This window comes from Dromiciops gliroides, chromosome 4 (assembly GCF_019393635.1).
Source record: "Dromiciops gliroides isolate mDroGli1 chromosome 4, mDroGli1.pri, whole genome shotgun sequence".
In the NCBI taxonomy this organism is placed as follows: Eukaryota; Metazoa; Chordata; class Mammalia; order Microbiotheria; family Microbiotheriidae; genus Dromiciops; species Dromiciops gliroides.
The window spans coordinates 216,122,581-216,193,013 of NC_057864.1; the positions used below are offsets into that span (position 1 = coordinate 216,122,581).

The following is a 70,433-nucleotide window of genomic DNA, read 5'->3' on the forward strand; positions in this document are numbered from 1 at the left end:
CACAAAAGGCTGAAGCCTATATATCATTAATACTTTCTCTGAGTAAAGAATAAGTAGGTATTGGACACAGTCAGTTCCAAATAACAATGCAAATAAATAGAATGATATGCTGCCGGAAGTCATTATCGGATCAACTAATCGTGTACCAACTTGTTAATCAAGCAATCAACAGGCATTTATTGAAAGCCTGTTATGTTCCAGGTAGTAGATTACCTGTAGATGAAGAGGTCAAGGAGTTATTCCTGTTAGTGATGACATGATGCTGGTTGCATGAGGCCCCAGAACATGGTAACTGAAGAAGATGCTTAGTCCTTCATAAGAGGCTGGCCTAACTATCTACACAAGAAAAAAAAAGAAAATGAATAAAGAATATCTTTTGTCCAAACTATTGAGGAAATTATAATTATTCTGTATCGTTTTTTCTTATTTCTTAGAATTTATTCTGCATCATTTAATAATTGATTCTATTCTGTAATTGACTCTATTCTATATTACTGTCCCATTTTGTATAATTACTCAAGTATAATTTCTCCATCCTGAGTTAAGCTCCGGAATGCAGCCTTTCCTCTGAATTAGTTTAAAATTATAAGTTAACTTATCATCCCTAAAAGATAGATTGTCCATCCTTGCCTCTCCTTGAATCTTATCTCCCTAACAAACCATTGTAAGCGCCAGGGACTGCTAACTTGGGTGACCAGCCAAGGGCCAAAGGTCATTAAATGATCCTACCTTAACCTGGTTAAGGGTAGTCATCAGACAAAAAGAAGTCTTTTCTATTACTTCAATTAAGGGAAGCATCTCTGGGGTTCACCTTTGACCAGCTGGAAAGGAGAATCTTTAAAAGGTGGGGTCAAAGGATTGAATGGGTAACAAGATCTGCAAGACATTGATGGGTCCCATAAAACAATTAATATTCCTTAATTGTCAGAGAGAGGTGGTCACTGGCCTTATATGAATGTGTTAGCTCACTTTCTTTAAAATAACCAATTCTGTTGTGAACACTTCCATAATGCTGTCTACCCTGTGACCAATTATATTATCTTCCCCACCTACCAAACTCTGTACTCCCCCAAATTATATTAAAGTTGATGAGTACTACCTCAGGGTCTTTGGTTATTGAGAGATGCCATTGTTTACTGCTAGCCTAACTAATAAATTGATAATGCTCAGATCACTGTCTCTCAGTTTACCTTAATTTTCAAACATAATACTATGATAATGAGATGTACAGCCCCAAGAGCTTCTTCATCTACAATCAGTAGACTAGCATGTATTAGGAATTTACTATGTTGTGGGGAGAAACAGCCCTTACCCTCAAAAAGGGAAATAATGGAGAAATCAACATGTAAAAAATTAAATATGGGGGCAGCTAGGTGGCGCAGTGGATAGAGCACTGGCCCTGCATTCAGGAGGACCCGAGCTCAAATCCAGCCTCAGACACTTAACACTTACTAGCTGTGTGACCTTGGGCAAGTCACTTAACCCCAATTGCTCTGCCAAAAAAATAAATTAAATATGTGATATACACAGAGTAAATAGAAGTAATCTCAAAAGGGAAGGTGCTAATGATTGGGGGTGGGGAAAGGAAGGGGATCACTCTTAAAAGCTTCCATCAAGGGGACAGGTAGGCGGCACAGGGGATAAAGCAACAACCTTGGATTCAGGAGGACCTGAATTCAAATCTGGACTCTGACACTTGACACTTACTAGCTGTGTAACCCTGGGTTGGTGTACCCTTAACAGTAAAAGGGAAGTGAGGAAGAGGGAAGGATTTGGGGGAGAAGAAGGGAGGAGAGGAGAGGAGAAGAGAGGAGAAAGGAAAGGAGAGGAGAGAAGAGGAAAAAGGAGAGGAGAGGAGAGGAGAGGTGTTAAGTCTGAGGTGCAGATAGTTGGTGATGCAGGACTGCAAGCCAGGAAAGAACTAGGGCTGGATGTATAGAACTGGGAATCATCTGCACAGATATGATCATTGAACTCGGGGGAGCTGATGAGATCTCAGTGAAACAGTATAGAAAAGAACACAAGACAGATTTGGGGGACATCCACAAATAGTGAGAGTGATACGGTTGAAGATTTAGCAAAAGGAGACTGAGGGGCAGCTAGGTGGCGCAGTGGATAGAGCACTGGCCCTGGAGTCAGGAGTACCTGAGTTCAAATCTGGCCTCAGACACTTAACACTTACTAGCTGTGTGACCCTGGGCAAGTCACTTAACCCCAACTGCCTCATTAAAAAAAAAAAAAGGAGACTGAGTAGTAGACCTTTTTGACTACAAATGCACAATGAGGTAAATGCAGAATAGATCTGGAAGAGGACTGTAGACTAGCTTGCCTTTAGGAAATTACACATTGCATTTAATGTCCTGAAGCTTCTCTATCACACCAATATTCTTCTTTTGAGGCTGCTATATCTTTGTGAAGCTTGAAATTCTACAGACTCAGAAGAAATCAAGTCAAAGGTCAAGGAGCAATAGAGAGGTGCATGATTGGAGTGAGTTTGTTTCAGCAATATTTCCAGTGAAGAGTCCTGCAGAAGCATCTTAAAGGAGTTTATCAAAGAAATGTATAAATAGAAAAGGAAGTGGGCTGGTCAGCTTTTGAGAGTAAGGAAAATCTAATGGTATAATGGATTGCTATGTATATAATGGAAAATACGAGTCAAGAGCTCTTGAGAATGATCCCATAGAATTGGTTTCTCCTACATTTCACAGTATGATATGGTGTGGAGGGGTTGTGATCTTGCATCACTGAAGGGAATGAATACTTGCATTGATAAAAATAAAACATTGACTCATTGAATTATCAAAATTGTTCTCCCCCCCCCATCAGCGGATGTGGCTGGGTTTCTTTTTTTTTTGTTTTATTTTTATCTTTTGTTTTTGCCTAACCTTCACTTCTAAATGCATCCCTTTCCCAACAAACTAACCCTTGTAATAAACAATAAAAGAGAAAAAGAAAAAAAAATCTTTTCAGCAAAACTAACCAATACATCAACTGAACTTGACAGTATGTGCAACATTCCAATCCCATAGTCCTCCATACCTTCTCATCTTTTCTTTGGGGCTAAGCTTGGTTATCATAATTACATAGTGTTCAGTTTTTAGGGCTTTTCAGGTGGTTCTTTCTATTTACATTGTTGTAATCATTGTGGATGCTTATTTTTCTACTTCTACTTCTATATCAGTTCATAGAGATCTTCCTATTACACTAGCATCTACCTGTGGTAAGTCTATGTCTCTTCACTAGACACCATAAGTTAACCACAATCTAAATTAATATGAAGGAATTGTATATGGAAAGAGCATTGGATTGGGCATCCAAGTGATATCATGAGGGATTGGACTAGATAATCTTTTTTTTTTTTTTTTTTTTTTTTTTTTTTAGTGAGGCAATTGGGGTTAAATGACTTGCCCAGGGTCACACAGCTAGTAAGTGTTAAGTGTCTGAGGCCGGATTTAAACTCAGGTCCTCCTGAATCCAGGGCCAGTGCTCTATCCACTGCGCCACCTAGCTGCCCCTGGACTAGATAATCTTAAAGTCTACCGGCCTTAGTGTCTTTGTCCATATAATCAGAGTAATTGAGGACTTCCTCCCCCAATCTTTTCATATCAGAGTAAGCCCTATTGGAGCATTGGTAGTGCTGAGATGGGCTCATCTGGCTGCTTCTAGTGATGGATATGGGCTAGCATTGAAGGACTTTCTTGCTTGGGGATGATGAACCAGTCCTCTTATTGATTCCCTGGTCCTGTGAGAGACACAAGGGATGCTTGTTTCAAAGAAAATTGGCCACTGGAACAGGAAGAACTTCCCATTTAAATTTTAAAGGGGCGAGGGCAGCTAGGTGGCACAGTGGATAAAGCACCAGCCCTGGATTCAGGAGAAAAAAACAAATAAATTTTAAAGGGAGCAAACATTTCTCCTTCCTTCCTTTCTTCAGAACACATGAAGTGGAACTTTCTTTGGAATTTCCTATGGGCTAGTGGGGAAAGGAGCTTTTACACCTGCTCCTCCAGCACCTATGATAACTACTTGCACATGGTAGCTAGAGCTAGCATATGGAGAGCTTGAGTAGGGGTTTCCAGGCCCAAGCAGCCTTTTCTGCTTTGTATTTCTTTTTCTGAGCATGGGTGACCAAATGGTAATTCTTTATTTAAAAAAAAAAATAACCAAATTTTTTTGTAACCAGGGCTTTGCTTTGTGTGTGCCCAGATAATGTAAATTGATGGCAGACACATGGGAAATGCCAGGGACCTGCTACTAAGGAGACATTCTGAGTTTCCCTACTATGTGGGAGAGAGTAGCCTCTTTCCATTAGTTACATGGCCAGAACAGTCTATGTCTTTATAATGACAGGACTGAAACACTCTCCTGTGGAAATGGAGATATTGAAGGTCCAAGTTCACCCATTTTTGTAAGATTTTGAGTTCCAAATTTTTCTCCTTCCCTCCACTCTCTCCAAGACATCAACCAATCTGATATAGGTTATAAATGGAGGGGGCAGGTGGCTCAGTGGATAAAGCACTGGTCCTGGATTTAGGAGGACCTGAGTTCAAATCTGACATCAGACACTTGACACGTAGTAGCTGTGTGACCCTGGGCAAGTCACTTAACCCTCAATGCCCTGCCCCCCCCCCAAAAAGAGTATAATCATGTTAAACATATTTCCACATTAGTTATGTTGTGAAAGAAGAATCAGAACAAGAAAGAAAAAACAACAACAAATAAGGTGAAAATAGTATGCTTTGATCTGCATTCAGATTGCATAGCTCTTTTTCTGGATGTAGAGAGCATTTTCCATCATGTGTCTCGGAATTGTCTTTGATCAATTTGTATTGCTGAGAAGAGCTAAATCTATTACAGCTGATCATTATACAATGTTGCTGTTACTATGTATAGTGTTCCCCTAGTTCTGCTCACTTCATTCATCATCAGTTCATGTAAGTCTTTCCAGGTTTTTCTGAAATCCACAGGCTCATCATTTCTTATAGTAGAACAGTATTCCATTACATTCATATACCACAACTTGTTCAGCCATTCCCCAACTTATGGACATCCCCTCAATTTCCAATTCTTTGATGCCACAAAAAGAGCTGCTATAAATATTTTTGTACATGTAAGAAAATTATTATGATTAATAATCAATTTTGGGGGAACCCAGAGATCACTTTCTCAATCCTTTCTCCCCCTCACTCTAGAAAGTCCAGTCTTCTTGAGAAACTACATCAAGCCCAATGGATCAAAAGAAATGGAGCTAGATTTTTTTGTCTGGGTGGTGAAGGACTAATGGGATTAAACCACACCTAGAAAATGGACTTTTTATGTTGAGTAACTTGAGTGAAGAGTTTTTTGCATTCTTTCCCTGATGTCATCCCTAGAATTCATTAAAAAAATGTTTTTAATTAATTTCTTTTTTTTTTTTTTTGCGGGACAATGATGGTTAAGTGACTTGCCCAGAGTCACACAGCTAGTAAGTGTCAAGTGTCTGAGGCCAGATTTGAACTCGGATCTTCCTAAATCCAGGGCCAGTGCCCTAACCATTGCACAACCTAGCTTCCCCCCCCACACACACACACACACAGTTCATTTTTTCTTTCTTTTTTTTTTTTTTGGTGAGGCAGTTGGGGTTAAGTGACTTGCCCAGGGTCACACAGATAGTAAGTGTGTCAAGTGTCTGAGGCTGGATTTGAACCCAGGTCCTCCTGACTCCAGGGCCAATGCTGTATCCACTGTGCCACCTAGCTGCCCCACACAGTTCATTTTAATGTAGACCACCTTCAAGTCATATCAACCAATTGAATGTTAACCAATTAGATTTGTTTAATATTAGTTTCTCTTAGTTCTCTAGGACCTCCCCCCACCCCCCTCTCTCTCCCTCTCTCTTTCTGGTCTCCTTGAGACCACATACTATTTCTCAGAGCTTTTGGGGCTTTTCTCCTGCCCCTGCTAACTGGCATGCTGAAGCTCTCTCCCTGCTTTCTCTAGCATGTAGCCTGAGACCATGAGAAGTTAGGGATATGCGTGGTCAATACTTTACTGGCATAATATTGATAAATTAATATATGCTTACCCCAAACTGGTGTCTATAGTAATACATTTTTAAAAACACATCCCTTTAGGGGCAGCTAGATAGCGCAGTGGTAAAGCACCGGCCCTGGATTCAGGAAGACCTGAGTTCAAATCCGGCCTCAGACACTTGACACTTACTAGCTGTGTGACCCTGGGCAAGTCACTTAACCCTCATTGCCCTGCAAAAAAAAAAACCCACATCCCTTTTTTATGATCTTTTTGGGATACAGACCTAATAGTGGTATTTCTGGGTTAAAGTCTTTCAAAATTGTTTTTCTCTATAATAATGTTGTCATTGTATAAATTATTTTAATTTTCACTTAACTCGGCAGCAATTCATAGTGGTCTTCCTAGTTTTCACTGAGACTGTCCATTTTGTCATTTCTTATAACACAGCACCATTATATTTATGTACTATAATTTGACCATTCCTAAACCCCCTAGTTTCTACTTTTTGGCCACTATAAAAAGAGTTGCTAGAAATATTTTTGTACTTATTTAGCTGTATATTTATATTATACATGTACACTGTTTATTGTGCATATGTATTTTGTACATATATACTGTTGCTTTTTCTTTGGTCTCTTTGGGGTATAGCCTTAGGAGTGCTATAATGGTTCAAAGGGTATGCACAGTTTAGCAAGTTCAAAATAGCAATTCTAAGATGGATATTTCCATCACAGGAGGCAATTTCATGAGGTTCAGAAGGTGAAAACTCCTGGGTCCCTCATTTTGTTCTGGATGCATTATAGGAGGTACTCTTTTCAGCTACTACCATGCTTCACAGAGGAAATGAAGACCTCCAAAAGGAAGAAAATTTGAAGCCCTGGGTTAGTTTACCAGAAGACCTGGACCTTGAGGGAGTTGTTTGTACAGTGCAAAGCCAAGGTTAAGGCAAAGTGTCTATTCAACATCTCACTGGGTATTTCATATGCTTTACTATTTTAAATCTCCACTTCCAAGGAGAATATAGGGAATAATAGATTACTGTTTCATGTTTTAAGTCTTTGTCAATGTATGCTTATGATTCTTTTGTGTTTTAAGTATTTCTTTTCTGCGAAGGAAATAAATAACTGTCTTTTATCTGACCTACATTGTACCTTGAGTAGCTTTCTAATCCCTTTTTGGAGGATACCCTCAAAATGAACCAAACCTGAGTTTTAAGGACTGTTTGATAGAAGCAAGAAAAGAGTTTGACCTTTTTACCCAGAACTGAACTTGGTCACCATATAAGCCTAGAGCTGGAGGCTCCTTAGAGGGAGAGGGACCAGCTGGTCTATTGTTTCTCATAAAATTATAGTTTGAACCAAATTCTGCTCTAACCTTCTATGCTTCTATTAAATGGAAAGGAAGGGATGGGTGTAAGATATATTTCAAAGGAAGAATTGCTTGAACTGTGAATGATTCACTAAGAGGAGGGAGGGAAGGAGTGGGATGAGTCAAAACAGATTATAATGGCATCATCCTGTTGCCAAATACATTACAGTAATCTTTTATTGGGATAGAAGTCCCCTGGTGATGTGAGCATTTGTAAGTATTGCCTTTTGAATTGATACCAGAGGATAACAGCTCTCTGGTGCTATACAATGTACAATGAAGAGATATACTGCCATTCCGGCTGCTGAGACAATTGACTTTAGTCTGATATTCCATAGCTTTAATATTATTGAGGCCATTAATCCTTCATTCAATTCAACAAACATTTATTAAAGTTCTACTATGTGCAAGGCACTGTGCTAGGGACTGAGGAAATAGACTATTATTACTGTGATTTTATTTTTATAAATCAATACTTGGACCTGTGATTTTATTGGAAGGAAAGAAAGGAAGGAAGAAAACAAGCATTGGTTAAGCACTTACTATGGAGGACGCCACTGGCCCCTCTGGTATGAGGGCTTGTTGAGCCTGGGGTTGCTCCTCCACTGCATCCTCAGCCATCATCACCTGTCTTGACTTTTGTCTTGTCATTGGACTTTGATGACTCTGAAAGGGAGAGTGAGGCTAATGACTTTATGCAACTCTGCCTCACTTAAATCCAAAACATGCACAAGTCAAGACATGTGATGTCATTGTCCTCTTAAAAACAAAAGACAAATGACAATAACAAGCACTTTACAAATATGATCCCATTTGATTGTCACAACAATTCTGGGAGGTAGGCACTGTCTTTATCCCCATTTTACAGATAAGGAAACTGAGGCAGACTGAGGTTAAGTGCCTTGCCCAGGGTGACACAGCTAAGTGTCTGAGGCTGGATTTCAACTTGGTCTTCTTGACTGTAAGTCTAGCACTCTATCCACTCATGTACCACCTATCTGCCTCTAATTATTAGTGTGGAACCCCTTCAAGTGCCAGAGATCACAGTTCATATCTAATTTATAAGTCTTTCAGAGAATTGCCTGAGGCTCAGGGTGGGTTAAATAGATTTTCCATGATCACCTAGCTAATTAAATGTCAGAGGTAGCATTTGAACCCAGATCTTCCTGACTCCAAGTCTAGCACTCTAGTCATTTCAGTCCTCTGCATCTTGTTGCCATGATTCGTAGGAATATGGTTTAACTCATTTTTGTAGTATTTGTAATAGCATAATAATAATAACTAGTATTTGTATCACTCTTTAAGGTTTGCAAAGTGCTTTACAAATATAATCTCATTTCATTCTCATAGTAGCTCTTGCAAGTAGTCCTATTTATCATTATCATTATCATTATTATTATTATTATCCCCGATTTACAGATGTGGACATTGAGGTTAAGTGATTTGCCCAGGCTTACATAACTAGTAAATGTTTAAACTCAGGTCTTCTGGACTCCAGGTCTGATACTTTTTTCACTGGATCACCTGTATGAATACCTTACAATAATCTCTTTAGGGGATAGAAATCTCCTGACATATTCTCTGCTTTAATATAATTACTAGTGATAACATAACTAATAATAGCAGTAATAACAATAGATTCTTGCCTGTGACTCTGAAATTCTCATGTCCTCTTAGGCACAAGCTAACTGCTCTGAGGTACAAATAAAGCAAGGTAGGGGGAGGATGATCTCAACTGTTCACCTTTCTTGAAGCACAATGACCTCAGTTTCCAACTCATAGATATGTTGTGTTTAAATAGTTATGAAACAGCAGTTCTGGGCAAGCACATTATCAATTTACCAGTCTTTACCTGTCAGGGATTGACAAAAGGGCTCTTGTACTTCTCATGGTCCAAAGAGAGTGCATGGCTACATGTCCAGGTTTTTTATTCCTTTTTGATACATCAATCAAATCTAATTGATCCACGTAATTAAAGTTGGATTGCATCAGATTAGAAGGACTGAATGTCCTCTTGATTCAGGATGATATCTCTGTATATGGTAATCAATCCAAAGAATTCAAACCCCATGCACACTGCTCTAGAACTCTGGCTACTGTCTGGGTGTTGTCCTGAGGGAGACAGGGTGGCTGACAGCATGTAACCCAAAAGGGAATCTGAAGTACCCCATATACAGGTAATCAATCATTATTTTCTCACAGATCTAAGTGTTGACAATGGGAGGGTGAGAAGCTTAGTCATTCAGGTTCAGAGCTCTGCCTTCCATATGTACAGAGTGATGTTCATAACTTGTTATGTTTCTCCCCATTTTTCTTTTAAACAGTTTAGAGACGGGGCAGCTAGGTGGCACAGTGGATAAAGCACCAGCCCTGGATTCAGGAGGACCTGAGTTCAAATCTGACCTCAGACAATTGACACTTACTAGCTGTGTGACCCTGGGCAAGTCACTAAACCCCCATTGCCCCATAGCAAAAAAACAAAAACAAAAACAAACAGTTTAGAAATCTTAAAAATAAGAATTTGTCCTTTGTCCCTACTCATGGGGCAGCTGAGCTATTCTGGGGTGTGAAGACTGGTTTATAAATATAACTTTAGGCATTTAAAGTAATGGTAGAAAAAATAAAATACCTCATACATTAAAAAAAAAAAGTGAATGTTGGAAAATTACAAAGAACAAGCATGGTTCTAAAGAAGGGAAAAGAGAAGACATCCCAACTCTACTTCCTTACAGAGGTAGGAATTCCACGAGTGGGGAATATTATATACATTTTACATATTTTTCATTGCATTGACTGCATTTGATGGTTTTCTTCTCCCTATTGTTATATGGGATGGAGAGAGATACTGAGCAATTCTGATGTTGTAAAAAGCAAAAGTTATCAATAAACATTTATTTTTTAAGGAAAAAATAAAATAAAATAAAATAAAGTAATGGTAGACAATATAAAATACTTGGGAGTCTACCTGCCAAGACAAACCCAGGAACTCTATGAACACAATTACAAAACACTTGTCACACAAATAAAATCAGATCTACGTAATTGGAAAAATATAAATTGCTCATGCATAGGCTGAGCTAATATAATAAAAATGACAATTCTACCTAAATTAATTTACCTATTCAGTGCCATACCAATCAGACTACCAAAAAATTGTTTTATAGAGCTAGAAAAAATAATAACAAAAGTCATGTGGAAAAACAAAAAGTCAAGAATATCAAGGGAATTAATGAAAAAAACGCACAGGAAGGTGGGCTAGCCACACCAAATTTGAAGCTATACTATAAAGCAGCAGTCATCAAAACTATGTGGTACTGGCTAAGAAATAGAGTGATGGATCAATGGAAAAGGTTAGGCCCAGGAGACACAGTTGTAAATGACACTAGTAATGTAGTGTTTGATAAACCCAAAGACTCCAGCTTCTGGGATAGGAACTCAGTATTTGACAAAAACTGCTAGGAAAACTGGAAGATAGTATGGCAGAAACTAGGAATAGACCAACATCTTACACCTTATACAAAAATAAGGTCAAAATAGGTTCAAGGGGCAGCTAGGTGGTGCAGTGGATAGAGCACCGGCCCTGGAGTCAGGAGTACCTGAGTTCAAATTTGGCCTCAGACACTTAACACTTACTAGCTGTGTGACCCTGGGCAAGTCACTTAACCCCAATTGCCTCACCAAAAAAAAAAAAGGGGGGGGGGTTCAAAATTTAGACATAAAGGGTGATACCATAGATAAATTAGGAGAGGAAGGAATAGTTTAACTCTCAGATCTATGGAGAGGAAAACAATTTATGTCCAAACAAGAGATAGAGATTATGAAAAGCAAGATGGAAGACTTTGATTACATTAAATTTAAAAACTTTTGTACAAACAGAAGCAATGCAGCCAAAATGAGAAGGGAGGCAGAAAACTGGGAAACAATTTTTACATCCAGCATTTCTGATAAAGGCCTCATTTCTAAAATATAGTGGGAACTAAATCAATTTTATAAGAATCCAAGTCATTCCCCAATTGAGAAATGGTCAAAGGACACGAACAGGCAGTTTTCTGATGAAGAAGTCAAAGCTATCTATTGCCATATGAAAAAAAATGCTCTAAATCACTATTGATTAGAGAAATGCAAATTAAAACAATTTTGAGGTACCACCTCACACCTATCAGATTGGCTAATATGAAAAAAAAAGAAAATAATAAATGTTGGAGAAGCTGTGGAAAAATTGGAACACTAATGCATTGTTGGTGGAGCTGTGAAGTGATCCAAAAATTCTGGAGAGCAATTTGGAACTATGCCCAAAGGGCTATGGAACTGTTCATACCTTTGATCCAGTGGTACCACTGCTAGGTCTGTATCCCAAAGAGACCATAGAAAAGGGAAAAGGACCCACATGTACAAAAATATTTATAGCAGCTCTCTTTGTGGTGGCAAAGAATTGGAAATCAAGGGAATGCCCATCAATAGGGGAATGGCTAAACAAATTGTGGTATATGAATGTAATGGAATACTATTGTGTTGTAAGAAACGATGAGCAGGAGGAGTTCAGAAAAACCTTGAAGGACTTACATGAACTGATGCTGACTGAAAGGAGCAGAACCAGGAGAACATTGCACACAGTAACAGCAACATTGTGTGATGAACAATGGGGATAGACTTGGCTCTTCTCAGCAGTGCAACAATCCAAAACAGTTTCAAAGAACTCGTGATAGAAAATATTCTCAACATCCAGAAAAAAAGAGCTGTGAATTATGAATGCAGATTGAACCATACTGTTTCTACTTTTGGACTGTTTTTTTTTTCCTTCTTGTTTGAGGTTTTTCCTTTGTGCTCTGATTCTTCTTTCACAAGATGACTAAGGTAGAAATATGTTTGATGTGACTGTACATATACAACCTATATCAGACTGCTTTCCATCTTGGGGAGGAGAGAGGGAAGGGAGGGGAGTAGAAAAGAAAAATTTGGAACTAAAAATTCAATGTAAACAGATGTTGAAAACTATCCTTATATGTAATATGTAACTGGAAAATAATAAAATAAAATTTAAAATAAATAAATATAACTTTAGGGAAGAAAGATCACTAGGTACCAATTGAAAGAAAGGAGGAACTTGAAAGTCAGAGCCAGCAAAGGACATTGTTGGCTGCCATTACACCCATGACAATCTCTTATAGTTTTTCTATACTCAAGAAAAATTTCAATGATTTCTACATTTAAATTCTGTGATACAGGTTTGGGTTGTGTGTTATATGTGACATTTGGGGCATTGCAATAGTAGAAACAGCCCACACCAGCTTTTGTGCTGTCTTTCATAAGCCTATGTAAAGACAGGATGTCACCTTATTAATTAACCAATGAGGGAGTTTAATTATATTATTTGAAATCACTAGTGCAGTGGTCTCATCAAAGTCAATATGACACATATACAAAAGATTCTCCTCCTCAAGCCCCCCTCCAACTCCCCAACCCCAACCACCACTCTGCTCTTTAAAGTTGGCCAAATTTATAAAAATCCATTAGACCAGATTCAGAATTGAGCTAAAGCAGTGATATCAAATTCAAAGAGAGGGGACAGCTAGGTGGTGCAGTGGATAAAGCACCGGTCCTGGAGTCAGGAGGACCTGAGTTCAAATATGGCCTCAGACACTTGACCCTTACTAGCTATGTGACCCTGGGCAAGTCACTTAACCCCAATTGCCTCACTAAAAACAAAAAACAAAAAAAAAATTCAAAGAGAAATGGGTTCCACTAAACTATATATAAGGATCCCTATAAGCCATATATTGAGTCTTTTAAAAAAAAACACACACACACACCACATATTATCTATATTCTATTGTATTTTTATTTGTTTTGTTAAATATTTCCCAATTACATTTTAATCTGGTACTGGCAGGACTGGGAGTGTAGTCTATGGGCACATCTTTGATCTAGGGTACAATGTAATATAGCACATGATTCCAAAATTACTAAAAATGGAAAAAATATTTAGCTTGCTATGTTCCCACCTAATTTCTGGAATTTTCTTCTCTGTCTTGACCCCTCCCATCAACACACACACATAAACACATTCATAGAAAATGGTAATAAAAAAGAGACCAAAACAAAAAAGAAAATAGACAATGCTCTGTGGCTACATCTGTTATTATAATGACCTTGAAACTCTTTTGATCACACATTTTTATCAGAAAAAATGTTTGAACATACATGACATGTACATATGCATATATGATATTTATAAATTATATATGTATTACTGTGTTGATATTCTGTACATTATAAAAGAAACTAAAATAAAAAATTTAAAGAATGAGACAAAGAAATAAGCTATATTTTAAAACATTTTATTTTAATAATACAAAACTCCTTTTTTGCTCTCACTAAAAAATTATAGTGAGAAAATTATAGAGAGAATATTTTAGTGAGAGTAATGTGATTAAATATGCTCCATCACTTTTTAAAATTTAGGTTTAACGCTTCATGGTACAGTGATTCAAAGGTCTGGTTCTAAGTTCAGTTTATTTCAATATTTGGTATTACTGGTTTGTCATAGCTGAAAAAGATATCTCAGAGATCCAAATGAAAGAAAAGCATTGTTGGCTGTAGTTATTAAATCATGGTCCTCGTTTTTTCAATCCTTTCTACTTATTATGCAAAGGTTTTCATTGAAATTCACCTAGTAGATTTTCATCTTCCCTGATGTGGGAGAAAGTATTTGATCTAGGTAGTGAGAAGAGGGGATCAGCAAAGCAGACAGTAAGGTGCCTGGATAGGCTCTGGTTTCCTGGTGATGAATGTCCTTTATTCATTTACCAAGTACTTAGCAAGACATGATCTGATGGCTAGAATTATTCATTAGGAAATTGCTGTCTTTCATGGATTGACAGATAAACCCCTATACTGCCAATACAGACCTCCAAACATGCTGGGTAACTCCAGCAATAAACTGAAATGAAAATAGATCTTTATCACAGACAAACCATAAAAACCACATTTTTAATGGAGGTTACCATACTAAAAACTCATAATGTCCAAGTGCCATGGAACAAGCATTTCCAAAATATAGACACCTAGCATATGGAAACAAGATGAGGCGTACATTATCACTGTTGACCTGACTGCTGCTGGTGTTATATGCAGAATGCTTTCATTGAGTCTATATAGGGGATGAGGTATGTGTGTGTGTGTGTGTGTGTGTGTGTGTGTGTGGCTGGAGGGGGTGGGGATTCAGGAAGACTAAGACCTCTAATATGAGGGCTTGCTGAGCCCTTTTCAGGGCTGCTCATGCATCTTTGGTCTCCACTTGTCACCCAACTCTCACCTGTGGTTTCAAGAAGCTGTGGCCACGGGGCGGCTAGGTGGCGCAGTGGATAGAGCACCAGCCCTGGAGTCAGGAGAACCTGAGTTCAAATCCGGCCTCAGACACTTAACACTTACTAGCTGTGTGACCCTGGGCAAGTCACTTAACCCCAACTGCCTCACTTTAAAAAAAAAAAAAAGAAGAAGCTGTGGCCACACCCCAGTAAACCATCTTGACAGTTGGGGTAAACCATGTTGAGGGTAACCAACAGGCCTCAAACCCATTGGTGAGGTAGGGTGATATCTACCTCAAGCATATGAAGACTTCCCCCAATGGAATGGAAGGATAAAAACAATTTGTTCCAATAGCCATGAAGGCAGCTGAAACATGAAGTATTTAGAGTTCAGGCATGGAAGATGCCATGGTCATTCACTACATCCAGGCCATTGCCAATTATCTTTTGTCCTGCTACAGGACTTAGATGACTCAAGAAGAATAAATGAGGTTGAGGACTTTGTGAAACTCTCCCTCACTTAAGTTCAATTCACATGTAAGTTAAGACATCACCTGTGATGTTGTTGGTATTCTTTGAAAATGAAGGACAAAGAACAACAAAGGATGAGTTTACATAATAATACTTTTATTTAACTACAAAACTCAGGGAAAACTCCCTCGTGGGCTGTTGGGCCTCTCCCTTTTAGAAAATGGAGCAAAAAAATATTTCAGTACATTGTCTCTTTTGAATTGATAAAGACTGATAAAGTTTTTCATTAAGATTAAAATACTATGCTAATATTATTTCTTAATATTTTCCTAGAGAGAGAATGATATGGGGCAGCTAGGTAGTGCAGTGGAGAGAGCACTGGCCCTGGATTCAGGAGGACCTGAGTTCAAATCCAGCCTCAGACAATTGACACTTACTAGCTGTGTGACCCTGGGCAAGTCACTTAACCCCAATTGCCTCACCAAAAAAAAAAAAAGGAAAGAAAGAAAAGAGAGAGAATGATATGTGCAATATCCTTCAGAACATTAAAAATAAAAGAATAATAGCAGGATAACAACTTATGCTAGGATTGTTTCTATCTGAACTCCATCAAACAAAATGAGAATAAAATAATAATAACAATAACTCTCAACCTCATCAAATCTAACCTATCATTCAAGGCATAAAGAAAGGAAATAAGCATTTATTAAGTGCCTATTATATGCCAGGTACTGTACTAAGTACTTTACATATATTATGTCATTTGATCCTCACAACAACCCTGGGAGGTATGTGCTATTATTTTACAGTTGAAGAAACTGAGGAAGACAGAGGTTAAATGACTTGCCTAAAGTTACCCAACTAGGGGAAATTTGAACTTAGGTCTACCTGACTCCAGACCCAGAACTCTATCCACTGTGCTACCTAGTACCTTCCATAAAGGGAGATATAACAAGAAAGCAAAGTAATGACAGTCAGGGTGATTTGTAGCAGACACTTGGTGAGCCCAAAGACTTTTGTATCAGTTGTGAAGGTCTGATAGAAATCCTGAATCATCAGCTAAGTCAGCACTGGCGATACTACTTATCTGGTGAGCACTCTAGTTGGTGTGATACAATCGCTTCTAAGTGTCAAAGAAACAGACATAGAATTGTTGGAAAACTAGAAAGCAGTATGGCTGAAATAAGGTTTGGACCAACATCTTATACTATATATCACAAGAAACTCAAAATGGATGCATCACCTGAAAATCAGACCATAAGAAAAGATTAAAAACTTTTACAGATACTACTTTTTTTTTTTAGAAAACTGCCTTTATTCTATTAGTAGTTGGAAAAAAATTAACTGATACAGAAAAAAGTTTAGTGAGCTGGAGAGGAATGAGAAGTTCCAAGGGGGACTTTGGCCACCAACAAAGAGAATGGGTAGCAAGCTCCCCATGGAGATTAAGAGGAGTCATCACTGTAAGAGTAAGAAATAAAGAAACATTGTATATACCAAGATGCTGCAACTTGAGTTCAGACAAATCACTTGAATTTCTGAACCGTCACATTGCCTTGGGGTGGAACCAATTTCCCCTTCACTGACCCCAGCTCCAGGAGACAGGAGTGGACACAGGGTTATGTTGTGCAGAAAAGGAACTGTTAATGGCTATCATTCACTGGAGAAACTGACAAAAAGGGATTTCAAATGTTTTTCCATCTGACTTTATGTTCAAATATACTTTCTTTAAAAAAAGAAAATAAAACAACCAAAAAAAACCCAACCCAAAGAGACCTTCTGTAGAGATAATAAATATCAGTATTAGTTAATCCAATTATACAAAAAATACTATATCTAAGCTGGGGTAGATATATTTATTTTTTGGTAACATACATTAAGTGGCACTAATTACACAGTAACTCTAAGGTACCACAGAACTGTAGCTTTGCCACAGCTGCATGAGGACTTGCCACATTTTTGGCTGGATCCCATTTTCAAACAATTGAGTAATACCCCAGAGCTATACCAATAAAAGCCTTGTAAGAGATCCTGCTCTGAAGTGACTCCATATTTATTCCCCAGAGGACCCTGTAGCTGACAGCAACAGGACATGTTAGGTATAAAACTAGTTAAAGCCCAATTCACAAAAGTTATCACTTTTTTCCTCTTTCTAGAAAGAAGCAAGAAGTTAAGAATTCCCTTGAATTAATGCCAGATGTGCTGGTTGAGAGAATGAAGAAGGTTATTAAGAGTAATGTCGGGGGGTGGGGGGACAGCTAGGTGGCACAGTGGATAAAGCACTGGCCTTGGATTCAGAAGTACCTGAGTTCAAATCTGGCCTCAGATATTTGACACTTACTAGCTGTGTGACCCTGGGCAAGTCACTTAACCCCCATTGCCCCACCAAAAAAAAAAAAGAGTAATGTTGGGGCAGCTAGGTGGCACAGTGGATAGAGCACTGGCCCTGGATTCAGGAGGACCTGAGTTCAGATCTGGCCTCAGACACTTGACACTTACTAGCTGTGTGACCCTGGACAAGTCACTTAACCCCAATTGCCTCACACACACACAAAAAAGCCAGTAATGTCAGAGGGACCCTGGTGTGCACAGATGTGTTGGACACAGACTGTCATTAAACAATCATGGCTGGCTTCTAAATACTGGTAGCAAAATGATTTCTAATTTGTAAATCTCTTAAAGTAAATTATGGATAAATGAAAAAGGCCAGTAATCATACAGTAAGATTAAGAAACAGCCCTTCAAAAATTAACTGAGTGAAGGCTTGGGCTTTCCACTGTGTTTACAAGACAAGGCACCCAGATTTTTTCTTTCCACATCTGGCTTGCAAAGCCACTCTTGTGGCCATTTCAAAAACTTCCCTCAAGCCATCTTTGATCTTTGCTGAACACTCCATATAACCAAATGCACCAATCCGATTTGCCACATCTCTGCCTTCTTCAGGTTTCACTGGCTCCTGCTTCATCTTGGCCAGCTCCTGCCCCGTGTGCTCATCATTTCAAAGATCTTTCTTGTTCCCAACCAGAATGATGGGCATGTTGGGACATTTTAGAAATGCTTCACCTCTGGGGTCCTTTTCTTTGGGATGTTTTCTAAACTATCAGGGCTATCAATGGAAAAACACATAACATCAGTATCTGGGTAGGAAAGAGGTCTAAGGCTATCATAATCTTCTTGACCAGATGTGTCCCACAAAGCCACCTCTACCTGTTTTCCATCCACTTCAATATCTGCTACATAATTTTCAAACACTGTGGGCACATAAACTTCAGGATATTGGTCTTTGCTAAATACAATCAGCAAGCATGTCTTCCCACATGCACCATCACCAACTATAACCAACTTTTTTCGGATGGCGGCCATAACTCACAGAGATGCTGTGAGAAATACGACCTGTATAGCAGATAGGTTCTGTTTTGTTTTGGTTCTTTGTTTTTGTTTTTGTTTTTTTGTGGGGCAATGGGGGTTAAGTGACTTGCCCAGGGTCACACAGCTAGTAAGTGTCAAGTGTCTGATGCCGAATTTGAACTCAGGTATTCCTGAATCCAGGACCAGTGCTTTATCCACTGTGCCACCTAGCCACCCCCAGCAGATAGGTTCTGTAAAGCACCTTGAACTTCTCAGAGGAAAGGCACTAACAATTAAGGTAATCTAAAAATGGACTCTTTGAGTTCCTCTTCAAATGAGGTCTTCAAAGTTGTATGAACACTTGCTGGGTATGATGTAAAGAGTATAGGTTGGACTAGAGGAGGATTCTAAATTTGGGGTCGGTGAACTCAGGCAGTTCTCAAGTCCCTCTACACCAGACAAGCTGCTCCACAAGCTGTGCATTCTAGGACTCAGGCAGTTTTTACACAAGAAACCAGCAGGCAGGCAGGTGGGGAGCGGGAGAGCAGGCGGCCAAATGTGTCCTTAGGTTCACCTTATGATGTGTAAACCCCAAAAACACACCTCCAGGGGGCAGAGCCAAGGTGGTGGAGGAAAGGCGGTGGCTTTCAGGTCTCCCAACACCATCCATCTACATACCTCCAAAAAATGCCAAAAGATAATTCCTGGAGCAGCAGAACCCACAAAAGAACAGAGTGAGACCATTTTCCAGTCAAAGACAGCTTAAAAAGGTGGCAGGGAAGGTTTGCTGTACCAGAGTGAGAGAGGAACGCAGTTTGTACTGCAGATTCAGCCCCAGGTAGGCCACACCTCCAAAGCCTTGGAATCATCAGCATCAGTGGCTTCTTCTGAAACTCAGCTCATGGACCGGTGAGGGGGTCCAACAGTTGGCTGGTGAGAAATAATAGGGGTCTCTGCTGGAGCAGAGGTGGGAGTGCTGTGGTATTACTCAGGAAGCAGATTTGAGTGGCAGTGGCCCAGTGGGGGAGGGGCAAGGCATGCCAAGCTTCCAACCATAGAGAATCAGATTTCTGCTTCCAGGTTAAAGAGCAAGTGGGTCTGTGGTTACTTACAGGCCAGGAAGTATAAGAATTAGCCTCTCCTTAAATTGTGCCACCTGGGACCCCCTGAAGCTTGGGACAGTGTATCCTGGAAGCAGTGCTCCACGTTAAGAAGGAGCCAAGAAATAGGCAGGCAAGATGAGCAGGCAGAAAAAGCAGCAGACCATCAAAAGTTTCTTTGGGGGGTAGCTAGGTGGCACAATGGATAAAGCACTGGCCCTGGATTCAGGAGTACCTGAGTTCAAATCTGGCCTCAGACACTTGACACTTACTAGCTGTGTGACCCTGGGCAAGTCACTTAACCCCCATTGCCCCGCAAAAACAAACAAACAAACAAACAAACAAACAAACAAAAAGTTTCTTTGGTAACAAGGTACATCAAAATACACCCTCAGAAGAAGATAGCAAAGTCAAAGCTCCTACATCCAAGGCTTCCAAGAAAAATATTAATTGGTCTCAGGTCATAGAAGCACTTGAAAAGGACTTTGAAGATAAAGTAAGAGAGGTAGAGCAAAAAAAGGAAAGAGAAATGAGAGTGATACAGGAGGGTCATGAAAAAAAGCCAACAGCTTGAAAAGCCAAATTGGCCAAATGTAAAAGGAGATGCAAAAGCTCTCTGAAGAAAATAATTGCTTAAGCATTAGGATAGAGAAAATAGAAGCTAATGACTTTATGAGAAATCAAGACACAATAAAACAAATCCAAATGAATGAAAATATAGAGGGCAGTATGAAATATCTCCTTGGGAAAATAGCTGACCTGGAAAATAGATCCAAGAAAGATCATTTGAAAATCTTTGGACTACCTGAAAACCATGATCAAAATAAGAGCTTAGGGGGCAGCTAGGTGGCGCAGTGGATAGAGCACCGGCCCTGGAGTCAGGAGTACCTGAGTTCAAATCCGGCCTCAGACACTTAACACTTACTAGCTGTGTGACCCTGGGCAAGTCACTTAACCCCAATTGCCTCACTAAAAAAAAAAATAAGAGCTTAGATATCATCTTCCAAGAAATTGTCTTAGAAAATTGCCCTGATATTCTAGAAGCAGAAAGTAAAATAGAAATTGAAATAATCCACTGATCACCTCCAGAAAGAGATCCCAAAAGGAAAACTTCCAGGAATATTATAGCTAAATTCCAGAGATCCCAGGTCAAGGAAAAAATATTGCAAGCAGCTAGAAAAAAGGAATTCAAGTACTGTGGAGCCACAGTCAGGATAACACAAGATCTAGCAGCTTCTACATTAAAGGATCAGAGGGCATGGAATATGATATTCCAGAGGGCAAAGAAACTGGGATTACAACCAAGAATCACCTACCCAGCAAAACTTTGTGTAATCTTTCAGGGGAAAAAATGGGATTTTAATGAAAAAGAGGACTTTCAGGCATTCGTGATGAAAAGACCTGAACTGAATAGAAAATTTGACTTTCAAATACAAGACCCTAGAGAAGCACAAAAAGGTGAACAGGAAAAAGAAATCATCAGGGATATTAAGAGGTTAAACTGTTTACATTTCTCCATGGGAAAATGATACTTGTAGCTCATAAGAACTTTCTCAATATGAGGGAAGCTGAAATGAATATACTTAGAGGCCACAAAGGTGAATTGAATATGAAGGGATGATATCTATAAAGCATTTATTTTTTGTTTATCCTTTTTTGGGGGGGCAGGCAAGGTGGTGTGGCTTATGACTGGGATTGGATTAGGGCTTGGAGCCTCCTGGGTCCAGGGCTGTGCTTTGTCCACTGTGTCACCTAGCTGCCCCATGATGATGTCTTTAAAATAAAGTTAAGGGTTAAGAGGAATGCACTGGAAGAAAGGGAAAGAGAGAGTTGGAATGTGGTAAAGTAGCTCACATAAAAGAAACAAGAAAAAGCTTATGGAGTGGAAGGGAAGATAGGGAAGGAGCAGGGGAGTGAGTGAACCTTACTCTCATCAGAATTGTCTCAAAGGGGAAATAACATACACACTCAAGTGGGTATAGTAAAATATCTTGCCCTCAGGGAAATTGGGAGGGTAAGGGGATAAAGGGACGGGGGTGGGGGGGTGTAGAGGCAATGGAAGGAAGGACAGATTGAGGGAGGGGGCAGTAAAAAACAAAACACTTTTGAGGAGGGATAGGGTGAAAGAAGATAGAAAATAGAGTAAATATCGAGGGGAAAGAATAGGATGGAGGGTAATATAGTTAGTAATAGTAACTGAAAGAAATGATGAGCAGGATGCTATCAGAAGGATGTATAAAAAATGCAATCCATCTATAGAGAAAGAACTGATGGTATCTGAATACAGATTGAAGTATAATTTTATTTGTTAGTTCCTCTTTCTAAAGTTATTTTGTCTATTTTCTTTCACAATCTGACTAATGTGGAGATGTTTTGTATGACTGCACATGTATAACTTATATTGAAATGCTTGATTTCTTAGGGAGGGGTGAGGAGGGAGGAAGAAAGAAAATTTGGAACACAAAGTTTTAAAAAATCAATGTGGATAGAGCACCAGCCCTGGAGTCAGGAGTACCTGAGTTCAAATCCGGCCTTAAACACTTAACACTTACTAGCTGTGTGACCCTGGGCAAGTCACTTAACCCCAATTGCCTCACCAAAAAAAAAAAAATACACCTCCAAGGAAAAATGTCCCTGCCTCGAGGATTGTCTTAGGACCCCAGGAAGTCCAAATTAGGATAAGACCTCCCATGTATCTCCTTTAGGAGGAGATTAGGATAATGAGGAGATAACCTACTTTTTTCACTATAAATATAACCATTTTCCTCTCCTTATTTGGACACTTATCTCCTTGGTGTCTCCCTGTGGCCTCACAGGATTTTAATAAAACTTAGGAAACTGAGTCACTGAGTGTTGTAATTCTTTTTTGTTTGTTTGTTTTTTTGGTGAGGCAATTGGGGTTAAGTGACTTGCCCAGGGTCACACAGCTTGTAAGTGTTAAGTGTCTGAGGCCAGATTTGAACTCAGGTCCTCCTGAATCCAAAGCCAGTGCTCTATCCACTGTGCCACCCAGCTGCCCTGAGTCTTGTAATTCTTTTCAAATGCATCACCATCAATTTAATCAATGAAATCCATCCTTACTACTACATCAAGATCAGTGTAATCACAAACATCCATTTGGGCTTGTCAAGGCCACAGTAAGAGGCAAAACAAATTCTCAATTGGGGATCATGAAAGGAAAAGAAGACAGAGACCAGATGAGTCTAGAACCTGCAAAGGATAACTAGGTGACCAAGAGAGAAGCCAGGATTGAGGCAAAGAATGGGCACTGATAAAGGGATAGGAAAAAATAAGGTTTGTCCAATACAGAGCAAGAGTTCTGGTAGTAGACTCAAGCAAAAAGATCCCAATCCAAGAACTAAGACTGAAAATATAAGTAAACAGAAGAAAACACTGAAGACAATAGAATAGAAAAATCCAAGAGTCAAATACAAAAGAGGAATGTCTCATGGACTCATTATCTCCTTTGTGGTCAATTCCAATTCAATAGAATCATATCTCTTATGACAAGCTATTAATTCCCTTTCCAATTCTTTCTTCCATAGCATTCCTTTTTACAATTTTTTCTTCTAGAATTCTCATTTAATTTATAAAAGCATTTAAAAGCCTTTTTTGTTGTTGATTTTTTGCTTCATCTCTTCCAGGAATTCTAGTTGAACATGTGGCCAAGATGTTTTTCTTTAAGGCTTTGCTTGTAGATGTTTTGGAATATTTCTCTTATTCTGGGGTTTGTATCTTGAGTATTCCTCTCACCATAATAAGTTTTTATAGTGGAATTCTTTTTTGTTGTTGTTGTTTTTTCATTCCTCCATCCTACTCCCTGACTTTGTAGTTTATGTTAGGGGTAGACTATGTGTACCTCTGGAAGCAATGTCTTGACTGAATTTGTGTCCTCTAGATTCCTGCTAATGCTTTCTTGGCATATTAAATGTTGTGTTTTTTTCCAGAATCTCAGGGAAAGCTCAAGTTGGGGCCCTACCAAATCTTAGCATTCTCAAAGTAGTCTAATCCTGGTCAAGGTTTGATTATTGCCTTGCGGGGCAGCTAGGTGGCACACTGGATAAAGCACCACCCTGGATTCAGGAGTACCTCAGTTCAAATCCGGCCTCAGACACTTGACACTTACTAGCTGTGTGACCTCATTTCCCTGAAAAAAAAAATTATTACTGCCTTGCTTTCCTGGTATTAGCTCTGCATGTTTCTGACCTGGAACTGGATAGTGAACCCACACAAAGTCAAAACCCTCTTTGCTGGATCTGAAACTTCCTTTTCCCTTTGATGCATAGCCTTTCCCTAAGTTGAAATGCTCTGTACAGCTATTACTGTCTAGATTCTATCCCTTTTATCTACAGTCTCCCTTTGCCAACCTGGGCTGGAAAAATTACTGTGTTTTTTTTTCTTGAATTTCTCAATCATCATTCAATGTGGTTCATTTTCTAAGTCTATGTGGAAGAGTTGTGGGGTAGAGCTTAGTTGTATTTCTTTCTGCTGCTATCTATTCATCTTATTTTAAGAAATTGTAAGAGAAGGCTGGATAGATTTTTAGAATTACAATCATCTCATATGATCAATATAACAACCCTGGGAGGGATGTACTATCATCATCATCTCTGTTTCACAGATGAGGAAACTGAGGCAAAGAGAAGTTAAGTGACTTGCCGAGGGTCATACAACTAGTAAGTGTTTGAGGCCAGATTTAAACTTAGGTCTTCTTGACTCTAGGCCCACTAGACCATGTGAAAATAGAATTCAGTGATCATATTTTAGAAGGAAACCAAACCAAAAAAAGAATTCACACACAGAAGGCGCTAACGTGGTAGTCAGAAGAAACAATACAAGGACACTCTCAAGGTCTCTCTGAAGAACTTTGGAATTGATTGCATGACAAGGGAGACACTGGCACAGGACTGCCCAGCATGGCCTGCCCAGCATCAAAGAAGGTGCTGTGCTCTTTGAGCAAAGCAGAATTGCAGTAGCTCAAAGGAAATGTGAGATGTGCACATTTGGAGATATTTCCATCCCAAATGTTCATATGAATTATTTGTGCCCGACCTGTGGTAGACAGAGCATTCCAAGTTCCTATTGGTCTTTTCAGCCACAAACACATAACTTGACTCCAACATAATGATGTAATTTTGTTCCTCTTCAAGAATGAAGAACAACCAAGTTAAAAAAAAATTAAAAAGCAGTTAGAAAAAAAAAAGAAAGAAAAGAAAAAAAAAGAAAAAAAAAGCAGTTAGAAAGAGTTCAAGTCACAAGGAACTATAGCTACTATCACACAAGACTTAACAGCTACAATTATATAGAAGAGAAAAATTTGTAATGTTCTATTCCAAAATGCAAAAGATAAAGACCTATGACAAAAAATAACTTACTCTATAAAACTGAGTGTAGTCCTACAAGGGTTAAAACAATAGACCTTTTATAGAAAAGAAGACTTTTAAGCATTCCTTGTGAAAAGACCAGAGCTGAATCAAAACTTTGAAATGCAAAGAAAGGGGTCAAGAGAAAACTAGGAAGGCAAATACGTATGAGCAATTGGAAGGGAGTAAACAATGATGAAATGCTTACGTTCTTTTTTATTTTTTAATTTCACTTTTATTTGCATACTGTAAGGAAAATTACTCCAACAATAATTTTCTGAAACTCAGTGGTGGTGATGTGTCAAAGGCTCATTTATTGTCATTCTTGCTATCATGAGCAATGTGTGTTGCTGTTGGGTGACCAAAAATGGAGGCTTGCAGACCCCCTTTTATCTCCTAATCCTTAATGTGAAATGGTTCCTCCCCTTTTCAAGAGTTGCAATCTATGTACAAGAACTGGCTGATGGGGAAGCAGTATTCCCATTCCTCTGCATCCCCACCCATCTGCTTGACTTTTCCCATGGGAAAAATCTATCTTGATTCACTCAATGACAGTTCTAAATTAGCCTTTGAATTAATCCCTATTGAGAGGAGACAATTCCATCCCCCAATTTCTCACACATACTAATGTCACATTTACTCCCCTGCTATAAGCTTTTGTTTCTTCAGTTTCTTTTGGGATATCTTTTGCTTTTGAGCAACCTCCTTCTCTGGTTTAGGAACAATTTGTTCCTTTTCAGTCAGTATCATCTCAATATGGCAAGGGGAACTCATGTATGGGTTGATTCGACCATGAGACCTGTGAGTATTTTGAGGGCCTTGTTAACCTAGGTATGCTCAATGAGAAGAGAACCCACATCCAAAGGCTTCAGTTCAGCATTACTTTCTGCATTTTAAAGCATATACAGCAAGAACTCAGCATTCTTTTTGAGCTGATGACCCTGTGTCCAACCCCAATGCTTAGCCTGGGCACACCTGCCAACTCCACCATTGTGTCAACAGAAGGGAATACACTTTCTTCAATGTGACATCTTTCAAATACTTGGTAGCTTTTTCAGATATGCATGCCCTTGATAGCTCAGGCTGTTTCATGGGTATTCTTTTTTTTTTTTTTTTTTAGTGAGGCAATTGGGATTAAGTGACTTGCCCAGGGTCACACAGCTAGTAAGTGTTAAGTGTCTGAGGCCAGATTTGAACTCAGGTACTCCTGACTCCAGGGCCGGTGCTCTATCCACTGTGCCATCTAGCTGCCCCCGTTTCATGGGTATTCTTGAAGTGGACCCAGAGATTTGAACCCCTTGACTTGCATGATTTTGTGGGGTTCTCTAGATAAAGAGAGTACCTCGCCATTTTAAATGATTACCTAGGACAGCTTAAGGGAAGAGAGTGCTTACATTTTAATAGAAGGAAATGAGATAAGAGTTGATTCAAAATCCTAATGTCTTCAAGGGTCATAGAAGGAGGTAAATAAGATAAGCACAGGAACTGAATGTGGTAATGTTCTTTCTGCTTTGTTGGTTTTGTCATGGGGTGCAGAGCACCCCAGAAGTTCTCTGGGGCACATCAAGGAACCTTCTCCTTGAGAAACTAAACCAGAGGACAGATAACACCTAGAGAGATAAGCAGAACCAAATCTGACTGAGCTAGCTTCAGATTTCCAACCTTCATTCTGGTCTCCCTTACCCTGGGGAAATAAATTTGGGTGTGGCTGCGTCCTCTGTGTCCTGAAGAGAGAGCCACCCCTCACTTCCTCTAGTCACTACCAGTGGGGGATGGTCCTCCCTCACTAAAGGAACTTTTCACGGGTAGATGGTGACCCCTCCCCCCATCAGTCTTCTATAAAAGTACCTTCCAGTCTCCTGTTCGAGGAGATTTGGTACCTCTGAGCCATGTGCTTTGTGCCTATCTCCCCATGAGAAATCCAAGGATTTCTTTCATGGTTTCCCTCCCCCCACCCTTCCCTTTCCTTGGCCCTAAATAAACTACCACCTTATTCTAACTACTTTTATGTGCAAGAGGGGGTAATTCTTTTTTTTTTTTTTTTAGTGAGGCAATGGGGGTTAAGTGACTTGCCCAGGGTCACACAGCTAGTAAGTGTTAAGTGTCTGAGGCCGGATTTGAACTCAGGTACTCCTGACTCCAGGGCCAGTGCTCTATCCACTGTGCCACCTAGCTGCCCCCCAAGGGGGTAATTCTTTAAAGAGGAATTCCCAAGAACCCCAACCCCTAACCCAACCCATATGCCATTTCCCCCCATATCAGTTTAAAGAGAAGAAAGAATAGGTAGAGAAAGGGGAATACATTAGAGAAGAGATGAAGAAGCAACAGAAAGAGCTTGTTATTCTACGTAAATGAAGTATGTGAGAAGATACACAAACATGAGGAAGGGTGTGAAAAGTAGACATCTAAATGTTATGGGCCCAGAGCACCCCAGAAGTTCTCTGGGGTACATCAAAGAACCTTCTCCTTGAGAAACTAAACCAGAGGACAGACATGCCTAGAGAGATAAGTGGAACCAGATGGGACTGAGCTAGCTCTGTGACCCCCACCCTTCATTCTAGTCTCCCTCAACCCTGGGGTGATAAGATTAGGTGTGGCTGCTTCCTTTGTGTTCTGAGGAGATGGCTTGAGAGATCTGCAGCCACCCTTCATCCAATTCCTCCAGCCACCACCAGTGGGGGATAGTCCGCCCTCACTAAAGGAACTTTCCACAGACAGATGGTCACCCTCATCAGTCCTCTATAAACATATCTGCCTGTCTCCTGCTCGAGGAGATTGGTATCTCAGAGCCACTCTCTCTGTGCCATGCCTTTCTCCCCATAAGAAGTCTAAGGATTTCTTTCATGGTTTCCCTTCCCTTCCCTTCCCTTCCCTTCCCTTCCCTTCCCTTCCCTTCCCTTCCCTTCCCTTCCCTTCCCTTCCCTTCCCTTCCCTTCCCTTCCCTTCCCTTCCCTTCCCTTCCCTTCCCTTCCCTTCCCTTCCCTTCCCTTCCCTTCCCTTCCCTTCCCTTCCCTTCCCTTCCCTTCCCTTCCCTTCCCTTCCCTTCCCTTCCCTTCCCTTCCCTTCCCTTCCCTTCCCTTCCCTTCCCTTCCCTTCCCTTCCCTTCCCTTCCCTTCCCTTCCCTTCCCTTCCCTTCCCTTCCCTTCCCTTCCCTTCCCTTCCCTTCCCTTCCCTTCCCTTCCCTTCCCTTCCCTTCCCCAGCCCCGAAATAAACTATTCTAACTGCTTTTGTGTGCAAGAGGGTGTAATTCTTTAAAGAGGAATTCCTAAGGACCCCAAACCCCTATACCCTATACCTTACCCTCTACCCCATTTTCCCCATGACATAATGATCTTGTTTGAACCAGACAAAAGAGGGCAGAGAACATACAAATAAAAAGTTTGATGTAGAGATGCATCTGACTAAAGAAGGAAATAGGCAAGTGAGAGAAAAGACTATATTTGGACTCTTCTCAGAGCCCTAAAGGCAGAGAGTGAGTCTGGTTTCAGGCCCTACAGCTTTGTTGCCCAAACCTCTCAGTTGGGGGCTGCCAGGCACATGAGGCTCCTGGGTCTTAGGCCCAAGCAGGGCCTGAAGAGGGGCCTGGATTTTGTGGGAGTTGGGTTTGGCTGGGAGTTCTCCTTGAGGCACCTGAGGTGATCCCCATGTGACTCAGAGCTCAAGCCCCAACTTGAGTTTTGTTTTGTTTTGAAAGGTTATATTTACACAAGCACTGTTTTAGTGGGGAATGGGGACATCCTTACTCCAGCATAGGGTTGGGGCCTAAGGCCGCAATCTGATTGGTTGATAAACAGAGCAATCTGATTGGTCAAACCCTGAGTCAGATTTTCTTTCTTGAAGTATTATGTATGTTAACACAGCATTGTTCTAAGGAGGAGCTGACACGCTTGCCCAGAATAGGTTAAGGCCTGGTATCATAGTTTGTAAAATATGATTGGTCAAATGGTACCACCTGACTAGTTTCTAGCACTGTGATTGGTCCACTTGGTACAATCTGATTGGTTGTTATTGCTATGCCATATGTTGATGAGAGATGTAAATGAGGAATTGTAAAATGCTGTAATGTGATTGGTTGGAGGGGACTCCTTGAGGGATATAAATAGAGGTGAGGGACCTCACTTCAGTGCATCTTCACGAAGATGAATAAAGAAGCCTTCACCCACCAACTGCTGCCTGCAACACTAGAGCTGTGCAACACTATTTAAGTGGTTAGCTGCATTTCTAACACAAGTACAAAGAAAGAGCAGAAAAGAATATAATAGAAAGAATAGTCAGGAAGGGAATTGTCATAAACAAAATAAACTTCAGCTTCATAGAGTTCATCACAAAGAAGATATTAAAAGGAAAATAAAGTATAAGAACCAGACATCGGGATTGGGCTTTGAGATAAAGGGAGGGGTAGAGGAGTAGGGAAAGACCATCTCAGTTACAGATTACTAGAGCTGATCAAATTCCTTTTCTTTTTTGCCCCTCCTTTTTTGTTAAAAAAAAAAAAAAGCCTAGAGGAAAAGAGCAAAAAGTATAAGAAACTATGATGGAAGTAAATATGCAATTAGCAATCATAACAGTAAATGTGAATAGAATTAATTCACCTGTAAATTGGAAGAGAGTAGCAAAATGGATTAGAATGCAGAATCTAGACAACAACTTGTTTACAGGAAACACACTTTGAAACATAAAGATTCAAACAGCTAAATTGAGGGGCTGGAACAGAATTTGCTATGCTTCAAATAAATTAGTGGGGTTTTTATTTTAGTATATGGTTAGCCATGTACTAAAATAAAAAAACCTCAAAAACAAAATACAGAAAACCAGAAGTATTATACATATCCTTTATGGAACTCAATACAATAATATTATAATTAATAAAGAGCACTTGAAGAAAGGATTCAAATTTAAATAGTAACTAAATAATTTAATCCTAAAGAATCTAGTAGGTTAAAGAACAAATCATAGAAACAACAGAAATTGAAGAAATGACCAAAATGAGACAGCATATCAAAACTTTTAGGCTGCAGCCAAAGGAAAATTTATGTCTCTAAACAAGAAAGGAAAATAAGAACAAATCAGTGAATTAGGAATACAAATAAAATAACTAACTAGGAAAGCTACCAAAAAAAAAATCCCAGTCAAACACTGTGGCATAAACACTTTCTGTCATAAAAGAGTCTCTCCTGAGAGGAGAGTCTCTTCTGCCTGATCCATTTGTATTGGCTCTCACTTTTTTTTTTTTTTTTGGTCAGGGCAATGGGGGTCAAGTGACTTGCCCAGGGTCACACAGCTAGTAAGTGTCAAGTGACACTGAATCCAAACTCAGGTCCTCCTGAATCCAGGGCCGGTGCTTTATCCACTGTGCCACCTAGCTGCCCCTGGAGACTTTTTTTTTTTTTTGGCTCTCACTTTTGACTCAGCTGCCAATTAAAATGCTTTTTGCTACCACGAAGCAAGCCAACAGGAAATAGAGAATACCTGTGTATGATCTGAATCCGTGAGGAAAAGGTTATGTCCATCACAGATTTCTAGAATCAGGTTCATCAAGTTTCTATGAGTATATGCAGCAGGTAGAGAATATCATCTGTAATCTAAATAGTAGGCCCTCATTGTCCAGTCTCATTACACATAAATTGTGTGCAAAAATAGGAAAATAAAGAATTCTGACAAACTCCATCTATAAAACAAATATAGTCCTAAGCTTGGGAGATATAAAACAGAAAGAAAACTATTGACTAATATCTCTAATGATCTTTATTGCAAAAATATTCAATAAAACATTGATTACAATATATGAGAAATATGATACACTCTGTCCTGATTGGGTTTATACCAGAGATACAGGGTTAGTTCAATATTATGAAAATAATAAACATAATATCATACCACACTAATTTTTAAAAGAGTAAAAAATCACGCGATTATATCAATAAATTCAGAAAGAGGTAGAAGGGCTAGAGCTGGGGTGGAGAGGGGAAGGGCCTAAGTTTTCAGACAATGGGTCTGCTGTAGCAGCTGTCTTATCATTGGGAGGGGTACAATGAGGTCAGGAAACATGGACCAGTAGTAAAAGATGAGGGTTCTAACATTAAGCAGGAAGACCTAAAATTAAGCAGATTGAGGAAGGTAGAATTACAATTCCATCAAGCTTGCTGGCGAGTTTCAACAGTCACTTCTATCTAGAATGGTTGTTCAGTCATTTCAATCGTGTCTGACTCATCATGACCCCATTTGGGGTTTTCTTAGCAAAGATCCTAGAGTGTTTTGTCATTTCCTTCTCCAGCTCATTTTACAGATGAAGAAACTGAGGCAAACAGGGTGAAGTGATTTACCCAGGGCCACACAGCTACTAAGTGTCTGAGGCTATATTTGAACTCAGATCTTTCTGACTCTAGTCCCCATACTCTATCCACTGTGCCACCTAGCTGCCCAATAACTGGAAATGAGGGCAGTTTAAACCTTATGTATGCCAATCATGTAACAAGAGACAGGACTATAAGGGGGAAGGGGGGGAGATAGACTCCACTGGCTATTAACATAGTGCTTAGGGGGCAGCTAAGTGGCACAGTGGATAAAGCACTGGCCCTGGATTCAGGAGGACCTGAGTTCAAATCTGACCTCAGACACTTGACACTTACTAGCTGTGTGACCCTAGGCAAGTCACTTAACCCCAATTGCCTCACCAAAAAACCAAAAAAACCAAAAACACATAGTGCTTGACAAATTTGAGAACTCTATTTGAGTAAGAAATCATTATTTAACAAAAACTTCTGGGAAACTTGCTGGCAGAAATTTTATTTAGACAAACATGTCAGATTATATACCAAAATAAGCTCCAAATGGAGAGATGACCTACATATAAATGTTCACATGATAAATAAGTTAGAGATATATGGAAGGAGCTACCTTTCACAACTATGTCTAGGATAGGTGGAGAGTTATGGACCAACCAATTGATACAGAGAATCACAGGAGTTAAAATGGACAATTTTGATCACATAAAATTGAAAAAATTTTGCATAAACAAAATCAATGCAGTTAAAATCAGAAGAGAAACAGTTAAAATATCTATGTCTAACTTCTTTGATTTATCTTTATTATCTAAGATATCTAGGAAACCAACACCCACATATAAGAAAAAGAACTATTTCCTGATAGATAAATGGTCAAAGGATATGAACAGGAAGATCTCAAAAGAATAAAGGCAAGCTATCAACAACCATATGAAAAATAATGTTCCAAATCACTTATCACAATTCTGAGCTTTCACCTCCCACTAATCAGATTAGCAAAGATAACCAAAAAAAGAATGATAACATTGAAGGGGCTGTGGTAGGATAGATATACCAAGGCATTGCTGGTAGAGCCATCTGGGAAATGAATTCGGAATTGTACCCTAAAAGTCACTGAACTATTTATAGTCTTTAAACCTGTTGTGCCACTTACATCTGCATATACCACAAAGAGATCAAAGAAACAATGATGTGCACAAAAATATTTATAGATGTACTTTTTATAGTAGAAAAAACTGGAAACTATGGAGGTATATGGGGATTGGGAGGTGACAACAAATTATGGCTTATGAATATAAAACAATATTATGACCCCATAAGAAATTACAGACAGAAGAAATTCAGAGAAACCTCAGAAGACTTGTATGAACGTATGCAGATTTAAATGAGCAAGAGAATAGTGTATACTACATTTTATAAAAAACACAATTGTGAGAACTTAAGAATGATCATCAAAGTATGACTATATTTATAATTTTTTAATTTTTAGTTTTTTCATTTTTGGTGGTGGGAGAGTTAGGGGGTAAAAGTATAGGTGGGTGATAATGGTGCTAAAAAGGAAGAAAATAAAGGTTTTAATAAATCACTAACAAATTGCAGCTGGATTCAGGAGGACCTGAGATCAAATCTAGCTCAGACACTTGACACTAGCTGTGTGACCCTGGGCAAGTCACTTAACCCTTATTGCCCCACAAAAAGAAACAAATAGGGGCAGCTAGATAGCACAGTGGATAGAGCACCAGCCCTGGAGTTAGGAGTACCTGAGTTCAAATCCGGCCTCAGACACTTAACACGTACTAGCTGTGTGGCCCTGGGCAAGTCACTTAACCCCAATTGCCTCACTTAAAAAAAAAAAAAAAGAGGGGCAGCTAGGTGGCGCAGTGGATAGAGCACCAGCCTTGGAATCAGGAGTGCCTGAGTTCAAATCCGGCATCAGACACTTAACAGTTACTAGCTGTGTGACCCTGGGCAAGTCACTTAACCCCAATTGCCTCACTAAAAAAAAAAAAAGAAAAAGAAAAGAAACAACAAAAAAAACCCCACCAAAAACCCCCACAAACAAACAAACAAACAAAACCAAAAAACCCCACCCAAATAGCAGGAGAGAATAGAAAGAAGTTTGGAAGGGAACTCAGACAAAGTATCACAGTATTGAATCTACAATGTTAAACTGGAATTTAAAAAAATTTTTTTTTGTAATAGAGAATCAGTGTTATATGCCTCCCTCATTTTTTGTTCTAATGTTTCTGTATGGAGAAATGTTTCTGTTTGTTGATGTCTCCAAGTTTATAATGATAGAAAAGAACTTCAAGTTAAAAGAGTTGAGAAGGGACCTCCACCCCTCCTTTGCAGAGGGCATTGTATCAAAGTGTTGTTTAGTGTCATGGAGGAGATTGATGGTAGGGGTACTTAGGTAATTCCTCTTTAAAGAATTACACCCTCTCCCACACAAATCCAATTCGAATAAAATAATCTTTTATTTAGGCTCTAGAGAATGGAGACCAAGGGTAGATGGTTCAGAGATGTTCTCTGAGATACCTCTCTCCTCAAACAGGAGAAAGGCAAAAGTTTTTATAGATAGATGGGGTGACCGGATGGGGCCACCACCTAACAATGGAAAGTTCCCTTTGGGGTGGGATGGTGGTCCTGACTTCTGGAGTTATCTCTGTCCCCTGGCATAGATCAGTCAGCAAGCCACACCTAATAGGCTTATCTCCCTTACTTCATGTTCATCCTTCAGTTTAGCTGGCCAGTTTAAATTTTAATAGTCCCAAATTCCTTGACATGTCCCAACCCCATAACATTTAGGTTTTTTTGTTTTGTTTTGTTTTGTTTTGAGTGAGGCAATTGGGGTTAAGTGACTTGCCCAGGGTCACACAGCTAGTAAGTGTTAAGTGTCTGAGGCCGGATTTGAACTCAGGTACTCCTGATTCCAGGGCCGGTGCTCTATCCACTGTGCCACCTAGCTGTCCCTCATTTAGTTTTGATGAACTTTTTTCTTCTCCTTTTTATTCCTTGCTATGGGTGGTGGGTGGAGAGGATATGTATATGAAAATGTAGGTAATGTAAAAACAAGATATAAAATTTAAAAAATAAAACAAACACACCACAAAAGACAAAACCAGCATCACCAATTAATTTGAAAAGAAGACGAGCACCTTAGGAATTTTTTTAAAGCCCTTTTTTATATTGGATAGCATGAATCCAACTATTAGCTATTTTTTTAAGTTGGCATTTGTTATAATCCTCATGAACATATTTTTCCATAAAATTTGACCCAAAGAATAAACATGCAGTGCGTCCCAAAAGTCTTAGGGAAGTTTTAAGCTGTTAAATCTTAAACACATCTAAATTATTAAAGTTTAAAACAGAACTAAGCCTTTTGAGACACCTTGTACTTCAGAACTTGCACACAAAACCATATGCAGTTGTTGACACAATTAGAATGATAGAAAGAAATGTGAAGGTATTAAGAAATAGTCTTAAGAACCGATTTCATTCACTCTAATGGCAGAAGCCATTGAAGAGAGCTACCAAAGATCTGTGGAAAGACAATAGAAGATTACAAGAATATCAAGCTGCTACAGGCAGTGGAAAACTTGAATGCCATAGCATCCAGTTAAAGGTGACAAAAAAGAAACATTCAGAAAAGAATCCAGAAAACAAAAGTAAATTATAAATTGTAAATTTCCTAAATTGGCAATTGAAAGCAAACCGTAAAAGGTAACGATGATATGAGTAGTCAAAGAAGTGCAAAGAACAAAATAATCCAGTAAGCATCAATCAAAAAATCTTAAGAATGAACCACAGAGGGGCAGCTAGGTGGCGAAGTGGATAAAGTACCAGCCTTGGATTCAGGAGGATCTGAGTTCAAGTCCGGCCTTAGACACTTGACACTTCCTAGCTGTTTGACCCTGGGCAAGTCACTTAACCCTCATTGCCCGGCAAAAAGAAAGAAAGAAAGAAAGAAAGAAAGAAAGAAAGAAAGAAAGAAAGAAAGAAAGAAAGAAAGAAAGAAAGAAAGAAAGAAAGAAAGAAAGAAAGAAAGAAAGAAAGAAAGAAAGAAAGAAAGGAAGAAAGAAAGAAAGGAAGGAAGAAAGAAAGGAAGGAAGAAAGGAAGAAAGGAAGAAAGGAAGAAAGGAAGAAAGGAAGAAAGGAAGAAAGAAGAAAAGAAATTAGGTGAGAGGGAAATCCCTCAAAGAATGAAGATGTAGAAAATTTCTGGTGATCTATATGACCACTAAAAGTTCAACAAAACAAAAACACAAGTCGGATCGATGAAGAAACACAAAAACTTTACACATCATTAACATAAAAAGAGAGGAAAAAAGTAACATTAAATAAGTGGACACTCTAATCCCTCTGCAAAACTTAAGAGCGGCAGGACCAGACAAAATCGATAGTTATTGGCTCAAACATTTTACAGTGGTTCATAAATTACTAGTATAATGGGCTGTTTGGTGAGGTTTAGAAGGATTCCTCTGAGATTCATTTAGATCTTTTGGGACTTGTATCTGGGACATAAAAGGTTTTTCTTTTCTCCTCAAGCCAAGAAGAAACAGAGCACTCCATGTCATGATTGGATCTATGTGGGATTATGCTGGCTCAGGGAAGTTTGAATGACATTGTGAGGGGGATAGAGAGAGAAACAGAGAATAAATACAATGAAGGAAGCTTGGCATGAGACCTGAATCTAAGAATTCCAACAGCTGGAATTTTCTTTTGCTTGATCACTTCCCTGTTTATGTAGTAGTCCAGCAGAGAGATGCTGAACTCCACCTAGCCTGAGAAATTATTTGAAAAATGATGAATTTACTCTGATTTCTGCTTCTCTCTCTGTTCAATAACCATCTGTGTGTGGTGGTATAGACAGACAGAAAGACAGGCAGATGGACAGATAGATGGATAGATAGACAAATAGACACAAAGACATGTTGATCACTTATTAAATGTTTCCTATATGCCACGTATTCTCTTAAGCATTAGGGATACAAATATAAACAACAGTCCCTCTCTCCTCAGGGACCTTGCATCCTAATAAGGAAAGACAAAATGTAAGGGAAGGAAGGAATAAAGGTACCCTTGCAGGGCAAAGTAGCAAGTGAAGAAAAAGAGAATGAGTCTGGGGAGTGAATCCAGGCACGAGTGAGGTGAAACAGGTCTGGGGACCTTCCTAAAATGGTGGTCCCAGGGAAGGAGTCACCAGTCCAACTCCCTGATTTTACATTTAAGGAAATGAGAACCTAAAGAGAAGATAGTCATTTATAATGTGTTGCTAAAGTAGAGCAGCTAGGTGAATGTGGATAGGGTGTCAGGCCTACAGTCAGAAAGATACATCTTCTTGAATTCAAATCTGGCCTCAGACACTTCCTGGCCATGTGACCCTGAGCAAGTCACTATACCCTGTTTGCCTGAGTTTCCTCATCTATAAAATGATCTAGAGAAAGAAATGGCAAACCACTCCAGCATCTTTGCCAAGAAACCCCAAATGGAGTCATGAAGTCAGATATAACTGAAAGATGACTGAACAACAAAAAAGTGACTGCTTGACTGTATAGAATCTTACTGAATGGGATCTTCATCTCCAGTCTGGTGAATCTCTAGTCACCTGAGGGCTCAGAGAGCTTTTATGAATTTCATGAATAACCTATATTAATTTGCTTCTCCAAAGTAGCAGAGGAATGCAAGAGCCTCTGGGTAATCTCAAGCTAATCTTTTCATCTCCAACAAGGCAAGGGTCACTTTGAACATGGATACCTGAGGCTAAGAAAGGAAGGGGAAAGTAGGAGGCATAAATAGAGGAAAGATACTGCCCAAAGCCCAGCCCCAGGGGGTAGAGTCAAGCGGTCTGTGCCCCTTCTGTCTGGAGGGGCAAATTCTCTTTGCCCAAACTGCCCCTTTGTAACAACATCCACTGCCAAAACACTTCATAAAGTTTCCTCTCTGATCAAAGTTCTGCAGGAGCAGTGTGAGGACATCAGCAAACCTACATGACCAGAGCAATGAACTGTCCCCTCATTTTGTGTGCCTTGGCCACAGTTGTTCCCTACATATATCTTCCCACTGATGCTGTATTTATGGGAGAGCATCCACCATATTTATGGAAGAGATGTTTTGTGGCTTTTTTTTTCTTGCTATGCCATTTCAGTAAGAGCTTTTGCCTTACATTAATTCTGTCTTCTGACTGGCTAGAGTAAAGAAAAATGTCCTGGTGTGATGTTAAAAGCAATAGTATAAGGAAGGTAAACAGATAGAGTACTTTAAACCCAAGGTAGTTGTGCTCCCAGGAAAATGACCTGTGAGTGACAAGATAGCCCAAATGGAGTGCTGCGGATACAAAAAGGGGCATTTTCCGGAAAGACAGTTCAACCACATTATGGTTCTTTCTAGCCTTAGACACATTATTATCTTTCCTAAATAGAACTGAGTAAGGTCTCCAAGTTAAAGAGGGAGTCGTACCAAAATATCTCATGAGTCACTTCATGGAACATAGAGGACACCAAGTGATATGGCCTCTTTGATCAAAACCCACATGAAACAAGTTACTTTGGTGTTGCATTTAATATATACTTTTGAAAACTAGACATAACAGAAGTTCAGCCTCATGGACACTATTATTTTTCTGTTCTTTGTACATCTCAATACTTAGGTTTGCCAAGTTCATAAAATAAAAGAGAAATTGAAATAAAACACATGAAAAATGAAAAACAAAACCAAAAATGAAATAAAACTTCATTTCATGATTCTTCAGTGTTATAAAAATGTCACTTGAGATGGTAAGTATAAAATTCTTAATTTATGCCAGTGAAAAATCAAGACTGAAACCTTTGACCTTGAATTCAGGCAATGTATATCAAGCATAAAGCTATCAAGGAAAAGCTATCCTTTTCTGTGTCAAAAGGCTCACTGGCAAATCAAAGCTCAATGGCAAATATGAATTGAAATCACCGAACAATTCATGATAACATTTTTAATATATATTTGGAATTCTAAAATGGACATATTTGGAAATTCTCCTAACACACCCCATACAATATTTATATACAATATGTAATTAACAACAGATCCATCATCTTAAAACAATTATAGAAAATTAAACACTTCCTCATCTAAAAGGAGGATTGATAGATCTCCTAAGTGAACATAGTAAACAGGTTAAAAATATACAAAAACACTTTTAGAACAAACAGACAGCATTCTTACCAAGCAATAGTAAAGGCTGACAATAATAGGTATTGTTATAATATAATATAACAATAGGAATTATACAGGCTTAGTTGGAACGTACGGAAAACCCCAAGAGTGGGATCAAAATGCTTTCCATCAGCAACATTCCCATGAAATAAAAATACCTGTCATTTATATAGGACTTTTTCATATTTGCAAAGTGCTTTACAAATAATATCTCATTTTATCCTCACAATAACACTGGGAGGTTGGTACTATTGTAAGGAAAATGAAACAAAAGTTAAGTGACTTGTGGAGGGTCACACAGCTAATAAGTGTGGATTTGAACTCAGGTCTTCCTAACTACAGGTCTAGTGTTTATTCCACTGCATCCCCTCCCTACCTGAATTCAAGCAAAAAGAAGGATCAAACAAATGGCTGAGTCCATTTGAAAACTCCATAGATTAGTTTATAGAAACCAAAATTGATCATAGTAATTCAGACTCAGGTCATTGCTACCAGAAATTATGGTAATGACACTAGAATTATTGATTAATACAAATCACATAAGAAAATTATTTTTTAAAAAAACCTCTGTTATGTGCCACTGGCAATTGTTAAAATTGAACCATTATAGAAAACCGAGGAAGACATGATTCCAGCAGAAGCACACTATTCTTCACAACTGAACAGATGACAAATCCCATACTATAAATGCACACCACAAACTATCTTTGGGAGCAAATAAGCTGTATTGAAACAGAAGCATCGGCAAATATTTTATATTTATTTATTTTTGTTTTGTTTTTATTTATTTCTTAATTTATATTTGTTGCCCACAATGACTCAGACATATTAATTCATAACCATTTAAAAACAAGTAGCTTTTAAAAAAACTAGCTTTTTGTTGCAGTAAAAGACTAGAAACAAAGTGGGGAATGGATGAACATATCTTGGTATATGAATGTAATGGGATATTGTTACATCAAAATAAATGATAATGCTACAGATTTAGAGAATCTTGGGAAGACTTATGAGACCTGAAACTAAATGAAGTAAGCAGGACCAGAAGGACAATTGATACAGTGACTACAATCCTATAAAGGCTGCTACCAATACAGGCTGCTGACCAGTGCAGGGGCCAATCATGGCTGCAGAAGACTAATGATGAAGCTTGCCATTCACATCTTGATTGAAAGGTGATACACTAGAAATGAGATATGTATTTTTAGATGTGTTGTTGCTTTGTTTTCCTTAGAGGAGTTGAGGTGAGGGGAGCAGTAGTAATGCAAAAAAGAAACAGAAAAAGGAATCAATGGAATGTTTTAAAAATACATGTTTTAGGGGCAGCTCGGTGGTGCAGTGGATAGAGCACCCACCCTGGAGTCAGGAGGACCTGAGTTCAACTCCGGCCTCAGACACTTAACACTTACCAGCTATGTGACCCTGGGCAAGTCACTTAACCCCAATTGCCTCACTAAAAAAATTAAAAAATAAATAAAAAATAATAAAAAATACATGTTTTAAATATATATTTTATTTTTCCAATTATCAAATGATTAATATTTAATAATAATTTTTTATTATTTGATATTTTAAGTTTTTTAAAAACACAATAAAAGATTTTGTTTCAGAAACTGTGAACAGTTTGCTTTTTAAAGAAACATATATGAAATTTAACACAGTATTAACAAAACTTCCTTGCTTATCTCTGCCTTCTTCTGATCTTCTTTCTTCTTCTCTCCCCTTTCCTCAGCCCTTGATTATATATGTGGTCATGCAAAGCAATGATCAGTTGGGAAAAACTTAGCTCCTCTGATCAATACAATAATTAACAACAATTCCAAAGAACTAATTTTTAATTCCTGGCTTTTTCTTTTTTCTTAATTACACATAAAAATTAACATTCATTTTTTTAAATTTTGAGTTCCAAATTCTCTCCCTCCCTCCCTCCTCTCCCCACTCCTTAAGAAAGCAAGCAGTTTGATATAGATTATACATGTGCAATCATGCCAAATGCAGACTAAAAAAAACCAAGAATAACAAAATTTTTTAAAATATGCTTTAATCTACATTCAGAATCCATCAGTTTTTTCTCTAGAGATGAATAGCATTTTTCATCATAAGTCCCTTGAAATTGTCTTGGATCATTGTATTGCTGAGAATAGCTAAATCATTCAGAATTGGTCATTATTACAATATTGCTGTTACAGTGTGCAATGTTCTCCTGGTTCTGCTCCTTTCACTTTATATCAGTTCATGCAAGTCTTCTCAGGTTTTTCTGAAAGCATCTTGCTCATCACTTCTTATAGTATAATACTATTCCAGAACAATCATATACCACAATTCCAAAGGACTCATGGTAAAAAATGCTATCCACCTCCAAAGAGAGAACTAATTAACTCTGAGTACAAATTGAAGTTTTTTTTCCATTTTAAAAATGTTCCTTTTTTTTTTTGCAACATGGCTAATATAGAAATGTTTTGCATGACTTCACACATATAATCAAGGGTTGAGAAGGGGGAGAGGGAGAGAATTTTGAATTCAATTTTTAGAAAATGAATGTTTAAAATGTTTAAATGTAATTGGGAATATTTAAAGAAAGAAATAAAATATATTAAAATACATAAAAGCAGAAGGAAGTTCAGAAGAAAGCAGAGACAAGCAAGGCAGTTTTGTTATTATTGTGTTAAATTTCATATATGCTTCTTAAAAAATCAAACTGTTCACAGTTGCATATACAATCTTCTTTGATGTTCTCTGTGTAATGTGGGTACTGACCAATGAGGACCAAATCTTTAAAACATATGCATTATACTCTGCTTGATGCCAAGCTTGCAGGCTCTGAGCTCCTTTCCCCAACTTTCTACTCATACCGACAGGCTGAGATCCAAAAAGGAGGGTGAACACTTTCCCCCTCAGAATTCTAAGAGTAGTTCTGAGGATCTGGGAGGTTTTCTAGTACTGTCCCCCATAACCCCTATTTGATGTGTTATCCCCAATATCAAACGACCAGTTAACATCTCCCTGACATCAATGAACCAATCAGCACCACAGCTTTTCTAAAGAGATATTTACCAAGAAGATATAGGAAGAACCAAAGCACAACCAAAACCCAATCTGTGATCATATTCTCCTACTACACACATTTGTCCCTGGGGAGAGAAATTCCAAGCTCGAATTGTTACTAGAAAACATTCCCCTTCACCATGAGGAGGGGATGGTATAGAGGTAAGGGGTAGCATGCTTTGACCTTGATAATTATTTTGTCCATTCTAGGAGTCCCAACCATGTTCATTTTTTTTTTAATTTTTTTTTTTAGTGAGGCAATTGGGGTTAAGTGACTTGCCCAGGGTCACACAGCTAGTAAGTGTTATGTGTCTGAGGCTGGATTTGAACTCAGGTCCTCCTGACTCCAGGGCCGGTGCTATATCCACTGCACCACCTAGCTGCCCCCATGTTCACTTTTAAATGTGGCATAAATGTTGAATAAGTTGCTCCCTTGCTTGTGCAAATAGTCACTTGGCTTCCAGGTCAATTCACTATTGCTGTTCGGTCATTTTTAGTCATGTCCAGTTCTTTATGACCCCTTTTGGGGTCTTCTTGGCAAAGATACTAGAGTGGTTTGCCATTTTCTTCTCCAGCTCATTTGACAGATGAGGAAACTGAGGCAAACAGGGTTAAGTGACTTGCCCAGGGTCACACAACTAGTAAGTATCTGAGACTAGATTTGAACTCAGGTCTTCCTGACACCAGGCCAGGCACTCTGTCCCCTGTGCCACCAATTCACTGTTGGGTTGGTTAAATGGGTGATTGTTCAGGGCTAGGTCCTCACTGCATTTGACTACTGATTCCATCAACTCTGGTCCCTGAGGGGACATGTGGATAGCTTTTCTGACCTTTCAAAGCTTACAAGGTCCTAATCTGGGCATTCTATATGCCCATTCACTTAAGATCAAGTGTTCGCAGATACATGATGGTTGGGTGGGAGCGAAGAATTGACAGCCCCTCCCTCACCTGAAAGTCTGGAGGGGTTCTTGACCCACTTGCCACCAGGCAAGAAAGAATAAGTTTATCTGTTTGAACCTTCTATCTATTACACATTCAATTCAGGTTTGGCCACTAATTAAGATGCTGTCACCAGGCAATAGTCAATAGGAAAGAGTTAGAGGATACAAGTGCATGCTCTGAAGTCAAGAGGGAAAAGGACCCTTCTAACACCCCTTTACAAGAAGTAGGTTCACCAATCCTCCACGTAGATTGGCAGCAGTCAGAGAAATACTAAATGAGATCTAAGGCCCTTGGACTAGTCCTTCCAATAATTGTCTAAGAATTAAAACTGCTACTGGGTCCACTGGGTTAGAGTGATATACCCTCTCTGCAAAAGGGTAGCTTTCAGCTCTGGATCTGCACACACAGATCCCAGAGAAACTTCGCCACCAGACTCTTTTTATTCCCCTTTGAGAAGACTTTAGGCATGAGATAAAACCTGAAGTCTTCTCAAAGAGGAGAACAGAAAGGTACATGATGTACAGAGGAAAATGGGGTATGAGATAGGCATTTATTTCTTACACAAAAGAATTGTTTAATATAAAAGGCTCTCTCACAAGCAGGCATTGACAGGACTTAAGCAATCAGTAATTTATAACTTTTTGTTTCTTGGGCTGGGCAATGAGGGTTAAGTGACTTGCCCAAGGTCACACAGCTAGTAAGTGTCAAGTGTCTGAGGCCAGATTTGAACTCTGGTACTTCTGAATCCAGGGCTGATGCTTTATCCACTGTGCCACCTAGCTGCCCAGTAATTTATAACTTTTAATGATTGTTACACTCTCTTGAGAAACTGAGACTTAAAACCATCAGAAAATAAAGCATTTGGTGTGACTGCTGAATAGATACTTTACATTTCTCCTTGGCTCTACCTTGTCCTAATAATTCCCTCTAGGTTCATGGTTTCTGACAAACCAGGCTGGACTTGGGCTCCGCCTCTTGTCGGTGGTTTTCTTCTCTGATGCAGAAACTCCCCTTGCTATCAGTGAGCTCTGACTGATGGACTCAGGATTTCCAACCTCTTTTTCTCATAATGTCTCAAGATTGGACACATCTCTCAGGATTGCTATTCTGTCACCTGCACGTGCATGCCCACACACCCACACATACCCACATCCATATACACACACACGCACGCAAGCACGCAAGCACGCACGCACGCACGCAGAGTAGATGAGGCAGCTAAAGGCCTAGCCTCAAGCTTACCTGGTTGAGTCCCCCTGCTCTAGCTGCATCATGGGAGTGGTCACTATGTTATCAGCAAACTACTCAAGTATCTTTGCCAAGAAAGCCCTAAATGGGGTCACAAAGAGTTGGACATGACTGAACAACAACAACATTAACAAAGTGAGGGAAGGTGTATACAGCTTTCTTCTCCCTTCTGAGGATAGATTCAAATAATCCAGATACTATATGTAACCAGGAAGTAGAGAGTGCCTTTGGGGGTGGGGGAAGAGGCAGGGTATGGAGTGGGGAGTTAATTCCTTTTAAAAATCCATCATATCAGGGGCAGCTAGATGGCGCAGTGGATAGAGCACTGGCCCTGGAGTCAGGAGGACCTGAGTTCAAATCTGGCCTCAGACACTTAACACTTACTAGCTATGTGACCCTGGGCAAGTCACTTAACCCCAATTGCCTCACCAAAAAAAAAAAAAAATCAAAAAAAAATATCCATCACATCAGTGGTTATTCTTGGTCTGTGGCCAGTGAAGGGACTGCTTTGTCATTTCAAACCAAAAATCTTTCTGTGCTGGGTTCTGCATCTCCCTGAAATTCCCAGAAGTTTCCAGTGGGGATCTGGTACACGCTTCCTGGGACTGCCCCTAAAGGCCAATTCAACCCCCACTGCATTCATAATATTGAAGTGTTCATATTGATGTTTGTCAAGTTCACAATAAAAATATTCCCCCCCCCCAAATTAAATAGAGACATCTATCAGAATAAACAAAAATCATGTGGGAACAGAGTAAGCTACATGTTATCCCTTGTCATCTTGTCTGGATGTCTTATCTGATTTTATCATCTTACTGGACTTCTCTCAAAGATGTTTTCAGTGAGCCCAGTACAGAATGGGTTTACATACAAATACTTTTATTCAATTACAAGAAACAACTTGTTTTATCAACTTGTATAATAATCCACAGAAAATTAAACATAAGAAAAATGAAAAGAATAACAACTTGTTCCAAGATCATTTCTATCTCAGCTCCAAAGAAAGATGAGAATGAGTTAACAAGAAAAATGTCATCATTTTATTATAATACATGATAGGTTAAAATTTGAACTGTTTCTGATAAGCAGACATAACTTCACAAAGCAAAAGAAAAGGCTGACAATTAAGTGAATGTCCCTAGATTTGCTGAATGTAATTGAAATTGATTTACCTTCAGTTAAAAGTGGAGACACCTTCATAGATGGGACAAATAAACAACTAAGATCTAAGAGGCAATGAGGTGGTACAGTGGTTAGAGTGCTGGGCCTGGAGTCAGGAAAATTCATCTTTGTGAGTTCAGTTCCAGTCTCGGACACTTACTAGCTATGTGACCTTGGGCAAATCACTTAATCCTGTTTGTCTCAGTATCCTCATCTGAGAAGAAAATGGCAAACCACTCCAGTATCTTTGCCAAGAAAACCCTAAATGAGGTCACGAAGAGTTGGACATGACTGAACAATATCAAAGAGATCTAAGAGCAGATTCAAAAGACTCTCCATAAGATTCACCCCATGGCTCTTTCCCGTGGCAGATCTGGAGCAGGCGGCTGTGCAAAGATGAAGCTCAACATCTCTTTCCCAGCCACTGGCTGTCAGAAACTCATCGAAGTTGGATGATGAGAGAAAGCAGCGGACCTTTTATGAGAAACGGATGGCCACTGAAGTTTCTGCTGATGCTCTGGGTGAAGAGTGGAAGGGTTATGTGGTCCGTATCAGTGGTGGGAATGACAAACAAGGTTTCCCCATGAAGCAGGGTGTTTTGGCTCACGGACGTGTCCACCTGCTACTCAGTAAGGGCCATTCTTGCTATCGCCCTAGAAGAACTGGAGAAAGAAAACGTAAATCTGTTAGGGGCTGTATTGTGGATGCCAATCTGAGTGTCCTCAACTTGGTTATTGTGAAGAAAGGTAAGAAAGATATACCAGGACTGACAGATACAACTGTGCCTCGTCGCCTTGGGCCCAAAAAAGCTAGCAGAATCCGCAAGCTTTTCAACTTGTCCAAAGAAGATGATGTCCGGCAGTATGTTGTGAGAAAGCCTCTCAACAAGGAAGGTAAGAAACCCAGAACCAAGGCTCCTAAAATTCAGCGCCTGGTGACTCCCCGTGTTTTGCAGCACAAACGTAGACGAATTGCTTTGAAGAAGCAGCGTACCCAGAAGAACAAGGAAGAAGCAGCAGAATATGCCAAGCTGTTGGCCAAGAGAATGAAGGAGGCTAAAGAAAAACGACAGGAACAAATCGCTAAGAGACGTCGACTGTCTTCCCTGAGAGCCTCCACCTCCAAATCCGAGTCCAGTCAAAAATAAAATTTCTAAAAATGTATTAGAAATAAATAACTTTTGGTCAAAAAAAAAAAAAAAAGATTCACCCCATGACTGGGTGAATAGACTGGTTTATACAATAGCAATTCAGCCTCAGGCCATTGTCACAAGAAATTATGGAAAAGTTATTTTTAATGAGCCCAGATGTATCAATCTGTGCAGATTATACAACGAAACAATAGAAACTGGGTTAAAATTGAACAACTACTGGGGCAGCTAGGTGGTGCAGTGGATAGAGCACCGGCCCTGGAGGCAGGAGGACGTGAGTTCAAATCCGGCCTCAGACACTTAACACTTACTAGCTGTGTGACCCTGGGCAAGTCACTTAACCCCAATTGCCTCACTAAAAAAAAAAAAAATTGAACAACTACCAAAATTATGCATCAGAAACTCACCCTCTTTCATAAACTAACGGACAATAAATCCCCTTGTTACAAATGAAGACCTTGAAATATACTTGAGAATTCAACAAATAATTATAAAAAATAATACAGGATATTATTAATTAATACTGTGCTAGGTAGCACAGTAGATAAAGCACTGGCCTTGGATTCAAGAGGACCTGAGTTCAAATCCAGCCTCAGACATTTGACACTTACTAGCTGTGTGACCCTGGGCAAGTCACTTAACCCTCATTGCCCTGAAAAAATAATAATCATACATACATACCTACATACTGAAACTTCAGCATTATCACAGACCAAACTGTTGTCTATACCTGCCCAGGTGATGGAAACCATAAAAAGTTAAAACAATATTTTAATAGATGTTGACGCACCAAATACTCATAATCTCTAAACGACATAGAATGAAAAGCATTCAACATATAGAGACCTAGTGAAAGAAATCCAAACTGTGGGAACTGCATGAAATACATATCCCATCATCCTTTCAGCTCTTGAAATTGTCCTGAAGAGGCTTCTTTCAGTGATCCTGCAGAAGATGAGATCACAGTCCAATACTTTTATTCAGTTACAAAATGCAGTTATTTCATCCACCTGGGCAGTCATCCATAAAACATTCAATATAAAAGAATAATAGCAAGGTAATAACTTGTTACAGAACAATTTCTATCTGAATGCCAATGAGAAGAATAAGATAAAAATAGTCAACAAGTATTTAGTAAGCATTTACTATGTATGTACCAGGCACTGTGCAAAGACAGGGGGAAAATAGGTCTCTACCCTTAAAGAAGTCACATTCTGAAAGGAGACAACATGCAAAGTGTGTGTGTGTGTGTGTGTGTGTGTGTGTATGTACAGGATCTCTCTCTCTCTCTCTCTCATTCTTTCTCTCTCATATTCTCATTCTCATTCTCTCTCTCTCTCTCTCTCTCTCTCTCTCTCTCTCTCTCTCTCTCTCTCTCTCTCTCTCTCCCCCCTCCCTCCCTCCACAATGTAAATGGAGTATAATCTCTAAGGAAAGACACTAGGAGAATTGTAAGGGAGATTGTAAAAAGCTTTCTGCAGAAGGTAGGATTTAACCTGCATTTTGAAGGAAGTCAGGATTGAGAAATAGGGGGCATAACTTGTCTGTATAGAAGGAAGTAAAGAGGGAAACGACTGGAAAGATAGGAAGGGGCCAGGTTGGAAAGGTCTTTAAGTGCCAGAGGACTTTATATTTGATCCTAGAATAGGGAACCCCTGGAGTTTATTGAGTAGGGGCAGTGGTAATATGGTAACCTGTGCTTTAGGAAGATTGCTTTGGCAACTGAGTATAGGATGGAGGATGGGAAAAGACATGAGGCAGGGAGACTAACCAGCAAAAGGACAATAGTCCAGGCATGAGATGATGAGGCCTTTGCACCAGGGTGGTGCCAGGGTCAGGGGAGAGAAGGGAACGTATGGGAAAATGATGTGAAAACAAAAATGACAAGATCTGACAATAGACTGGATATGTGGGGTGATTGAGGATAAGTTAAGGCTGTGAGCCTAAGTGATTTGGACTGTGATGCCCTAAACAGTAATAGGGAAGTTGAGAAGAGGAAAGGGCTTTGGGGGGAAAGGTATAAATATATATAGCTCTCCAAAGTTTGCAAAGTTCTTCAGATCTATTATTTCATTTCCTCCTAAGAACTACCCTGGGAAGTTAAGTTCTAAAAGTCTTGTTACCCCCATTTTACAGATAAGTACACTGAGGCTCAGTATACTTAAATGACATGCCCATGATCACACTAATAGTAATTTTTAGTCAGTCAGTCAATCAGCATTTATTAAGTAACTACTGTTTGCCAAGCACTGTGCTAAGGGATAGGAAGAAAGTGGGGTGGGGTGGGTTGGAAGGGTCCTACCCTCACAGTCTAATGGGAGAGACAATGTATAAACAACTATGTACCAAAAAGTTATGTACATGATAAATGGGAAATAATCAACAGAGGGAAGGTATGAGAATTATCGGGTTTGGGAAGAAGATGCGGTTTTAGTTAAGAAGCAGAGAGACAGAACATTTGAGGTATGGGGGACAGCTTGTTAAAATGTTGCATTAAAGAAATAGATAGCAAGGAGGCCAGTGTCACTAGGTCACAGGGTATGTTAGGAATGGAAGAATAAGAGGTTGGAAGAGAGTAAGGTAGAAGAAGATTGGAAAGGTAGGAAAGGGTCGGGTTATAACTGGTAGAATTTCAGAGGCAGGATTCCCATTAAGCTTTCCTACCAAGGACCTGAGTTCAAATTCGGCCTCAGACACTTGACACTTGCTAGCTGTGTGACCCTGGGCAAGTCACTTAACCCCCATTGCCCTGCAATAAACAAACAAACAAACAAATAAATAAAAACTTTCCTACCTCTATCTAAAAATATCCATTTTTTAAAAAGAAAGGTTAAGTATCTTTTCTGATTCTCATTTAGATAAGGAAACTGAAGCCCAAGGAGACAGAATCACTTCCTCAAAATAACATGGCTAGCTTGTGGCCATGGCTTTTTGTCTCCCCCAACAGTTGAATAAAGTACAGCATTAACTGATTCACTGTTGAGAATGTACTCATCTACAATGCCAAATTATAACTATTGATTGTGCTTCCAACTGGACCTCTAGAAGTGAGAGAAATCCACTCCAGGTAGATTTGAGGAACAAGGAGCTAGTCGTGTTCCTGTAGGTATGAGGTATTTGACATATGAGGGTAAAGGGTATTTAAATTTGTATACATTCTTTCATTCATTCAGCAAACATCTGGGTGACTACTCTGTGCTACAAAGGTGATTGCATTGGGTCCCTGCCTTCAAGGGGCTTATAATTCATATACTCATATATCAGTTCCAGAGAGGAACATCCAGATAGAAACCTGGACCATTTGGGGAAGGGGGAAGGGAATAAGTATTTGTTTAGTGCCTACCATGTACCACTAAGTGCTTTACAAATATCTCATTTAATCCTCACAATAATCCTGTGAGGAAGGTGCTGTTATGATCACCATTTTACAGTGGAGGAAACTGAGGCAGGCAGAGGTTAAGTGGCTTGCCCAGGGTCAACACAGATAAGAAATGTATGTGGCAAGGGGCAGCTAGGTGGTGCAGTGGATAGAGCACCAGCCCTGGATTCAGGAGGACCTGAATTCAAATCCGGCCTCAGACCCTTGACACTTACTAGCTGTGTGACCCTGGGCAAGTCACTTAACCCCAATTGCCTCACCAAAAAGAGAGAGAGAGAGAGAGAGAGAGAGAGAGAGAGAGAGAGAGAGAGAGAGAGAAAGAAAGAAAGAAAGAAAGAAAGAAAGAAAGAAAGAAAGAAAGAAAGAAAGAAAGAAAGAAAGAAAGAAAGAAATTTATGTGGCCATATTTGAACCAAAGTCTTCCTGCTTCTGGCCCCCAGCCACTGTTCCACTTAGCTGCCTAGGTCCATTAATGACCACAAGCTGGGTAGTGTTGTGCTAGGAAAATCTAGGTTCAGATCTCATCTCCAACACTTACTTCTCTTTTTCTTTTTCTTTTTTTTCTTTTTCTTTTTTTTTTTTAGTGAGGCAATTGGGGTTAAGTAACTTGCCCAGGGTCACACAGCTAGTAAGTGTCAAGTGTCTGAGGCCGGATTTGAACTCAGGTATTCCTGATTCCAGGGCCGGTGCTCTATCCACTGCGCCACCTAGCTGCCCCTTTTTCTTTTTTTTCTTGGCAGGGCAATGGGGGTTAAGTGACTTGCCCAGGGTCACACAACTAGTAAATATCAAGTGTCTGAGGCCAGATTTGAACTCAGGTACTCCTGAATCCAGGGCCAGTGCTTTATCCACTGCGCCACCTAGCCGCCCCCAACACTTACTTCTCTAAGTGGCCATGGGCAAGTCATCTAGTCTCTGTGAGCATCAGTTTTCTCATCTATAAAATAGGAAGAATACCTATAGCAACCACCTTGGAAGGGTTTGGTGTAAGGCTCAAATGAGATGACCTATGTAAAATGATTTGTAAATCTTAAAGCCTGTATAGATATCTATTGTTATTACCTTTATTGTTATTATTAGGGAGAGAATGCAATAACTGGCATGACAGGGTTGATTAAGCCTTTACTGGGAAGGAGGAGGGGGGAGAAAACTAATCTAATCTCTCTTTCCCTTACTAACCTGTCCAGAAATCCAGCTGTGTTGTCATGACAACTCCCAACAGGCTCAAGCTGACTTCATAGCAGCACAATTAATACAGACAGGAAGGGGCTGAACCCAGTAATATGGAACCCAGACCTAGGAAGGGGAGAAGTCGGTGCTCCACCCACAACCTAAGCTCAGTAAAAATTCACAGACTGACACCAAACACGGTCCAAGTTGACCAGAAAACCGTGGTGCACAAAACATCAGAGAAATGTACTATAACGCGGATAACCTCCTATTTAGAAAAAGATGGCTTGGCCCATTCTGTTTCATTACTGATTCTCCTCACCCTCTGCCTTAGTCACTTTCTAAAAAGGCTGGATCACTCCCCTCCCCCTATGCCCTCACCCACCCCCGCCCCCCCTCCCCCCACTACTCCACTCCCACTGCTGATTCCTACCTGAAGTCTTAATCTTGTGCAGAGAGGAGACAACTGAGCTGGTTGCCATGGGGACGCCAAGGCTATCACATAATACACAGAATGTTTTATGGCATATGGGGAGTGAGCAGAGGGAGCTGGGCAACTCCAGAGAAACAATGAGCCCCAGCTTCTGCTGCCACATCCCCTGGCAGAAAATCAATTTAGGATATGGGGAGATCTGGGGAGGTCGGACCAAAAGATAAAGAGAAACAAATGTTTTTCAAATGGGTTTCCATGGAGTAGAGGAAAGGAAGTCACGGTCAACTTGGATACATCACAACTGCCCCTGCTCTTTTTTTTTTTGCTAGTAGGGGGGGATGGGGGGCAGTATGGGAGGGGACAGTCAGATAAAGAGAGAGATCTGAGACATAGTGGGGAGTCACGGATTTTGAAATAGTCACAGTGCTAATTTACTCTGAAGCATCTGTAATGGGGCAACTTTTTATCTTAAGCATCCTTTTAAAACTTAAGCATCTTTTATTTTCTTATACACACACACACACACACACACACACACACGGAGCTAACCCAGGCACTTAGGTTTAGAACTGTGAGTCAGGGAGCTAGTGTGTGGGTGAGTGAAGGAGGCGTTAGGACTAAAAGACGCCCCTCACTTGCACTGCACTCATTTGCAGCTGTCATCAGTCTATGTTCATTCAGTGAAGTGTACCCAAAGCAGGCCGAGAGGAGGAGGAAAAAGGGAAGAGGAAGAAGAGGAGAAAGAGGATAGAAGGGATTACAGGGGGATGGGCAGGAGGGAAAGAGTGGTACCCTTAAAAGGGAAAAAAAGGCATTATACTTTAGAATAGGCTCTTATTCCAGGAAAGATACTAATATTATTATATTAGGGCATATTCATTCATATAGAGATTTTGAGGTTTGCAAAGTGCATTACACACATCATCTCATTTGATTTAAACAATCCTCTGAGATAGGTTCTATTTACTATTCCTATTTTATAGATGAGGAAACTGAACATAGTACAGTGGGAAAAGAGGAAGTTGGAGGAAGGGGACCTAGGTCAAAATCCTGGTTCTACACCTTACTTCCTATGTGACCTTGAGCAAGATATTTTATCTATTGGGGCCTCAGTTCCTCATACCTAAGATGAGGGTGTTGGGCTGGATAACTTCGGAAGGGGTGCCCTATTTACACTTCAACAAAGTTAAAGGTCTTGGGGGTAAAAGTCAGAAACAATGACTTGTAAAGATGAGATTCCTTCAGGTCTAAACTAAGCATTCCACATCTTGAAAAGGATATGAGAGGGGCAGCTAGGTGGCGCAGTAGATAAAACACTGGCCCTGGATTCAGGAGGACCTGAGTTCAAATCCAGCCTCAGATACTTGACACTTACTAGCTGTGTGACCCTGGGCACTTAACCCTCATTGCCCCACAAAAAAAAAAGAAAAAAGAAAAAAGAAAAAGAAAAGAAGAGGGTATGAGGCTTTGAATAGCTCAATGCATATGAAAAGGCCAGAAAAGAAAATGAACTTTACAGAGTACCTTAATACCTTTGTCCCTAGCCACTCATTTGCATAAGATCCTGAAAGAAATATGTGAGAAATAACTATCTGGTCACCATGAAAAAGCATGGGGTCCTTCAGTGAGGGAGCCTTGCTATAAGCCAGAAAGATTTCTTGAAAAAGAGAGTCAAGACCCTAAGATCTTAGAGGAGAGGTTTCTGCCAATCCTAGGCTGAGGATTTTTGCTTTTTTTGAAGGAGTACCATAGCATTCCTGCTAAAAACAAAACAAAACTGCAAAACAGAACATAGTAATACCCAGTAGAGCCAGAGGCTGGAGGTGGTGACTACTGCAGCTTCTCCCTGAAGAGTAAGCCGGGAAGTATACCAATCAGATTTGCTAATATGACAAAAAAAAGAAAAGGATAAATGTTGGAGAAGATATGGGGAAAATTGGAACACTAATGTGTTGTTAGTGGAGTTGTGATCTGATCCAACCATTCTGGAGAGCAATTTGGAACTATGCCCAAAGGGTTATAAAACTCTGCATATCCTTTGACCTAGCAATACCACTACTAGGTTTGTACCCCCACAGAGATCGAAGAAAGGGGGAAAGGACCCACATTTACAAAAATATTTGTAAAAGCTCTTTTTGTGGTGCCAAAGAAATGAAAATTGAGGGGTTACCCATCAATTGGGGAATGGCTGAACAAGATGTAGTATATGAATGTAATGGAATACTATTGTGCTATAAGAAATGATGAGCAGGAGCATCTAGGTGGCGCAGTGGGTAGAGCACTGGTCCTGGAGTCAGGAGTACCTGAGTTCAAATCCGGCCTCTTGACACTTACTAGCTGTGTGACCCTGGGCAAGTCACTTAACCCCAATTGCCTCAACAAAAACAAAAAAAGAAAAGAAAAGAAAAGAAAAGAAATGATGAGTAGGTGGATTTCAGAAAAACTTGGAAAGACTTACATGAACTGATGTTGAGTAAAGTGAGCAGAACCAGGAGAACATTGTACACAGTAACAACAACATGGTATGATGCTCAACTGTGATAGACTTAGCTCTTCTTAGCAATACAATTATCCAAGATAATTCCAAAAGATTCATGATAGAAAATGCTCTCCACAACCAGAAAAAGAACTATGGAGTCTGCAAATCAAAGCATACTATTTTCACTTTTTTTCTATCTTGTGGTTTTTCCCTTTTGTTCTGATTCTTCTTTCACAGCATGACTAATGTTTAACATGATTGTACGTATTTTAAAAATATAGAGGTGGGGACTGCTACAAATGTGGAAAATTACATGTATTTTTATAAGGTCATTGTGTTGTTAGATTTACCTCATTGTTTTATTTTGTTACGAGACATCTCTAACAAAGTTTGAATGATCTGTAAATGTTAGTAATATAAAAATGAAGCATCAATAAAACATAAAAAAGAAAAGAGTAAGCCAGGAGGTCTAACAAATTGACCTATCCACCAGAGACCATGAACCCCATGAAGAGCCAACCTAGTGGAAAAGTGACTTGCTGGGTCTACCATGGCAGCAGCCAGTCCATGGCTAAGAGACCTGCCCAACACAGTCAGCTTATTCACAGAGTTGCTCCTATAACCTGAGTCAACAGTTTTTTAATTAGCGTCACTTAGGGAAACAATTTAAATTAGGACCATTTCTTTGGGTTTGCAAGACTCTTCTTAAAATGGAAAGAACTGATCAAGTTTTCCTACCCATTTTAATTCCTGCATTAGGCAGCAAATACCTCTCCAAATGAATAAGTCTAGCAAATCATGTCCACACTAGCAAGGGAAAAGATAACCCCTACACAAAACATATCCAAATGAAATTTATTGGAAGTCAGTGAGGATAAAGCAAATATCTAAGTCTAGAAGTAGCAAAATTATATGTAAAGGCTATTTTAACATTCATATTTTTAAATTCTGAGTTCCAAATTCTCCCCATACCTCCTTTCTTCTGCCTGGAGATGATGAGCAATTTTATATAAGTTATACATGTAAAATCAAGCAAAAATATATTTCCACATTAGCCATGTTTTGAAAGACTACACAGACCCCCCCCCCAAAATGGAAAAAATAAAGTAAAATAAAAGTAGGCTTTGATCTGCATTCAGGCTCCATCAGTTATTTCTCTGGAGGTGAATAGCATTTTTCCTCATGAGTCCTTTGGAATTGTCTTGGATCATTGTATTGCTGAGAATAGCCAAATTATTCACAGTTGATCGTCATACAAGATTGCTGTTACAATGTACAATGTACAATGATTTACTGCTTCTTATCACTTCACTTTGCATCATTTCACATAAGTATTTCCACATTTTCCTGAGAGCATCTTGTTCATCATTTCTTATAGCACAATAATATTCCATTGCAATCATATACCACAACTTGTTCAGCTATTCCCCAATTAATGAGCACCCCCTCAATTTCCAATTCTTTGCCAGCACAAAAAGAATTGCTATAAATATTCTTTGTTATTTTTCTTTTCTTTTCTTTCTTTCTTTCTTTCTTTTTTTTTTTTTTTGCGGAGCAATGGGGGTTAAGTGACTTGCCCAAGGTCACACAGCTAATAAGTGTCAAGTGTCTGAGGCCAGATTTGAACTCAGGTCCTCCTGAATCCAGGGCCAGTGCTTTATCCACTGTGCCACCTAACTGCCCCTATAAATATTCTTTCTCCCTATTTGTAAAAAATCTCTTTGGGATACATACCTAGCAGTAGTATTTTGCTAGATCAAAGGGCATGCACAATTTAATCACCCTTTGGCCATAGTTGCTCTCCAGAATGGTTGGATCAGTTCACAACTCCACCAACAGTGCATTATTGTCCCATCTGATAGGTGTGAGGTGATAACCTCAGAATTGTTTTAATTTTCATTTCAATCAGTGATTTCGATCATTTTTCGTAAGATTATAAGCTAGTTTTGATTTCTTCATCTGAAAACTGCCTGTTCATATCCTTTGACCATTTATCAATTGGGGAATGACATGTATTCTTATAAATTTGACTCAATTCTCTATTTTTTGAGAAAAGAGGCCTTTATCAGAGATACTTGCTATAAAAAATAATTCCCCCCAGTTTTCTGCTTTCCCTTTAATCTTGGTTGCAATGGTTTTGTTTGTATAAAACCTTTTTAATATCATCAAAATTATCCATTTTTCATCCTGTAATGCTCTCTATCTCTTGTTTGGTTCTAAATTCTTCCCTTATCCATTGATCTGACAGGTAAACTATTCCTTGCTGTCCTTTTTTGGTTTTGGTGTCACCCTTTATGTCTAAATCATGTACCCATTTTGACCTTATCTTGGTATATGGTGGAAGATATTGGTCTTACTTTGTTTGTGCCATACTGTTTTCCTATTTTTCCAGCACTTTTTTGTGTAAAATAGTGAGTTCTTGTCCCAAAAGTTTGGGTCTTTGAATTTATCAAACACTAGATTACTCTGATTATTTATTACTGAGTATTGTGTATCTGATCTATTCCACTTATCCACCACTCTATTTCTTAGCCAGTATCAGTTTTGATGATTGCCACTTTATAATGCAATTTGATGTCTGGTAAGGCTAGACCACCTTCACAATTTTTTTTCATTAATTTCCTTGATATTATTGTCCTTTTGTTCTTTTTTGTTTTGAATTTTGTTATTTTTTCTAACTCTATAAAATAATTCTTTGGTGATTTGATTCATAAGGAACGGAATAAGTAGATTAATTTAGGTAGAATTATCATTTTTATTATATTGGCTCAGCCTATGCATGAGCAATTAATATTTTTCTAGTTGTTTAGATCTGACTTTGTGTGAAAAGTGTTTCGTAATTGTGTTCATATAATTTCTGGGTTTGTCTTGGCTGGTAGACTCCCAAGAATTTTATGTTCTCTACAGTTATTTTAAATGGAATTTCTCTTTCTATCTCTTGCTCCTGCACTTTGTTGGTAATATATAGAAATGCTAATGATTTGTGTAAGTTTATTTTATGCCCTACAATTTTGCTAAAGTTGTTCATTGTTTCAACTAGTTTTTTTAGTTGATTCTCTAGGATTCTCTAAGTATACCATTAATATCATCTACAAAGAGTGACAATTTTGTTTCCTCAATTGCCTATTCCAATTCTTTCAATTTCTTTTTCTTCTCTTACTGCAATAACTAGCATTTCTACCACAATATTGAATAATAATGGAAATAATGGGTATCCTTGCTTCACCCATGATCTTGTTGCACAATTCATTTTCTGGGAGGTTGGAGGAGAGGATGAAGAGGGGATGACAGTCCATCAAAATGGATTCCCAACTTTCTCCTTTGGTAGAAGAAAAGTCCCATCTGTGACAATAGACTGTATCCTTGAGGACAAGGACTGTGTTTTGCCTTTTTGTGTGTGTGTGTCCCCAGTACTTAGCACATGGCACATAGTAGGAGGTGCTTGCTAGGCAGTCTTTGCTCACTTCTCAGAGTTTCTAGGGCAGTGATTGGTGAGGAAGCAAAGTGTTATCTGTTACCTCTACTCCCCCAGATCTTTACTTTGGGATTTTTGAGCAATGTAATTGGTTGTAAAGGCAAAGTGGGGGAAAAGGAAAGGTAGGGGTAAGAGGTGGAGAGAAAGCCTGACTCATCCCATGTCTGACTTTGGGCCTGTTCTCACAGAGATAGGAGATTGTTCTTCATGGCCTTGGTTGGATTCTAAGAAACTCTTTTCTCATGGATGAGTCACCAGCCCATACAAAGAACAAAGTTACCGAAGTTTGTTCATTGACTGAATTTCTAATTTGACTCAACCCTCCTGAATCTCTCTCTAAACTCTAAAGCTTGCTATAGGTATAATGAAAAGGTTAACATTCATTCAGGGCTTTTGGTCAAGTACTTCATAACCTAGGGTTTGTTACATTGATGAAATGGGCCAGCAGATAAATTTCTCAGGGGTATAAAGTGCTCTAAAAAACACAGTTCTGTAAATATGGTCATTATGGTATAAGCAATATCTTTTAGGGTCCCTATCATGTAGGCCAGGCTAGTCCTTTTCCTTAAAGGCAGGGAAGTTGGCTACAAGATTTCATTTGTCTAGGGAGCTAAGCTACCTAAGACCCTGCCCTATAGGTGGGTTATTTTTCCTCTAAAAGGCAGCAGGGAAGGCGTGTGTGTGTGTGTGTGTGTGTACACAAGGTCTACAGAGCCATTGTGCTGACCTCATTGTTGTATGCATGTGAAACCTGAACAGTCTACTAGTACCATGCCAAGAAACTGAATCTCTTCCATTTGAATTGTCTTAGGAAGATTCTGAAGATCCCCTGGCATGATAAAGTACCAGAAACATGTCCTTTCTCCATCTGAATTGCTAAGCATTCAGATTCTACTGCAGGCAGCCCATGGACTGGTTACGTTGTTTGAATGTCAAAAGTACATTTGCTTAAAAGACTTCTTTATGGAGAACTCACAAGGCAAGTGCTCACATGGAGATCAAAAGAAGTGATACAAGTTGGGGCAGCTAGGTGGTGCAGTGGATAGAGCACTGGCCCTGGATGCAGGAGGACCTGAGTTCAAATCCAGTCTCAGACACTTGACACTTACTAGCTGCGTGACCCTGGGCAAGTCACTTAACCCTCATTGCCCCACAAAAAAAGAAGAAGAAGAAGAAGAAGAAGAAGAAGAAGAAGAAGAAGAAGAAGAAGAAGAAGAAGAAGAAGTGATACAAGGACACTCTCAAGTCTCTCTGAAGAACTTTGGAATTGACTGTGAGACATGGGAGACATTGGCACAAGACCACCCAGCATGGCATGCCTGCATCAAAGAAGGTGCCATACTGTCCTGTGAGCAAAGCAGAAATGCAGATACTCAAAAGAAAAGGGAGATGCACAAATTTAGAGCCATCTCCACTCCAAATGTTCATATGGATTATTTGTGGGGCAGCTAGATGGCACAGTTGATAGAGCACCGGCCCTGGATTCAGGAGTACCTGAGTTCAAATCCGGCCTCAGGCACTTAACACTTACTAGCTGTGTGATCCTGGGCAAGTCACTTAACCCCAATTGCCCCGCAAAAACAAAAACAAAAACATATGGATTATTTGTGCCTGACCTGTGGTAGAGCCTTCTGAGCTTTTATTGTTTTTTGATCAGCCACAGTTGACCCCAACATAGTGATATCATTTTTGTCCTCTTTGAGCATGAAGGATAACAACCAACCAACTATACCTACTTACATAAATATATTCATATATATGGAAAAATAGTCTATACATATCTATATATAAAATTTACCTAAGACCTTGCTGACTATTGTGCTCTGTGTGTGTACACACACACACACACACAAATGTATACATGTATATATGCATATGTAACATATAGTTGCCATTATGGTTGTATAGTTTATATATAATATGTGTATGTGTGTGTATACACACATATGTATATATGCATGTATACATATACATAAATACCTGTATATACACTCATATCTAGATATACACATAAATCTATATGTTGTAGTACATGTGTATATGCACACATACATATACATGTATGTGTATACATATACATGCATGTATATATGCATAGGCAACATATAGTTGCCATTATGATTATATAGTTTATATAATATGTGTATGTATGTGTATACACGCATATGTATATATGCGTGTATACATATACATAAATACCTGTATGTACACATAAATCTATATGTTGTAGCACATATGTATACACACATACATATACATGTATGTGTGTATACATATACACACATATATATAGCCTATGTAGAAGGCCCTTGCCTCAGGTAAATGTGAAAATCATATAACTGGCTCAAGCCATAGTCACCTAATCGTAACAAAAGAGATAAACTTAGCATGCTACACATGTGGAGAATATGGTTAAGTTCTACTAAAATAGGAATTATTTGTCATTGTCACCTGTGTATATAAGTAACTCAAGTCCCTCCTGAGACCCCCCCCAGGGACTAATGAGAGAGCTCCTTGGGTGGAAGCAATATGGCTGTTCAGGGTTTGCATGAGAGTATGGGATGTCAGTGCATGAAGGTGGGCAGCACAGAGAGGAGGGAATCAGGAGCCCTGACCACAGAGACCAGGAAACAGAAAGCAACTGGGCACTGCTAGAGATGTCCAGTGTCTATAGCAACCCAACTGGAGAAAAGACCTAATAATTAGGGGGCTTCTCCCAAATCCATTGGCCATGAGACACAATGGCTGAAGTGTGTCTTCTTTATCCTCCCATCTCTTCTTCCTCCCTTCATTTAGGCCAGAAGTGACAAAACCCAATTTGTCCTCTCTTCCTATCTATCTACTGCTGTTGATGGCATTTTGTAAGCCTCATTCTTTCTTTGTAAATGGGTCTGCTCCCATTGGCTGTGGGAATGTTATTACTGGAGATCAGTGTGTACACGGGGGTAGGACCTTGAGGAGTTTGGTGTTTCATAGACTATGGGTTAAGAAACATAAAGGGCTGAGTCAGTTTAGTTTTATGAATGAAACTATAATTTTTCCAAGTAGAACCCTAAAACTTGAATTCAAGGTTCACTTAGATTTCCCCTGAAAGATGGAGACAATTGAAGCCATTGTATAGCTGACCATGTTCTTGAGACCAAACTGCATTCCTCAAAGTAGGGAGGAACCAGAAGAGAGGGTCCCACGTCTCAGCCACCCTAGAAGATATGGTCCAAAGAGGACTCTGCCTTGGCTTTTTTTCTGGATGATACAAGCAAATGAGAACACAGATACTGTTGTACTCTACAGTAACAAAGAGTGTTATATAACATTTAGAACTACCAATAACAGGAATTTTTTTCTGTTTTGAGAATAACAATTCCTGGGGGTGCAGTGGATAAAGCACTGGCTCTGAATTCAGGAGGACCTGAGTTCAAATCCAGCCTCAGACACTTGACCATTACTAACTGTGTGACCCTGGGCAAGTCACTTAACCCTCATTGCCCCACCAAAAAAAAGAAGAAGAAAAGAGAATAACAATTCCTACCTTAGTGGAATTTAATCCTTTTCTCCACATATGTGGCATGCTAAGTTTATATCTTTCCCATGATTAGGTGACTATGGCTTGAGCCAATGACATGATTTTCTAATTCACCTAAGGCTCTGCCACATAGGCTGTCCCTAAAGCTCAACTGAGCCAAAGGGGAGAATTCTCAAGCCATCACGGGGTTTCCTAGTGACTTAAAGCATAAAAAGGCCACCCCAGAAAGAGTTGATGTCGCTCAGACCTCATCTCTTCACTCTCCAAACACAACCTAATCCATGTCTTCTGCTGGTGCTCATTTTCTCCAATGGAGAAACTTCCTCCTGCCTCCAGTTGGCAATGGCCCTCTAACCTCTTGAACTCAAGAGATCACCTCCAAGCCTGGACATATCCATCTCAAAGCCTATGTTTGGTCACCTGCTCAGGAAAGGGAACACAAAGCAAAAAAAAAAAAAAAGCAGCCAGGGGCTCAGGTATACAGGCTGTCCCCAGGATTTAACCAGCCTAGTTAAATCTATGTTCCATGCGAGAGCATTTGAGGGGTAAGGGGCAAAGAGTGTCATCCATCCTCCTACCTCTTCAATGGAATCTACTGACAAAGAGCACTACTTGCTACAAAGGATCAAAGGAAGCAAGAAACTCTCTTCTTTTTAACTAATGAAACAACACTCTGTCCTCTGTGGGCAGAAATGATCTGTATTATTCCTGCATGTGAAAAGTCCTGGCTTATTAGGAAAAGATAAAATGAGATTCTGGAAAATGATGGGACCAAATGACGTTCCCTTTCCTATGCCAAGGGGTGAAAAAACAAACAAACCAACAGTAGCAGCAAAATGAATGGCACCCAAAAGAGGGCCTGGAGTAATGTAACATTTATCTGGATGCCAAAAGGAGTCAATCTTATCTGAGTTTCAGTTTGACCAGGACTAATTTCTGTGGGAAATGGAATCATAGTGGACAGGAAGGAAAGAAGAGGACTTTGTGGAAGCATGGAAGTGGGTCCTCTTAGAGAGGAAGTGTCTCATCTCAGAAAGGAAATAGGAGTGCCCCACGTCCTCCAGTTGAGGAAGCATACTGCTGCAGTGATGAGGCGGGGGAAAGTCTCCTTGGTCCTGTGCTGTTTACAACTCTGCCAGGAAATCCCTGAGAGCCAGTTCACTGAAATCAAATTTGCCTCTTCATAACTTCCACAAATTTCACCTAATTATGATCACCCTTTTATTTTTTTAAATGTTTACTAACCATACCTTTTACAATATGTAAGCTTACAGTCCAGACCATATCTTTTCTCCCCCTTTCTGAAAAAACTGAATTTTTTTTTTTTTAGTGAGGCAATTGGGGTTAAGTGACTTGCCCAGGGTCACACAGCTAGTAAGTGTTAAGTGTCTGAGGTCAGATTTGAACTCAGATACTCCTGACTCCAGGGCCGGTGCTCTATCCACTGCGCCACCTAGCTGCCCCTTGAAAAAAATGAATTATTTATCCTTCTCCAATCCTCTCCAATAACTCTCCTGCTCTCCATAATCTCTAAAAGTATTTTTTAATTTCTTTAAATATTTCCCAATTACATGTAAACATTTTTAAATAATCTTTTTTAAAATTCTAAGTTTCAAATTATTTCTCCCTCTCCCTTCCTTGAGAAAGCAAGCAAGTCAGTTTCTATTATACTTGTGAAATCATGCAAAACCATATTAGCCATTTTGCGAAAGAAACACAGACAAAAAAATAAAACAAAAATAATATAGAAAGTTAAAAAAAAGAATGCTTCGATCTGTATTCAGGGTTCATCAGTTCTCTCGCTGAAGCTGAAGAACATTTTTCATCATCTCCATAATCTTTTAAATAGTCCTGGTTCAATATTTGAAGATATCATCTGTCTGGGTCTGATGGCTTAAATTCCTCAAGAGCAGCTCCCTATAACTGGTTCTTGGGCATCAATTCCCTATGAACAATTTTGGGACTTTTCTTTTCAATCCAAAGCTAATTCCTCTCGGCAGAGGAAAAAGTATTAAGCTGTCCTGCCTTCCCAGATCTAGCATCACTTATTATTAGTTAGCATCAAATCAGTGGTTTTGTCGCTTTCTTGTTCTTCCTCTTTCCTCCATTTGTGCAGAAAAGAAGCCCTTTTTTGGCTTTTCTCACCAGCTCATTCTGAACTTCAGTGCTGATAAGACTGATATTACAGGCTCATGCTATGACATTTTATTCATCCTGCATTATCTACCTTGGCTTATATCTATGTGTATTTTATTTTTAATTTTTTTGTGTGGGGCAATGGGGGTTAAGTGACTTGCCCAGGGTCACACCGCTAGTAAGTGTCAAGTGTCTAAGGCTGGATTTGAACTCAGGTCCTCCTGAATCCAGGGCCTGTGCTTTATCCACTGCACCATCTATTTTAAAATTTCTCTTAAAAAATTTTTTTCCAATTACATGTAAAGATATTTTTTTGAGTTACGAATTTTTCTCTCATCCTCCCTTCCCTCCCCTCTCCTGAAGCCAGCAAACAATCTGATATAGGTTATACATTCCAATCATGTTAAACATATTTCCACATTAATCATGTTGTAAGAGAAGAATCAGAACAAAAGGGGAAAATGCAAGAAAGAATAAACAACAACAACAACAACAACAACAAAGCAACAACAAAAGTGAAAATAGTATACTTCAATCTGCATTCAGACTCCATAGTTTGTTTTTTTCTGAATGTGGAGAGCATTTTCCATCACAAGTCTTTTGGCATTGTCTTGGATCATTATATTATTGAGAAGAGTTAAGTCTATCACAGTTGATCATCACACGATGTTATTAATACTGTGTACAATGTTCTCTTGGTTCTTCTCACTTCACTCAGCATCAATTAATGTAAGTCTTTCCAGGTTTTTCTGAACTCCTGCTCATCATTTCTTACAACACAATAGTATCCCATTATATTCATATACCACAACTTGTTTAGCCATTCCCCAATTGATGGGCATCCCCTCAATTTCCAATTCTTTGCCACTATTTTAAGAGTATGAGCTGGCTCCTAAATGGTCTCCCTACTTGCAATTGTTCTGCCTCTCCACTCAGACCTCCACATGGCTTACAAATTGATAAAGAATAGATAGAAGAGGGGCAGCTAAGTGTCCCAGTGGATATAGCACCGGCCCTGGATTCAGGAGTACCTGAGTTCAAATCCAACCTCAGACACTTGACACTTACTAGCTGTGTGACCCTGGGCAAGTCACTTAACCCCCATTGCCCAGCCAAAAAAGAGTAAAAAAAAAAAAAGAATAGATAGAAAAATAAATCTGACCATGGCTTCCCTAGTTCTAGGCATGGTGTCGTGTGTCTGTAACCTCTGCTTCCCAGAAGACTGAGTAATTCTGTGCTACAGGAAGCTTAACTCCCAAGCAAATTGAATTTCCACAAGGCCTTGAGTGGCTCCTGTACTTTCAGCCAGAGGAAGAGGAGGAGGAGGAAGAGGATAAGGAAGAGAAGGAAGAGGAGGAGAAACTTCATTAGCTACTTTTTGCCTCTAAGATAAAATATAAACTCTAGTTTGGGAGTTTATAGGAGTTTACCTAAAGGCTGCTAGGAGGCACAATGGGAGGAGCATTGAATCTAGACACAGGAGGACCTGAGTTCAAATTTGGCCTTAGATATCTACTAGTTGTGCAACCCTAGGCAAGTCACTTAACCTCTGCCTGCCTCAGTTTCCTCAACTATAAAATGAGGATAATAATGGCCCTAATTTTGCAAGGTTGTTGTGAAGATATAATGAGATAATATTTGTAAAGTGCTTAGAATGGTTCTTGGACCATAGTAGGTGTTTACCAAGTGCTTGTTTCCTTCCTTTCTGTTTAGTGCTTTGACAACCTGGCTCTAACCTATATTTCCAGGATTATTACATATTACTCCCCCCTTTTACCATCCTCCAGCCAGACTGGCCTCCTTTGTTCTGCACATATCACATTCAGCCTCCTGCCTTTGTACTTTTGCACAGGCATCCTATGCCGAGGATGCTCTTTGTCCTCACCTCTGCCTTTTGCCAAATCTGATGGCCTTTTCTCAGCCCTCAGCCCTCTTGACCTCTCTGCTGAATTTGACCCCATTGGCTGCCCTCCTCCTGAATGTTCTCTCTGAATGTTTTGTGGCACTGCTCTCTCTTGTTTGGCTTCTTTCTTACCTGTATGACTAATTCTTCTTGGCCTTTGCTATAACATCATCCAAAAAATCTCTGTAACTGTGAGTGGACCCCAAAACTCTGTCCCAAACCTTGTCTTCTCTCTCTCTCTGTCAGGTCTTATTAAACTTTCCCACTCATGACCCCTTTTTACCCAAGAAATGTTCATGTAACCTCAGGCATATAGGTATATGAAATAGGTATACATAACTTTTTACTGTTGCCAAATTTTTCACTAACCCCATATTCAGTGACCCACAGTTTAAGAAGCTTTTCTTTAGGTGAATTCATCAGCTCTCGTGGATTGAATTATCTATACTGATGAACCTCATATAAATATATACACACATATATAGATATAAATATATGACAGCTTATATATAATCACACATATGTATGCATGTATATACATATATATTTGACTTTTATATCTCTAGTACTTACATACATATGTATGTATATATGTATAGGTATATGTATATTCACATATTTTGGTTCCTAATATTGGTTCAGCTATACAGCACAGTGGATCGAGTGCCAGGCCTGGAGCCAGAAAGAACTGAGTTCAAATCTGGCCTCAGATATTTACTAGCTGTGTGACCCTGGGCAAGTCATTTAACCCTGTTTGCCTCAGTTTCCTCATCTACAAAATGAGCTGGAGAAGAAAATGGTAAACCACTCCAGTATCTTTGTCAAGAAAACCCCAAGTGATTGAATAATAGGACAGCAGAGGAAAACGATGAATATCAAAGGGGATATGGGGAAAATGAGACCTTAATGCACTGTTGGCAGAGTTGTAAACTGATTCAAAAATTCTGTAAAGTAATTTGAAACTATGGCCAAAGGTCTATAAAACCATGCATGGTCTTTGACCTATACTACTACTAGGTCAGTATCCAAAAAAAGATAAAAACCAAAAAGTTAAAGGACCTATCTGTGCAAAAATTATTTATGGCAGCCCTTTTATGGTGCAAAGAATTTGAAATTGAGGAGATGCCAATCAATTGGGGAACAGCCAAACAAATTGTGGGATGAGATTATGATGGAATAATATTGTGCTATAAGAAATGATGATCAGGGGGTCAGCTAGGTGGCGCAGTGGATAAAGCACTGGCCCTGGATTCAGGAGGACTTGAGTTCAAATCCAACTTCAGACACTTGACGCTTACTAGCTGTGTGACCCTGGGCAAGTCACTTAACTCTCATTGCCCTGCAAAAAGAAAAAAAAGAAGTTTAAAAAAAAGAAAGAAAGAAAGAAATGATGAACAGAATGCTCTCAGAGAAACCTGGAAAGAAAATGTACTGTGTACAAAGTAACAGCAATATTTTAAGATGATCAGCTGCAAATGGCTTGACTATTCTCAGCAATACAATAATCCAAGACAACTTTGAAGGACTTATAAAAAATGTGATCTATCTCCAGAGAAAGAATTGATGGTGTCTGAATACAGATTGAAGCATAATTTTTTTAGTTTCTTTTTCTTAAGTTTTTTTGTCCGTTTTCTTTTACAACCTGACTAATATGGAAATATTTTGTATAACTACACATGTATAACTTATATTGAATTGCTTGAGTTCATAAGTTTTAAAAATGGACGTTAAAAATGTTTTTACATGTAATTGGGGGAAAAATAAAATTCTAAATAAATGAAAAAGTAATAAAGAAAAGAAAACCCCAAATGGAGTCATGAAGAGTTGGACCCAACTGAAAAATGACTAAGCAACAAAACAACAAATTAGGAAAACCATATACACAGGCTATGCATAGGGGATAAGGATAGGACCTGTAATTTCATTAGTATAGTGAACTTCCAGGTGAGAAAGCTCACTCTGACAATGCAGGTATATATGGTATGTATGCATATATTTAAATACACACATATAATATATACATGTATGTATACATGCTTTTATGTATACGCACATACATATACACACGTGTGTATATACACTCACACAATGCTTACTCCTTATCCTGAGGTCCTGCTGGCAACAGAATGCTAGACATTTCAAACTGGATGCCCCATAGACATCTCAAACTCCTATTCTAGATTCCCCTATTTCTATCACCATTCTTCTGGCCACCAAGGTTCCTAAAGGCAGTCATACTCAGTTTCTCATTCTCACTTCCCCGCCCCTCCCTGTGCCCCATATTCAATCAGTTGCTAAATCTTTTTTCTACCTCCACAACTTTACACAGCCACAGTGATAACAATGGGCAGCCTTGCTTTTCTCTCTCTCTTTTTTTTTTCTTGCTTTTCTCTTAATCTTATTGGAAAGGCCCTTGGTGTTTTCCCATTAGATATTAGCTCTTGGTTTTAGATATGCACAATTTGCTATATTAAAAAGATTCCTTATGAATGCAGATTGAACCATACTATTTCTTTTGTTTTTGGTGCTGTTCTTTTCCTTTTTTGAGGTTTTTCCTTTTTGCTCTGATTCTTCTCTTATAACATGACTAATACAGAAATATGTTTAATGTTATTGTACATATATAACCTATATCAGATTACCTGCTGTCTTGGGGAAGGGGGATGGGAGGGGAGAGAGGGAGAAAAATTTGGAACTAGAAATCTTATAAAAACAAATGTTGAAAACTATCTCTACATGTAACTGGAAAATAATAAAATACTTTTATAATTTAATAAATAAAATTTTTTAAAAAGATTCTTTTATTCCTGTGTTTTGGGATGTTTTTAATGTAAAGGGGCACTATATTTTGTCAATAACTTTCCCCATACCTATCAATAGAATCATTTGATTTAATTATTTTGTTATTAATATAATACATTAAATTTATATGATCATGGAGTCATGGAAAGAGAGCCAGTCTTGATGCAAGGAAGATCTGGGTATAAGCCCTGGCTCAGATACATATTGGCTGTTTGACACTTGGTAAGTCACTTAACCATTTAGTGATTTAGCAACTCTCCAAGACTATAACTTACAAAAAAGGGATCAACCTGCATTATCAGAGGGATTTTCCTCACCTGGATGTTCACTTATACCACTGAAATCACAGAATGAATCCCTAGTCCTAACCTGTGTATATAGTTTTCCTAATATTGAACCAGCTCTACATTTCTAGTATAAAGCTAACTTGGTAATGGTGTACTCCCCCCCCTTTTAAAATATGCTGTAACTTCAATATTTTATTCAATGTTTAATTGATATGCATTAGAGAATTGGTCAATAGTTTTTAATCCTCTATGTTATACCTCTCCCTGGTTTAGGTATCAAAACCATATTTTTCTCATTAGAAAGTAATGAATATTGGGGCAGCTAGATGGTGCAGTGGATAGAGCACTGGCCTTGGAGTCAGGAGTACCTGAGTTCAAATCCAGCCTCAGACACTTAACACTTACTAGCTGTGTGACCCTGGGCAAGTCACTTAACCCCAATTGCCTCACTAAAAAATTTTTTTTAAAAAAAGTAATGAATAGGATGCCTTATTTCTCTATTTTTCCAAACAGTTTGTGTAATATTGGAATTAATTGTTCTTTAATATTTGATAGAATTTGCTTATAAATCTATCTGGTCTTTTGTTTTATTTTCTTCTAATAGTTACCCTTTGTCTTGTTCAATTTTGTTTTCTGAGACTGGGTTATTTAAATTGTCTATTTCCTGTTCTGTTAATCTGATTATTTTGTATTATTACAAATATTCACCAATTTCTTTTACTTTTTTCTTTCTTCTTCTTTTTTTTTGGGGGGGGTGAGGCAATTGGGGTTAAGTGACTTGCCCAGGGTCATACAGCTAGTTAAGTATTAAGTGTCTGAGGTCGGGTTTGAACTCAGGTCCTCCTGAATCCAAGGCTGGTGCTCTATCTACTGCACCACCTAGCTGCCCCTATATTCATTAATTTCATTTAAATTACCAATTTTGTTGCAAGGAAATTGGTCAAAAATAATTTCTAAATAATTTCTTTTATTTCCCCTTTATTAATTGTGATTTCTTTTTTTTGTTTGTTTGTTTTTTGTTTTTTGGGTTTTTTTTGTTTTGTTTTGAGGGGCAATTGGGGTTAAGTGACTTGCCCAGGGTCACACAGCTAGTAAGTATTAAGTGTCTGAGGCCGGATTTGAACTCAGGTACTTCTGAATCCAGGGCCGGTGCTCTATCCACTGCGCCATCTAGCTGCCCCTGTGATTTCTTTTTCATTTTTCATATTGGTCATTTGTTTTTCCTCTTTTATCAAATTAGCTAAATTAATTGTATTCATTTTTTTAAAACCTCGTTTTACTGATAGATTTAAGTTTTTTTGTTTTTAATTTTTTTATTATCTTTTTGTGTGTAACTGAGGGTTTTGACTTCTTATTTTTCCAGAGTTTTTAGTTGCATGACCTGTTCCTTTGAGACTTAGCTAACCTTCTGCAGAAGAGTTTTATTGGTCCTTCCTGCTACAATGTCCTCTCATTTCAGTTTACCTTCCATTTACTCCCTATATATCATGCACGCACCTACTTATTTTCATATTGTCTCAACCATGAGTTCCTTAAAGGCAGGGACTGTTTTGACCTCTGTATTCCTAACACTTAGCACAATACCTGTCATACAGCAAGTGTTTAATCAATACTTATCGACTTGACAATTCATTCTCTTCTTGTGTTGATGAAAGTATTTAGAGATATAAATTTCCCTCTATGGACTGCTTTAGCTGCATCTCACAAGTTTTGGTAGGTTTGGCTCTTTGTAATTTGCTTTGAGGTGGTACAGGGATTAGAGCACTGGCCTTGAAGTTGGGAGGACCTGAATTTATATCCCACCTCAGACGCTATAGTCAGAAGGACCTGAGTTCAAATCTCACCTCAGACACTTATAGCTGTGTGACCCTGGGCAAGTCACTTAACCTCCATTGCCTTAAACATCTGGGGTCATCTCCAATTGTCCTGATATATGTCTTACCACTGGACCTAGATGGCTCTGGAGGAGAGAGTGAGGTTAGTGACCTTGCACAGCCCTCCCTCACTTAAATCGAATTCACTGCAAGTCATGACATCACCTTCCAATGTCATGGTCATCATCAAGAAGGAAGGACAAACAACATCAACAATTTGTTTTGATGAAATTATCTATTATTTCTCTAATCTGTTCTTTGACCCACTAGTTCTTTAGGATTTAATTAATTATTCTCCATTGAATAATGAATGCTTTCTTCAAATTCCTTTTGTTGATCATAATTTGTGCATTGTGGTCAGTAAAGGATGCATTTGATATTTCTGCTTTTCTGCATTTGTAAATGAAACTTTTATGATCACTATCAATTTTTGTAAAAGTGTCTGGCTGAGAAATATATACATATGTTTATATGTGTGTATACATACTTTCTATTCTCATTCTGCAATCTTCAGGGATCTATTATATTTAACTTTTTAAAAATTGTATTCAGGTCTTAACTTCTTGTGTATCTCTTTTCATTAAATTTGTCTAGTGTGGAAAGGAACATCTTGATCCCAACTATTATAGTATTGCTGTCAATTTCTTCCTGTAATTCACTTAACTATCCTTTTAAGTATTTAGAAGCTATGTCATTTGGTGCACATTTTCAGGGTTACTCATTGGTGGGTATCTTCACTCTGTCCTAACTTGCTGCTAATCTAAGAAATTTTTCCCAAGGCTACCACGGAGTCAGGCAATAAGCATTTAATGAGCAACTACTATGTGTCAGGGACTGTGCTAAGCACTGGGAATACAAATACAAATAAAAGATAGTCCCTGTTCTCAAGGAGCTCACAGTCAAAGAGGAGAGACAACATGAAAACTATGTATAAACAGGTTTCAGATGTTGTTGTTCAGTTGTTTTTCAGCTGTGTTTGAC

General features: G+C 39.1%; 1 protein-coding gene and 2 pseudogenes across 1 annotated transcript; 1 reads left to right on the plus strand and 2 right to left on the minus strand.

Moving 5' to 3' along the window:
• Positions 1-17,940: 17,940 nt before the first annotated feature.
• On the minus strand, positions 17,941-18,567 carry LOC122725754 (annotated as a pseudogene).
• A 7,038-nt stretch (positions 18,568-25,605) lies between these two features.
• On the minus strand, positions 25,606-26,319 carry LOC122725755 (annotated as a pseudogene).
• An 18,858-nt stretch (positions 26,320-45,177) lies between these two features.
• LOC122725753 (40S ribosomal protein S6-like) lies at positions 45,178-46,043 on the plus strand. The gene is given in 2 exon segments (XM_043963024.1): positions 45,178-45,291; positions 45,293-46,043. Coding segments are annotated over 2 exon segments (795 nt in total). The 5' UTR covers positions 45,178-45,192; the 3' UTR covers positions 45,989-46,043.
• Positions 46,044-70,433: the final 24,390 nt, after the last annotated feature.